Source organism: Enhydra lutris, unplaced genomic scaffold (assembly GCF_002288905.1).
Source record: "Enhydra lutris kenyoni isolate GAN:26980312 unplaced genomic scaffold, ASM228890v2 scaffoldscaffold40, whole genome shotgun sequence".
Lineage (NCBI taxonomy): Eukaryota > Metazoa > Chordata > Mammalia > Carnivora > Mustelidae > Enhydra > Enhydra lutris.
The window spans coordinates 1874215-1946303 of NW_019154124.1; the positions used below are offsets into that span (position 1 = coordinate 1874215).

At 42.1% G+C, this 72089-nt stretch overlaps 1 protein-coding gene across 1 annotated transcript; it reads right to left on the reverse strand.

The window, feature by feature from the left end:
* Positions 1–8816: 8816 nt before the first annotated feature.
* On the reverse strand, positions 8817–56223 carry LOC111155329 (solute carrier family 26 member 4). Its single transcript, XM_022515473.1, has 21 exons — positions 56210–56223; positions 55281–55447; positions 53669–53808; positions 47067–47177; positions 45278–45462; positions 44530–44694; positions 37352–37504; positions 36163–36245; positions 32705–32852; positions 32011–32124; positions 27992–28069; positions 27755–27850; positions 26456–26562; positions 23721–23790; positions 21886–21978; positions 20861–20956; positions 20031–20261; positions 15659–15713; positions 14436–14581; positions 11900–11983; positions 8817–8840 (listed from the first exon to the last, which is right to left on the reverse strand). The coding sequence occupies exons 2-21, from the start codon at positions 55442–55444 to the stop codon at positions 8817–8819; spliced, it is 2343 nt and encodes a 780-aa protein (XP_022371181.1). The 5' UTR covers positions 55445–55447; positions 56210–56223.
* Between the last annotated feature and the right edge of the window lie 15866 nt (positions 56224–72089).

Sequence of the window (72089 nt, forward strand, 5' to 3'; positions counted from 1 at the left end):
CTGGGAGGGGTTGGTTTCCACGGTTTTCCAGACCTTGTATTTTGTCACAGACATCTAATAACTGGTTTAAACAGAGGTATTAGGCAGTCACGTCTTCCTCTGTTTTAGGGACCAAAAGTTCTGTTTGTGTTTTTTTATAAGCAAGTAACACCAGAAAAGGCAGTGACTCCCACATTGAAACAGCAACATGTTTGTTAGGAATGTTAACTCCATAATCTCAAATCAGTATCTACTTCTGCCTTAAATGTTTTAATACAGCACGTGTTTTCCTCATTGCTTTTATCATTACATTTATCATTCTAGATAATAGAATACTAAAACTGTCTTAAGGATAAACTGGAAAAATAAAAATCACATCCCTTGAACAAGCTTTTCAAGTCACAAAAGCTAATTAATATGTCCGTTTTCATCTGTCACTCTCTCCTTGGAAACCAAACAACAAAGCTTCATTCATCTACTTTAATTTCACCTTTGGAATTTATCTCTAGGTGTCCAGGTCAGCTGATTGGATTAGCTAGGTAATGGGACCCAGCCATTTGGCCTTTATCTCTTACCAGAGTAGAGGATAAAATCCAAGCTCCTTACTGTGCTCCATAAGACCCCTCCTAACCCCGCCCAGTTCCCCACCCCCACCCCAGCCTCACTGCTCACCACTTCTTCTCTTACTCAAGTGGAGAAAGGTCGTGGGCTCACAGGTGTGTTGCAATGGTACAGATATCTTCTGTTCACCTGAATACTTCTGTTCCAGGGTAGAGAAGGAAGCTCGAGCTTCCTTTTATATATGGTATAGACTTGGGGGAAATGGGTTCAAGGATCCTGCTCTGCTAGATTCACCACAAATGGAAGAGCAAGGAAGTGAATTCTCCTGGAAGAGGTAGGATTGACTGCTTGGATCAACAATGCAAAGATCAGAGGCCCTCTTCAGCTGTGTGGCGATGCCACCGTGTTCACAGGTGCTTTGAACCGAATGTGTCTCCCTCAAATTTATATGTTGAAACCATAATCCCAAAGAGATGGTATTTGGAAGTGGGACCTTTGAGGTACTGAGGTCAGGACAGTGGAGCCCTCACGATGGGGTTAGTGCCTTTACAGGAAGAGGCCAGAGAGTGAGCCAGGTGAGGACAAAACAGGAAGACGACCTTCTGTAAACGAGGAAGAGGGCACTCGCCAAGAACCTGACCATGCTGCCACACTGATGTCAGACTTCTGGCTTCCAGAACTGTGAGAAATAAATGTCTGTGGTGTAAGCCACCAGCGTATGGTCACTGGTTACAGCAGCCTGAACTAAGGTAAGAGCCGTACCTGGTCTCCCTGGAGACTCCGCTGACTTGCAGCACTGGTCGGTTGGGATATGCACCATTCTCTTACATCTGGACAGTGACCTTCAGATGCTCCTGCTGTGAGATGTAGAGCTTCTCCATGACTGGGATAGTGATGAGTAAAGATGGAAAAAAAAATTGCAAACAAATTCTAAAATAGATTATTAGGTGGTCAACTTACCTAGACTGTAGGAAGTGTAATATCAGAGGTGCTCTCCGAAACAAGGACTCAGGATATCCTTGTTTGGCCTGAAGTCTGGGAGTAGTGCAATGTGGAGAGGTGTATCTGTGCTTGGAGTGCTTTTTATTTTATTTTTTGAAGATTTTATTTATTAGAAACAGAGACAGCATGAGCCTCGGGGGAGGTGGGCTGAGGGGGAGGGAGAAGCAGAGTCCCCATTGAGCAGGGAGCCCCAAGTGGCCCCAGGACCCCGGGATCATGACCTGAGCCCAAGGCAGATGCTTAATCAACTGAGCCACCCAGGCGCTGCTGGAGTGCTTTTAAAAACGGGCCCTCAGAAGGAATCTTGTGTTAAAGATAGAGTTAAGCATCTTGACTCTGGTGGGGTTTACATGATGCTGTACTTGGGATAAAACTGCACAGAGCCGCACACACACGCATACACAAAGAGTGTATATATAACTGGCAAAATGTGAATAAACTCTGTGGTTCGTACCAGTGTCAATGTCGTGAGTTGTATATTGTACTTATTACGGTTATGCCAGATGGGAGCACTGCGGGAGGCTAGGTGAAGTGTACGGGGGAATCTGGCTGTACATTCCTTTGCAAATTCCTGAGAATTTGTAATTATTTCAAAAAGTTGTTTTGTTGAAGTTGGGCAGGGATACTCAGAATACTGGCACACTTGATCTAAAACAGTGCACTTGGGGATGACCTTCAAGCTACATCTCATGCAAAAACAGTTCCTCTGTGTCCAGGCCCAGAGATGTCCCTGAAGAAAAGGATGAAGTGCGCTACCTTGGTCAGCAGATTGAAAATGAGTTTAAAGCCTAGCAGAGCCTCCAGCTTCCTGAAGCTCTGTGTGCATCAAAGTGGATTCCCCAGCCCCTTTTCTGGAAATCTGTAGGGTGGGCAGGTAGATAAGGCAGGTGAGCTGTGTAGGCTCCAAGAATAGGCCTGTAAGCCCAGGAAACTCTGAATCACTGTACACTAATCTGACGATTCCCAAACCATACTGGCCTTCTTTAGCATCACTGCAGCTTAATTCAGTCTTCCAGCAATATTTATTAATCACCTACTATGCACCCGGCACTCTTCACTCCTTGCCTCACACCATATACAAAAAACGGCTCCAGATATATGTCTAAATGTGAGAAATAAAATTTCTATTAGAAAACATAGGAAAATATTTTCCTTATCTTTGGCAAAGATTCCTTAAACTATATACCTCCCCCCAGAAAAAAGCTAACCATTAAGAAAAATGATAAATTGAACTACATTAAAATTAGAAAGGCACAATTAAGTGTGAAAAGGCAATCCACAGAATATGATGTGGGACTGCCAGCAAGTGGTCAAGAAAGAAATCTTGAGATGTTTTCAGTGCAAAAAGGGACTTTTCTTATAGCACAGAAACAGGGCTGGTGGGTAGAAAGAGCTGCTCTGGGATTGTGAGGAATGACAGTTGGTTACTGGGGGTTAGGAATAGAATAAGTCTCTAAGGAATTTGGAAGCAAGTCTTCCAGAACCTTGAGGGGCTAGCTGCTGTTAAGATAAAATTATTTACTACTGTCTAGTAAGACACTAGCCATGAGACCCTTCAGATGTGTATCAGTGGGTCATATGTTTCAAGGATGATTGCTAATTTATATCCTGGGGTGGGAGATGTTCATGATTATCAGAGGGATGTAACACCAGAGCAAAGCTACAGTGATAAAACATTAAAGAGAGTCCTTGAGGGAACTGTAGGAGTGTTACAATCTGTGTGCTTCAGGAATCCTGCCTGGAGACTGGGAGCTGCAGCAAAGGCCAAGCTTTGCTCCTTTTTCTCCCATTAAATAGAATAACGTATTTTTAATACATATTTCTACCTGCTGGGGAGAACAAATTTTCTCTGCCCTTCAAGATCCTTCTAGCTGGACTAATAATCAACTTGATTAAAGACAGCTTAACAGAAGAAAATTTAATTTAATTTCCTACATGTAGGGAATCCACACAGATGCGGAGATTCCAAAGGCAGGTGAAAAGAGGTACATATGTCATTCAACTAAGGAGAAGGGGGTAGGAGTCTGGCACCTCAAAGGGATGGAATGCAATTGACAGGAAGATGAGAAAGAGTAAATGATCATTAAATGTTTGCAGGGTCTGTATTAGCCTCCATCAGAAAGGATGAATACCCAACTTTTGTAGCAACATGGACGGGACTGGAAGAGATTATGCTGAGTGAAATAAGTCAAGCAGAGAGAGTCAATTATCATATGGTTTCACTTATTTGTGGAGCATAACAAATAGCATGGAGGACATGGGGAGTTAGGAGAAGGGAGTTGGGGGAAATTGGAAGGGGAGGTGAACAATGAGAGACTATGGACTCTGAAAAACAATCTGAAGGGTTTGAAGAGGTGGGGGGGTGGGAGGTTGGGGGAACCAGGTGGTGGGTATTGGAGAGGGCACGGATTGCATGGAGCACTGGGTGTGGTACAAAAACAATGAATACTGTTATGATGAAAATAAATTAAAAAAAAAAAGATTAAAAAAAAATGTTTGCAGGGTCACTGAGAAACAATGGGACACAGAGGACTTTGATCAAATAGGCCTTGCTAGGTCTCTCCTTGTCTACCGTACCTAGTTCATATAATATAGTTATGGTGATAGCTCTCTTCCTGGAGTAGGTCTTCTGTCTAAATTGTTTTAGGCAGTTGTGGGGGAGGTAAAGAGCTTTTCCTGAATCTGCTGGGTTTTAATTGCTTTTAACTCAAAAATAATCTTCATGCCAAAGTGGACCATTTTGGGACAGCCTACCCTTGGCCCATACACAACAAGGGATTTGTATCCTTACCATATAAACTCTTATGAGGCCATTAAAGAAAAGTAGATGACAAAAAGAAAAATTGGCAAAGGGCTTGGGCAGACAATTCCCAAAGGGGATTTTAAATAATAATAAACATCTGAGGAGACACTTAACTTCTTTAGTCATTAGCACAAGGCAAATTAAAACCACAGTATGATACTACTACACACCCCACAGGAATGGCTCGAATGGAGGGGCACCTGAGTGGCTCAGTTGGTTAAGCATCCTCTTGATTTTCGGCTAAGGTCATGATCTCAAAATCCTGGGATTGAGCCCCTCATGGGGCTCTGCGCTCAGCAGGGAGTCTGCTTGAGGAGTGTCTCTCTCTCTCTCTGCCCTTCCCCCACTCATGCTTTTTCTCTCAAAAAATAAATCTTAAAAAAATGGTTCAAATGGAGAAGAGACACAAATCAAGTGTTGACAAAAATGTGTAGCAACCAGAACTCTAACTTCACAGCTGAAAGAAGTATAAATTGGCGCAATATTCTGGAAAACAGTCAGCTGTGGATACTAGACATCTGGCGCAGTGTCTGCTGAAGCAGAATGTGTGCGTGACCCAGCGAATCCACCCCCAGGTGCATACTTCACCAAATTGTGCCTATGTTCACCGAAAATCAACAACAATGAGAATGTTTGTGGCAGCACTATTCGTGAAAGCCAAAAGATGCACACACAAGTGTACACGATCGGTAGGATGGATAAGGAAGTGGTCGTAAGTCCAGACAACAGATGTGTTCCAGCGGTGAGAATGGATGATTGCTGCGTGCGGGAACGTGGATCTCACGACTGTGATGTTGAGTGGAGCGAGACACAAAGTGGGGGGAGAAATAATATTCTTTGATTCCTTTTATTTGAAGTTCAAAAAAACAGGCTTGAGTGATGGACCGTAGGAAAGGCCCACAGTGACCCCCTGACTGAATCCAGGCAGGCCCATTGAGCGAACAACCTCAGAACATCCATAGACCCTAACTGACCAATGGGCTACCTACAAGTAGGCAGTTACCAAAAAAGGGAAGATTCCATATGTTGCCATACCTCCTTCCCTTCCCCCTTTAAAAACTGCCTCCACACACTGCCTCATGGCAGAGAGCTTCTCCTCTGCTCTCCTACCTGCCACTGCCTTGGGGCATATTCAATAAATTTGTCTCCTTTGTTCTTCCTCAAGTGAATTTTTTCAACTTCCCATGCCATCAGTTCCACCTGATTCTTGCTCCAGTTTGGGGGGTCCACATCCAACCAGAGAGACACCACATTTAGACATCACACAGGTGTTAGTTACCAGTAGGGAGCTTGAGAGGTTTCTGGGCTGCTGGTTATATTCTGCTTATTGACCTGGCTGCTGGCTATCCTGGTATCCCTGTTTTGTGGAAATTCCTCAAGCAGTACACTACACTTTGTATCCTTTTGATATGTACATATGTTGTACCAGTGTGACAAGTTTGCTTAAAGGACACCTGGGTGGCTCAGTCCGTTAAGCTGCTGCCTTCAGCTCAGGTCATGATCTCAGGATCCTGGGATCGAGCCCCACATCAGGTTTCCTGCTCAGTGTGGAGTCTGCTTCTCCCTCTCTCTGTCCCTCTCCCCACCTGCTTGTGATTTCTCCCTCTCTCTCTCTCTAATAAATGAATAAAATCTTTTTAAGATTTTGCTTAAAATAATAAAAATCATTGCACAAAATAAACTGGAAATACTTGGGTAAGAATTATAAGAATTAACTGAGATTGGGGCTCCTGGGTGGCTCAGTCAATTAAGCATCTGCCTTCGCCTCAGGTCATGATCCCCGGGTCCTGCATCGGGCTCCCTGCTCAGCAGTAAATCTGCTTCTCTCTCTGCCCCTACCCCCTTTTTATTCTCTCTCTCTCTCTCTCTCTCTCTCAAAAAATAAAATCTTAAAAAAAAAAAAAGAATTAACTGAGATTATTCGTAACATTGTTATTACATTGAAAAGTCTTTACAAAAAGACATTGCGCACAAATAGAAGTGGAGCTATATTTTAAAGTTTTATTTATTTTTATTTGAGAGAGAGAGAGAGCATGAGAGGGAAGAAGGTCAGGGGGAGAAGCAGACTCCCCATGGGACTCCAGGATTGAGACCTGAGCCGAAGGCAGTCGCTTAACCAACTGAGCCACCCAGGCGCCCCAGAAGTGGAGCTATAAAGAATACAGCAAAGTGACGGCTGACGAGAGCAATGGTAAACTGAAAATGTAGCTTTTTATTATATTTAATAGTCTTGTTCAGAAAGGACACATCAGAGTAGTCCGAAAGGCTACTTTACATTTAATAAAAAATATGTGCAAATATTTCCAAATGTACATGTTTGATTTTTTTCATTTGTTATTGAAATTCATATACAATACTGGAATCTTATTCTATAGGTTAAAAATATAATAGAACACAACTTTAATTTCAAGTAAAATTTCCATTGACAATACAGATTTAAAAGTATGGTTACTATTCACAAAATGCACAGAAAAGGCAGTATTCCTAGACTGCGCTTGGGAAACAAGTCAGACTGTGTTCTTGTAATAGTCACAAGTGGACCCAAGATTTTACAAGACTCTAGCCTTATTGTAAAATGGAACTTTGGTATTTCCTTCAACTAATTAAAAAAAGGGGGGGCAGTGCACATTTCCTCTATTAAACAGAGGTATTCATCCATTTTCTGCAAGACTGTTCTATTCACTCTTAGAAGATGCGTCGCTATTACAGGCAGGTATTGATGTGGAAGTGGGATAATATCATAATCCTGGTTAGGCTGTTCCCAACAGGGGAGATATCTGTTCTAAATCATCAAAAAACAGTACAACCCATGAGTGAAAGAATATTGTTGCATTGCAATCCACAGCAACTCACTCCAATTCCGGTATGCAGAATGATTTGGGTAAGGGGAAATGACAGTGATATTTTAGTGAACTAGTTTGATATGACCACTGATAATAATCCTTCAGAAGTAGATAACTTGTTTCTGATCGTATTTAGGAAACACAGAGATAAGACATGCTGCTTTTGGATAGCTGAACACACTTGGGAATGTCACACATCTGTGCCAAAGCTACACTACAAATCTCAACCAGGCAAAACAGTGTCTTCGTTGGGCACCTGCGTATTTCTTTCTCCCTAGAAATCAAGTACAACTTCATTCACTGCAGTGTGATATATGGAAATAGTCCTCAGGACTAAAGTCTATATATTATATATAATACTGAGAAAACCATTGGCACTCAGAAAAGATTAAGTAAAAATAAAAGATACAAAATGTTCTGGTTTAAAATATGGATTTTTAAAAACCTATGTATTTTCAATGTGTATATTCCAAACCAACGTTTTTTCTTTTGATATTAAGTTCATTTAGAATGTTCTGTCTTAAAAAAAAAACAAAACTCATTTTAAACATAGACTTATATATAAGATGTTCACTTCTTAAATTTTGGGGGGTGATGGTAGTCAGAATTCTGTTAGAGATCACTGTACACGCTGCTTAAGTTTTAGACAAAAATATGAACTCGGTCTTATAAACATCAAAAAATTTTTTGTTCAAAATAACACCATTTTTGCATTCGATTTTAAATAGACCATACCTCTTTATACCTGTACATGATGATCATTCCTACAAACTAAATTAAAGCTGCATTTTTAAGCTGGAGACAATCTGTCATATATTTTATTTGATCTTAATTGTGATCCATTGACTATTATCATACCCAAAAATGACTTCTACCAACCACAATAATCTTATTGCTTTGCTTCTCTGGATCAGTGTTTCTAAAACAGATCAGCCTGGCTCTATAGTTTTTAAGTGAACCTTTTTTTAAAAATTTTGAGGTCTGTTTACATATCTGGTCTTGTAAAATCACATTGATTATTAAGTACTAAGTTTGCATTTTTAAAACTTTGCTTATGTATTTACTAAAAGCGATTTTTGGAGACTTTGATTGATAAATGTGTTAATAATTAAATTTCTGCAGTTATTCATTGTGACCCTACACTGTGACCAATGCCACTCTTGGGTATCCAGTTCAGTGAGAAATGATTTCTCTTTATGATACTCCTTCCTGATTCACCCACCCACGGAGGCTGTTGGGGCACACTTACCCCAACTAACAGAGGTACTCCAGTACCCACGAGAACACTGTTAGCAAATCTGTTGGGTGGACGGGGGGAACAGCAGCATCACATCAGCAGATCTGGACATGGCTAAATCACCCAGATAATTCTCCTCACCATTTTGCACATTTTAGAGGTAGGCTATCCATTTTATAAATAAAGCCTTTCCAAAAAATTCTTAGTGGTTCTCTTTCATTGGCTAAGAGGTTAAAAAAAAAAATCAAAGCGTTTTAAAAATCAAATGGAATGAGAATGAGTGTTTCAAGTCCAAAGAAATAGTCAATGCAGAAAATGTTTGCATAGAACGACATCGGTGGGTGAATTCTGCCTTGCAGTCCTTGCTTACAGCAACCTCCCGAGCCCGCTTTCAGGAAGCAAGACTACGCATAGCCTGCGGAAACGAAGGGGAAACAAAGCGTTCATACAACCGAATTCTCGTTCGGTCCATGTGCTCTTTGTTTTTACAAATATGATTTGATAGTTTGGGTTACTCACATTTGCTCATCTTAGGTGTGTATAGGGTAAAAACTTTATTTTGTACCTCATTGTTCTTAGATTTGTTTAAAAGAGAGACGTACTACTGATCAAGCACTCACTATGTACAAGACATGATTATTCTTTCACATACGTCCTTTAATTTCCACAACTCTATGAAGTATTACTATTTCCATTTCATGTGAAGAAACTGAAATGAAGACATGGTCAGTTATCTTCCCCAGGCTACCCAGCCAGTAGGTAGTAGATTTGGGGTGGACACACGTCTGTCTTGTTCTAAAGCTCATACCCTCCATGTCAGGTACTAATGATGTATTCTGTGTTGGCTAATCGAATTTAAATAATAAGAAAATTAAAAAAAAGAAATACAGCTCATACCCTCAAAACCACTCCACTCTACTACTACTCCTTTGCTACCCACGGAAACCCTACCTGAATGACCCTCTTATCTGTTACTTGGATAATGATGCCATTAGTTTATGTGGCAATCAGAAAATACTTCTGTAATGTGGCAACTTCTTAAGTTCCATTTTTAAAAAGATTTTATTTATTTATTTGAAAGAGAGAGAGAGAGAGAGAGCTGAGAGGGGAGAAGGTCAGAGGAAAAAGCAGACTCCCCGCAGAGCTGGGAGCCCGATGCGGGCCTCGATCCCGGGACTCTGGGATCATGACCTGAGCCAAAGGCAGTCACTTAACCAACTGAGCCACCCAGGCACCCATTAAGTTCCAGTTTTTTTTTTTTTTTTAAAGGCTTTATTTATTTGCCAGAGAGAAAGAGAGCACAAGCAGGGGGAGTGACAGGCAGAGAGAAAAAGCAGGCTTTGCACAGAGAAGGGAGCCCAATGTGGGGCTCGACCCCACACCCTGGGATCATGAGCTGAGCCAAAGGCAAATGCTTAACTGAATCACCCAGGCATCCCCTTGAGTTCCAATGTGATGAGTTCTTACTCAGCTAAGACTGACTAAGCTGGTGGACTAAGGATGCAGGACCTCTGATTTTCACCCTAGCAATGTATTTTCCCCACAAAAATCTCTGCCTATCATCTGCACTGCCTGATTTTACCATAGGGGTTTGAATATTATTCTTCTCAACATCTTTTATGGAGATCTGGAGTAAGGCAGAGAAGGCACGCTAATCAGATTTGTATATGATAGCAAGTAGATGGGTCGTTAATATGCTGGGTGATGAGTTCAGGATTTGAAACTACATCAATAAATTAGAACCAACAAGATGTAATCTAGCAAACATATGCATAACCCTGCATTAGGGTAGAAAGCCAATTACGTAAATATAAATGGGGAGCCTACCTGGGCCATAGTTTGTATAAAATGCCCAAGTTTTTAGTTGGTCCCTGCTCAACAGAAGTCAAGGTTTTGAGGGGAGCCTGGATGGCTCAGTCGTTAACCATTCAACTCTTGATATTGGCTCAGTTCATGTTCTCAAGGTCATGAGATCAAGTGCCCCGAATTGGGCTCCAGGGTCAGCAAGAGTCTGCTTGAGAGTCGTGCCCTCTCCCCTCCCCCAACCCCCGCTCACTCTCTCTTTCCCTCTGTCTCTCTCTCTCTCTCTCACACACAAATAAATAAATCTTTAAAAAACAGAAAAAGAGGAAAAAAAGAAGCCAATATTTTGATGTGGCTGCAATGAAAATAAACACATTTTAAAGTCACAGGAACAGAGGTGTCTCGACAAGATCAAGGTCGGTTGTGGCTGTCCTCGCTGACCTGACTCCACCTGGGATTTTGTGTCCTATTCTTGACAGAGAAGCACTGACAAGTTGTGTGCCCGTGAGGAGTACCAGAAAGGGAACAGGAGGAATCTCGCCCAGAGTGGAGTCCGGTGGACCCATGAGAGCTTCTCTCAAATACGTAAGGGCTGGGTGGTGGGAGGGTTTGCGTTGCTATGAAGGCAGATCTCAGTGCACTGAGTGGCTATTAAAGAAAGGCTGCATCTAGTTTTGGAAGCAAAACTAACACTTGGAGACATCCAATCACGTGACAAACTCCCTTGAAAAGCTACCATTTGCCAATATCTGGAAATGTTCACATACAAGCTGAGTGAACATCTGTAGGGATGCAGTAGCAGAGATTTCTGCAGGGGCTAGGATGTGGATGTCTTATTCCAAGACATCTTTCAACTTTAAAATTCCTGTGATCTTCCTTTGTTGGTCCCACTTTAATTGGTGGTGGAGCCACAAAGGTCAGTCAGATACTATGTTTAGGTCAAGGTAAATTGACTCCTAGAAAGAGTCTGACGTCCCAAGAGCATCAGAAATACATGGAATCGTGGGGCACCTCGGTGGCTCAGTGGGTTAAGTGTCTGTCTTCAGCTCAGGTCCTGATCTCAGGGTCCTGGGATCAAGCCCTGCTCAGCGGGGAGCCTGCTTCTCCCTCTCCTTCCTGCTCCTATTGTCTCTCACTCTCACTATCTCTGTCACAATTTCTCTCTCTTTCTCTCTCAAATAAATAAATAAAATCTTTCAAAAAAATACATGGAATCAGTTTCAGTTGGAGGGTGTGTCTTGTTTACCATTATCAGTCAGGTGAAGAAAGTTCTGTGAGGTTCCTGTCCCTCACAAACTTCTCCTGAAGTTTATAAAACTCCCCGGTTAGAAATTCCCTCAAGCCATCTTTCCCCCAGCCCACTTTCCTGAGATGGGGCAGGAAGAAGACATATACAGAGGCTTAAGTATAAAGTCAGGACCAGTATATTGGCTGCTTCCAATCACTGAATGTGCCTATATGTCTGGGCCAAAAGGTCCCTAGGTACTTAACGTCTTCAAGGGACAGTTCTTGTTTTCCATTTTCCCCTTTCTGTGAAGCCACCCTTTTGGTATCTTTTTCAAAGTCATTTTCCCTGAATGGTTTTATTCAGACACAGACACTATTTGTATTATTCTATCCAGTCAAGGTTCAATCCACATTATTTTCTCGGAAAGGAAATAATGATCATACCTCATCCTGGACATCAAGTTCTTCTTCAATCAGCTCTGCTTCCATTAATTCAAGAGGATCTTTACAGTCTTGCATGAGAGTGATCTTGACCAAGAGAACAGAGAATATTTATTGGAAAGATAATGACATCAGCCCACCCTGATACTCCCCTGAAAATTATTTGAAGCTTTGCTGGTGCTTCTCATCTCTAATCTCCACACCGCGAAACCCTTTTCAGCTTTCCTGTTCTTTTACATTTCCCACCTCAGGATTCTTCCTCGTACTACTTTTTCCACATTCAAGTGTAAACATGTCAAGTCATGAACTGTCATGAACTGCCATTGTCTCGCCTCCTTCTCAGCTCTCTTCCCCAACCTCTGAAGTGTGCACCGCTTAACGAGTCACCCTGTCTGCCTAAATGACTCAGCAGTCAATTGTGTTTCTCCTTCAGCGGCTGAGCTGAGAGCACTTAGTACCCCATTGAGCACGCAGTGAGTGCCCAGTGAAGGGCTTGTGACCGATGACAATAAGCCGCTCCCAGCTGAATTGGATGGAAATTACTTTTATTGCCAGTGGAAGCCAGACTGTATGGACCACTCCAGTTGACTGTTCAGGAAAGTTCTGCTTTTTAGCAGTAGCACGCAATTTAATCTTCCACACAGAGGAAACCAATAACAATCTGGGCCTTGGTTGACGTATGAAGAAGGGTATTTCTAAAGCAATTCCAGATGCGTATCAAGGCAAGGGTGGTGTTTCAAAGTGCTTTTGAGCGACTTTTCATCTCAGAAATAAATAACCCAATTCTCTTTGCTCGGGTGGAAATGCATTAGAGACTTCTTAAGTCCCTGTGCAGATGGCCATGACGTAAAAGTTAGGGGGCAGGTAGAACTACCGCTTGAGGCTATCCTGGGATAAGCCTTGTGATGGTCACAGGGAGAGGGTCCCATTACTACATCCATAATACCCACACATTACATTTCCTGAAGGAAAGGAAAGAACCAAAGGCAAGATTTATCATCAATTTGCTATCCATCTACTGGGTATGAGGCTTTGTGCTGGACAGTGAGGGCACATAAAAGTGTAAGTTCCTGGTGTGACGGGTCGTCAATACTGCTCAACCCTCTACTTAGTGAACCAGTAAGTGTATGTTTTAAGCCCTCAGTGATACTCAGGCTAACACTTGTTTGGGGCCAGAAAAAGCCATCCCAGCCACACACTGATGGCAGACGAGGCCTCCATGATGCCAGACATGACTGAGTCTAGCCCTGGAAGGGGCACTCATGGTTTAGCGGCTTCTGCGGCATTCCTGGCCCGAGAGCTTGAATCAGAAATAGAGTAAAAACAAATAACAAAACAACCATTTTCATGCTGAAAAAGAATTTGACACCTCACTTCTAAATAGTTTTAATGTGAGGGTTTTTTTTTTTTTAATGCTTTGTATGATCCTGCTTTGTTGTTGTTACCTATGGGTTAGAGAATTTAAAGTTAGAAAATAGAAAAAGGTTTATGAGTTTTCAAAGATCAGCATCTTGCATGTAGCTTGCTTGCTTTCTTCTCTTCTTTTTTTTTTTTTTTTGAGATTTGTGGTTTTACTACTTTTTTTTTCTTTTATGTATTTCAGATCCACACCTTGGTATTTAGTGTTAATATATCCCCCAGCAGCATTAAGCTCTCTCTCCACTAACAGGAACTGAAAAGAACAATGCACTACTGTTTTCTAGATTAATTTTACTTCAAAGATCAGCTTCCGATCTACAATAAAAATCTACTCATCCTATTTTTAAAAAGAAAGAACCAACGGAAAATAGAGTACACCGTGTCACTGAAGTAATTACTACTGTTGTTATTTTATTTGTTTTAGTTGCCCAAATTCACGGTCAGAGGGTCCATGAAAGAAGAGCTTCTTGGCCTAGGCCCAATGACCCAGCCCACTGACCTGTCCAATGACCCAAGCTGGAATGCTTGGCTTTCTGGGGATATCAGGAGAGTTGACAAAAATAGGGAGGCTCCTGAGAAACCAGGGTCTATTCTATTTTGTTGGAAATAATTAACTCTGGGCTGATTCATGACTTTTCTTTTTTTCCTTTTTCAAAGATCACTCATGACCTAATGGATCCTATTTAAAGACATTTACCATCAAGATTTTCCAGCTGGCTGAAAATTTAAATTATATACACAATTGTGCATTTGGGCATTGGGCATTGCATACCCAAATCTCAGCAAATCCAAGATTCACCACCTATATTCTAAAAGGCATCATTATAGCTAATATCTACTTTTACTAGTAAACCTGCACATTGTAAAACGGATATGTATCTGGTACCACCAGCTGCTTTCCTATAAACTATCGTATTTAGTTGTCCTACCAACCCAGTAAGGTCAACATTTTTACTCCCATTTTAATGATGAGAAAAGTGAGGCTCTGGGAAGTTAAGCAGGTGGCCCCAAATCCTACTAGACTGGGATTCAAACCAAGATTTGTGGAATTTTTTCTTTTCAGAGAAACCATCGTAGTTTAGGAAAGATACCTATGTAGAAAGGTTAAATGTTTATTTACCGTTTCTAAAATGGAATCTTGAACTTCTCGAGATTTAACCTGGTTCTGTAGATGGAGGACAGCATCATGGACGGTCAAAAAGAATATGTCCTTTCTAATATTATCATTAAAGAAACCACACTTCTCCAGTTTTTCTATCACATGATCTTCAAAAGAAGGAAATAATGTTCAGTCTCTAGGAAAGCACGTTTTTAACATCAGCCAATACTAACTTTTGTCAGCTCCTCCTTCTTATTTTTTTCCCTCATTTTCAAAATGGGACCCTGCTCTCAGCTGACTGAACTTCTTTTCCAGAAGCACATGGAATGGTTATACCCTAACTGGCTGGAGTGGGCAGACTTGACTCCTGACCACCTTGTTTTTGCCAGTATACCCACCCTCAGGCTGCCAGAAGCCTGGCTGCTAATGGCTCACGGCTATGCCCTTCTCTGAAGAACTTTCCTTGGCCACCAGTCTAAACCCCAACCTTGGGGCCTATAGCCCCTGACGGACTGATACGGGGATCAAAAGGCTGGCCTGCTCGCCTCAGGAAGGATATCCCCGTGATGCTCTTCCTGCTGGGTGCCCCCTGTGACATCAGGCTCAGGCAGACCTCTAAAACCATGTCTTTATCCAGCCTCTTCCCCTGTCCTATCCTCTTCCATCAGCCCCTCATGAATTTCTCATGTACACTCTCAATCAATCACTTGCTCAAGAATCCTTATCTCAGGGCCTGCTTCTAGGGAACTCAGCCTAAGTCATAGCATGTTTCTATATACATACACTGGTGCACAGATAGACAAAGACTCAGACCCTGGAGGATCCTCTACTTCTAAGGGATCTATGTCATCCCCATGGTAAATTTCCCCCACTGACCCTGCACTGCTGTCAGGACATACTTTCAGATGGCTTACCAGCTTTACTGAACAAATAGGAAATAATATCTTTGCAGATTCAAAAAATACCCCAGAGGGATTGCATAATGGGTAGAGTTTCTGTTTGTGGCACTGAAAATTTTTGGAAATCGATGGTTGTAATGGTTGCACGACACTGTGACTCTACTTAATGCCGCTGACTTAATTGTATACGTCAGTGTGACTAAAATGGCAACTTTTATACTTAGACATTTTTTACCCTAATAAAGCATAGTTTTAAAAAAGGCTCATTATGTACCCACATTCCAAGGCAGAGGAAAGGGCTTAGGAGAAAGTCTTAGAGGCAGATATATTTGTATATGCACTTACCTTGAAGAGATGCAAAGTACACATTTACATCAATTCTGTGAAATTCTTTGACAATCTAAAAACAAAAAAATTGTAACAGTGAGTGACTTTATCTGTCCGCAGTTACACAGCATTCCATTACTTGCTCAGGAGAAATGTGAACACTTTCATGGTTAACCAGGACTTCAAGGAAAGTGGATTATTAGGGGCACCTGGGTGGGTCAGTGGGTTAAAGCCTCTGCCTTCAGCTCAGGTCATGATCCTAGGGTCCTGGGATGAAGCCCCACAACAGGCTCTCTGCTCAGCAGGAAGCCTGCTTCCTCCTTTCTCTCTCTGCCTGCTTCTCTGCCTACTTGTGATCTCTGTCTCTCAAATAAATAAATAAATAAATAAATAAATAAATTTTTTTTTTAAAAGTTAAAAACTAAAAATTTTTTTTAAAAAGTGGATTATTGGAGAAAAGTTCATTCTTGGAAAACCACAGAGGTTTTCGGCCTGCAATGAGGGCAGGATTAGGGATGAGAAGACCATGTCTCCAGAGATGGCAGCATCTATCACCATTTGGATAGTACAGAGGGGCTTCAACAATATTTGCAGAAGAAAATACAGGAAGCTTCCTAACACAGCCCATGTGGATTGGAAACAAGAGGATGTGTTTGTATCTTTGAGTAGAAGACATGTAAGCATAGATATGTGGCCACGGAATGCCAAATGTAAAAACTGACCTAAAAAGTCCTCTGTATTTTGACTCTGTCGTTGTCAATGTCCTGATTGTGATTTCTGTACTCTAGTATTGCAAGACGTTACTGTGGGGAGAAACTGGGTGAGGGGTACATAGGCTCTCTCTGTATTATTTCTTATAACTCCATGTGAATCTACAGTTATCTCAAAATAAAAAATTTAATGAAAAAAAACCTAGATACAGCCAAAGCGATTTTGAGAAATAAGAACAAAGCTGGAGGTATCACAATCCCAGGTTTTGAGATTCACTACAAAGCTCTAGTAATCAAAACAGTCTGATATAGGCACAAAAACAGACATATTGATCAATGGAACAGGACAGAGAGCCCAGAAATAAAGCCACACTTATATGGTCAATTAGCCTATGATGAAAGAGGCAAGAATACACAATGGGGAAAAGACAGTCTCTTAAACAAAAGGTGTTGGGAAAACTGAATGGCTATATGCAAAAGAATGCAAGTGGGCCACTTTTTTACATCGTAACACAAAAATAAACTCAAAATGGATTAAGGGCCTAAATGTGGCACCTGAAACCATAAAAATCCTAGAAGAAAATATAGGCAGTAATTTCTTTGACATCAGCCATTTTCTAAATATGACTCCTCAGGCGAGGGAAACAAAAGCAAAGTGTAACTATTAGGACTTTCTTAAAATAAAAAGCTTTTGCACAGCAAGAGAAACTATCAACAAAACAAAAACCGTAAAAAAAAAAAAAAAAAAAAACCAAAACCAAACCCAGCAACCTACTGAATGGGAGAACATATTCACAAATGATATATCCAATAAGGTGTTAATATCCAAAATATATAGCTTATAGAATTCAACGCCCCCATGCCCCAAATAATCTCATTAAAAATGGACGAAGGGCCTGGATAGACATCTTCCCTAGAAGACCTATAAACGGCCAACAGACACATGAAAAGATGCTCAACATCACTCATCATGGTAAACGCAAATCAAAACCACAATGAGGCGTCACCTTGTCAGAATGGCTAGTGTCGAAAAAGACAAGAAGTAACAAGAGTTGGCAAGAATGTGGAGAAAAAGCAACCCTTGTGTGCTGTTGATGGGAATGTAAATTGGTGGAGGTCCTGAGGAAAACAGTATGGACCTCCCTAAAATAATTTAAAAAAGAAGTAACATATGATCCAGTAATTCCACTACTGGGTATTTATTCACTCAAAGAAAATGAAAACACTAATTCAAAAAGATATATGCATCCCTCTGTTTATTGTAGCATTACTTAAAATAGCCAAGATGTGGAAGCAACCCAAGTGTCCAACCATAGATGAATGGGTAAAGAAGTGGTGTAGACACACGGACACACACACACACACACCCCAATATTACTGAGCCATGAAAAATAATGAGATCTTGCCATTTGCAACAACATGATGGGCCCACAGACACATGAAAAGATATTCAACATCACTCATAATGCTAAGTGAAATAAGTTAGTCACAGAAAGACATACCATATGATTTCACTCACATGCGGAATTTAAGAAACAAAACAAATGAACAAACAAAAGAGACAAAAACAAAAAACCTGAGAGTCTTTTTTCTTTTTTTTACCCCAGAGTCTTAAATACAGAGAACAAACTGATGGTTACCAGACAGGAAGTGGGTGGGGGATGGGTGAAATAGGTGAAGGAGATGAAAAGTACACTTATTGTGATGAGACGGAGTGATGTATAGAATTTTTGAATCATTATATTGTTTATCCAAAACTAATATAACACTGTATGTTAATTATACTTCAGTAGAGTTGCCTGGGTGGCTCAGTCGGCTAAGCATCTACCTTCGGCTCAGGTCATGATGGATCAAGCCCTGCATCACACTCCCTGCTCAGCAGGGAGCCTGTTTCTCCCTCTGCCTCTGCCTGCTGCTTTGCCTACTTGTGCTCTTTCTCTCTCTGTCAAATAAATAAATAAAATCTTTTTTAAAAATTATGCTTCAATAAAAATATACAAATTAGTAAAAATTAAAAACAAAAAACCAAGACACAAGACCTATGGGCAATAATAAAACAGAACGTGACATTTCTGGGGGGAAAAAATCAAGACCTCTATGCAAGTATAATGTTTGGAGATATCATAATTGCCCTTAAAGCATTTGAAAGAACCACTGGTTAGGTGGAAACTATCCTGGCATTAAATAAGTTCTGACTCTCCCCAAAAGCAATTCATTAAACCCTTGCACTAACACAATCTACAGTGGATCTGAGCCGCAACTGAGTGAAATGCACAAGGCAGAACAAGATTTATGTCTTCATTTCTGTTCTCAAATGGTTATTATAATAGCCAGGTTTTCCAAAATAACTGGAATAGAACCTGCCAGCATATCCCTGAACTCTTCTGCCGAGTATAATCACTTTTCTACCTCACCAGCCCAGGACCCACCCCATGGAATCATCACTTGCTCTTGCCCAGGTAGCCAGGAAGCCCTGATTAAGCTAAACTCCAGTTAGGGGTCATTGCCATACTTTTTTAATAGATTTAAAAATTTTTTAAATTTTAATTCCAGTGTAGTTAACTACAGTGTTGTATTAGTCTCAGGGTTACAATGTAGGGATTCAGCAGTTCCCTGTATTACCCAATGCTCATCATGATTACGTGTACTCTTAATCCCCTTCACCTACCGGGGTCATTTCCATTTATTACATCTGATTGTCGGTGCCTTGAACCTGTTTTTAACCCCGGCCCTCTTAATACCTATCTGAAGCTTCACCTAAATTTGACATCTAGCCACACTGACACACTGGTTAGTCTGTGTGGGGGCACTTCATACAGTTGGTTAAATGTTTGCTTAATGTTTGCCTTCCCCTCTAGACTGTTTAGTCCCCCCAGGATGGGGGCTGCAGTGGCTTTATCTTGTCTCTCTTGTGCCTGGCAAGCACTTGGCAAATGTTAGGCACTCCACAATTATTTGCTTGAGCCTGCATAACTGGTTTCTGACACCATGAAAGTTTCTGTCCCGCACACTCCTCAACTCTTGCTTTGATGTCTTAGATAGCCGACCTGCTTCCTGCTCTAACCTCTTAATGATGCCTGCTTTTCCAGTCCTACCATGTTCTCTGGGGGTCCTTACCCTGCTGTTGTTCGTGTTACAGATAAAAACATAACACTTGACACAAACAGTTGTCCATTTTTCCTCCTTCTAACATCCTATCTTCTACGTACTCTAAGAAAAAGAAAACTTAATAAATATATTTCCTAAGATACTCTTCTAAACTACCTCTTTATTTATACATAATACCTATGTAATATATATTATATATGTAGCTAATAAAATAAACTACATATATAATATATACATATATATAAGCCTATTTAATCCTCATAACAAACCCTGTGAAGTAGATACCATCATTACCCCCATATTGCAGATGAAGAAACTGATGTACAGATAGATTAAGTGACTTGTCCATGGTCACACCACTAGTAAGTAGTAGACCAGGGATTCAAAACGCCACCCCCCTGCCCCCCGTCTGGCCTCACAGCCCATGCTTTCAAATATTATTCTCTATTGCAAAAGCATTCCTCTACAAAAACTACAGATCCAACAATTGTCCCTTTGTAAGACCAGGCGACTCTTATCCTATTACTACTTCCCAAGCTCCAGATCTATAAACCAAAGCACCAAAACCTTACCATTTGCAGGGATCTCACTCCAACAACATCCAAGAAAGACATAGCTCCACAGTCAAGCACGAGGCTATGGATTGGCACTTTGGGAACATTCACTTTGACTGGAAGCTCAGAGTTCCAATCCACTTGAATCTCTATTTCCTTGGTTGGGATATCAAGGTCTTCTGGATCTTCAATATCTTCATCAGGCTCAAAAGCATTATTTGATGAACCAGCATCCCTTATAATGCCATTCTAAACAAAGACAACACTGCCAACTTCAGTGCCAAACACTGGGAGACATCTTTCAAAGATTCATCTCCAATTACTTAAAAGTCCTATACACTTTTCCTTGGCAAGCAAAACATCAAAGGGATGAACTCTTAAGGAATGAGATTTACCTCAGTCCAAACTGTGATGTTCCCTAGGAAGAAAAATGGAAGAGCAGAGCAGCCAGGAAACTCTTGATTTCTGGAAGATTGTGGAACTTGGCCAAGAGATACATAGGCAGGAGAGTCTGAATAAAAGGTAATAGATCTAAAAGTTTATGAACTTAACTGTCTTCTACTGTGAGCAATTTTCTGGCATTGAATTAGCACTAATTTTGTTCCCTTCAGTAAAAATAAGGTTTATTTATCGATGGGATAAAAAAAAAATCACACCTTGTGTTTCCAGAGAGGTCTGCCGATTTTTAAATTCTCTCCCATTTCCTCTTGCCTACAAGAACAACATCACTGTCTCCTTGTACATATCTGGGTACTAAAGGGAATAAATCTAATTTAACTATCTAACTGCTTTCATTTTCCTCTGAGCAGGGAGAGAATTTAACAGGGAAAAGAAAGATGTCACCTCACCTTTGTTGCTCTTAATTGTCCTTTTTTGATGAGTTTCTGTATTTTCCTTAGTGCTTTCAGCCTCTTATTATATACTCTAATGGCATCAAATCCAACCTTTGGGAAAAAATGTCAAATTACTTAAAACATCTGGTTCCTAATGCTCATTAATGGCAATTGTTATCTGGGAAGGTTGTTTCTCAAACAGTATTATTCCTTGAGACATCCTGTTGAAAAAGAAATTCTAAGGTCTGGTGGCAGTTGCCCCATCAGCCCTCCCCCACCTACCCAGAGACTCAGGAAAGACAGTCTCATATTAAAGGCTCTACACTGGTAAAAACAGAACAACAACAAAAAACAACCAAAAACAGTGAAGAATAACCTCTTTAGCTTTAAGTCTGTGTTAACAAATGTCCTTGACCTCACAGAGCCTTTATGTTATTGCAAAATCACAGAGGACCATTCCTGTGAACCAGTTTGCTCTGGAGAGACTTAGCATCAGTTTGCTCAGGGAGACTTAGCACCAGAGCTTGGCACGGCATTCAAGACCACAGTTTCCTGCTGACTTATTTCACTTACACTTTTTGCCCTTTATTCCAACTGGGCAAATACCTCCCAACCCAAAGATGTGTACATACCTTTGACTCTCAGCTCACAGAGTTCCTAAACACCTGACATAACCACTCTTCTGCCCAACTGTCACACCCAGCCTGGTCCATCCAACTCGCAGAGATTGCTCCCTTCTGGAAACTTCCTCACATATACTTTGTATACTACTTATTTGGAACTCAAATTCCACTTGGATACATCTCTGCTGTTTTTGTCTTCCATAGTTATTGCTACCTGGATTTTAACACATACGGTATTATTGGTATTTTCCTATCCTCCAATAGACTGTAAGTTACTTGGATGTTATAATTCTTAAAGCCCCATAAAGATGGAATAGGGTGTAGGACCTTAGCCCAGTTTGAGCCAATAAATACCTATAGAATGAAGGAAGTCTCAAAGGAGGTTAGAAACCAAATTTCTAGGGATAAAATACTCACTGTGGACTTGATACATTTTTTAAAACCATCAATGTTGCCATAAAAAATAGGACTAGAAAATCTAAGAATCTTCACTCCTTCAAGTTCTTCAATCTAGCATTAAAAAAAAAAGAAAGTGTGAGGTTAAATAATCTTGGGTTTCAAACATTTGATTCAATTTCTGGCTTTTTGGGCCTCCTGGGGGGCTTAGTCAGTGAAGCCTCTGACTCTTGGTTTCAGCTCAGGCCATGATCACAGGGGTCCTGGGATGGAGCCCGCCCTTCTTGGACTCCATGCTCAGCACAGAGTCTGCTTGTCCCCCTCCCTCCCCCTTTGTCCCCCCTCCCCCACCTCTTGCTCTCTCTGTCTCTCTCTCTCTCAAATAAATAAAATCTTTAAAAAAAAATTCTGGCTTCTCTGCTAGGAGGGGAGTTTCAGTTGTTCAAAGAAGCTGGGCAGCAGCACCCACCTCTCCCTGAATAGGGGCTTCCCCCAGTTAGAGGCCACAGGTTATTAAAACTGGAGGGGCACCTGGGTGGCTCAATTGTTAAGTGTCCGCCTTTAGCTTAGGTCATGATCCCAGGGTCCTGGGATCAAGCCCCACACTGGGCTCCCTGCTCAGCACAGCCTGGTTCTCCCTCTCCTACTCCCCTGCTTGCGTTCCCTTTCTCACTGTCTCTCTCTGTCAAATAAATAAAATCTTTAAAAATAAAAATAAAAAAATAAAACCACTGGAATTTTACAGTCTCATAGAAGGTCAAGTTAGGAAGGGCCTTCATAAGCAATTATGCACCCTCTGATTTCCAGATGGAGAAACTGAAGCTGAGAACAGTGACATGATTATTTTTCAGTGACATTATTTTTAGCAATAATTTTGCCTCAAGTTCATACCACTCCCTGCCCACTTTGTTCTTTGGCTACTATTCTTTAAAAGTAGAAAGGAAAAAAAAAAGGTAGCAAACAAAGGGATTTGCAAGAACTGAGGCCTGTGATGTCATCTGACACAGAGTGGCCAGACCAAAAAAAAAAAGCTTACAGAATCCTAGATTTGTCCAGTCTTTAGGAATCCTAGCAATTTCAGTCCAGCCCCTGAGAGGAGCAAGTGACCCTGGGAGGCTGAGTGACACGGGCAGAGTCTCCCCAGGGTGGAGCCTTGAACCGCAAACTCCCAAACTCAGCCCATGAGCCAGAAGATTCTCTACCATCATGTTTAGCTCTGGGCAGCACTTGGCTCAACGTAACTGAGAAAGAATGTGGAAATAAGTTAAGTAGCAGCTAATGGAATTCCAGGGTCAGTGTCCAACATTTTCTTCCTCTGCTTTTTCCCCTGGTGACCACTAAGCTACTTTGTTTTCAGGGAACAAAAGCCCATCCGCAGGATTTGTTTCTTTCATTTCCGGTATCATATATTGTTTCTTCCAAGATTAGAGCAACATGTCAAAGAAGGTTCCTTGTGACGGAGAACTTAAAAGTCTCCGGTTAGAATTAAATGAAGATAACCTTATGGGGATTTCAGGTAATTTCATAGAGGACAAAGGTTACATAAAAGAGGAATAGAATTTGGAGGAAACCTCCGGAAATCCACAAATTGCCTATTTTAAGAAATTCCTCTTACAACGGCTTTACATGAATAGGACCTTCAAACTAGCATGGACACAATTCATCCAAGCCATGCATATCAGAAGGCACATTGGGTCAAAGTTTTCACGATACCCCCCGTGGACTTCTAGACGTTCCTGGCAGAAGCCTCCTCTCTTAACTACCTTGTACCTGATACACTAAAAGAGAAATAAGCTGGCCCTGAAAATCCAGGCTAGAAAACCCAAATCCAGCAAATGTCTCACAAAGGCACTTACATTTTTGTAACTCTTGGTACTTTTGTAAATGTCTGTGCTAGGAACGCTTCCCATGCCGTTCCATGAGGGACTAGGAGAAGAAAAATCAGGTCAGGATTTTTTGGAACAGGCCTCCTTTGGAACAAAACATTAGAAGAAATAACAGATAGGAAAGAGCCCATCATTCTGGTGTTTTGGGCCTGTGTCTTCATTACAGATAACATCTTCCTACAGCTAGCTCTGAAATGAACGGCTGGTGTTTGCGGGGGCCCTGGGAGGAGGAGGACTTCCCTGAGGGCTGAGAGAAGTCGTGAGCAGCCCTCTTCCATGTGTATCACACTTCAGAAGACAAGCAAAGAGCTTTCACACATGGTAAATTTTATCTAAGTGCCACTATCCTTCTGGAAGGTCAGCAGTCCTATCTTCATTTTTATGGGTAAGCTGAGGGTCAGGTACAGTCAAAAAGGCCCTGGAGGTAAGGGGCAGCATCTACATTTGACCTAGGGGTCCTCACAGCCTGGCACAGCGCCTGGAACTTACTCATGAGGTATAGCATCTTTCTGAGGAAGTATGGCGAGTCTTCAGGGATCAAATTAGTCTCAGTTGGTGGAAATGGGAGCCTGGGGGGACCAGGAGAAAGTTCCTCCCATCAACCAGACTGTTGTCTTCCTGCTCCTGATGTAATCGAATAAATCCCATGATTCTTCAAGTGAGACCAGGGATAGATGTTAAATAACAATTCCTGAAGAAAGAGTATCTGTTTGGGGTACTCTTGGCAACGTGCTCTCCAGATCAGCCATATAATTACTGGCAATGAAGCACTGTGGAGGATATGGCTTTTGCTTGGCTAAAAGCCTGGTTACCGAATCAGGAGCTAAAACGTGCTGCTGCTTTATCCTCAGCTTATCGGGCTGTGCTGAATTTTCATGTAAAGCTCATAAGCTACATCATCTTTCTCCACAAAACTTTCTCTCCCAACCACACCCTCACAAGGCCAAGTAGACACTGAGGCACAGAGAGCACGAGAAGCAGCATCTTCCAAGGACAGGTTTGGAGTTATTTCCCAGCAGCAAACTGGGCACACAGGGAGCTTGGGAACTCTCTGGGCCTGTAGGCAACCACGTAGGGGCCCCGAGGCAGTGAACACAAGCTTTTGGGAAGAAGGGGAACTGGCTGGTGCAATGAGAAGGGTGGGCTTAACTTTGGAAAACCATGTGGAGTTTCCTCAAAAAGTTAAAAATACCACTACTGGGTATTTACCCCACAGATACAGATGTCATTAAAAGAAGGTCATGTGCACCCCAGTGTTCATAGCAGCAATGTCCAAAATAGCCAAACGGTGGAAGGAGCCGAGACGCCCTTCAACAGATGAATGGATAAAGATGTGGTCCACATACACAATGGAATATTACTCAGACATCAGAAAGGATGAACACCCAACTTTTGTATCAACATGGATGGGACTGGAGGAGATCATGCTGAGTGAAATAAGTCAAGCAAAGAGAGTCAATTATCATATGGTTTCACTTATTTGTGGAATGCAGGGAATAGCATGGACGTCATTAGGAGAAGGAAGGGGAAAATGAAGGCGGGGGGAATCAGAGGGGGAGACAAACCATGAAAGACTGTGGACTCCGGGAATCAAACTGAGGGTTTTAGAAGGGAGGAGGGTGGGGGGATGTGTGAGCTTGGTGATGGGTATTAGGAAGGACACGGATTGCATGGAGCACTGGGTGTTATACGTAAACAATGAATCATGGAACACTACATCGAAAACTAATGATGTACTGTATGGTAACTAACATAGCATAATTTAAAAAAAAAAAAAGGGTGGGCTTATGCAAAGTGGGAGGGGTCTTGGATGATGTTTTTCCAGGTTTCTTACTCCTTTGCAACCGAAGCCCAGGCAGAGAAGAGGCCAGAAGTCTGGAAAGGTAACAGAGGTTTTGAGGAGAGAGACAGGCTCTGTTCGCCTCTCCGCTGGGACGGCTTCACAGACCCAGGAGGGCACACGCGGAAAGCCTCTCAAGAGTCACTACAGAACCAACAGAAACCCAGACACTCAGGACCCCTCACAGATCACTCTTGGTGGCATCGAGCCACGCCTTTGCTGCTTTCCCTCTGCATATGTCCTAATGACATCTACTTCATATAATCGTGTGCCCTTTGGGGCGCATGCTCCATTTGGCGGGTCTGAATGAATTCTGCCCACAATCAACACTTTCAAAGTCTCCCGTTCTGTGTTCCTAGCTTCAGGAGAAAACGGGCTGCAATCTGTTTAGCAGCTACCTTGACGCTATCCTCGGGCCCAGTGTCCCACGTGCTGCATCTCATTTGCAGAAGGAACCACAGAGCCACCTCAGTCCTTTGCTGAGTCACCAATCTTTGCGTCTTATCACCACCGAAAGGAGCGCACAGCCAAAGAGCACATGACTAAGTGCACAGATCTGGGGGTGAGACATACCCGGGTTCAAAGCCTGACTTAGCTGTGTGATCTTTGGAAAAGTTCTTAACCTTTCTGAGCCTCGAACTGCTTACCTATAGAATGACAATAATAAAATCATTTCATGGGATTTTTTTCCCGAAGACTAAATATGATAATGTGTGTCAAGCACTATGGGCTTAATTCATAGAAGCCCTCAACATATAGAAACTATTATGAAAGGGAGTGGTTTCCTTATATTTTATCAAAATGGTATAAGGAAGCTCAGGGTGTGTGGTCCTGTTTAAGGGAGACCTGGGTCTGCATTACTCACAATTGCACTCTGAGGACCACAGTGAGCAGTCCAAACATGAGGCCGGCTAGTAAACCGAGGTCCAGCCCCAGAATGATGGATGCTATGCACGTAAACACCCAGATAACCTAGGACAAAACAGAAAAGGAAGAACTGCTTTAATCCAGCAGGTGCCGTCCAGTGAGATACTACCTGCGAAAACAAATCAACTGTCCATGAACAAATCACGGCTTTTTTTTTATATACTCGGACTCTACTTCATGTTAAGAGGAAGTGGAAATTGACCTTTCTGGTAAAGACTGATTGTCCCATTTCAACGTGCTTTCATGACTTTTAAATAGGGAAAATACGAACATAGTTCAAAGTGGAATTAACATTAAAAAGGTCTACAGTGGGAAGTCTTGCTCCCAACCCTCTCCCTTCTCCATCCATCCGGCCTCCCTCCCAGTGTTCTCATCTGTTTCCGCGTGTGTCTCTGCGCACGTGCACGTGCGCACTTTTCGCCAGCATCGTTTTCTGCAAACACAAGCAAATATGACTGAACAGCAGTATTTTCTTTTCCCATCTTTTCATGCATTGTACACACTATGCCATGCTGCACTGGTCTCTTTTTCACTTTACAATGCATCTTGGAGGGATGCATTTTTCTCCTTTCTGTCCGTCATGGTTTAAATGACAGCAGGACTCTGAAGGACTTAGCTTCTGATTGTCACAGTTCCTCAGACCTATTGCGAAGCTTACTTTGGTCAGAGGTTAGAGTTAGACTGGTCAGAGTTAGACTCAGCAAGGGTTTTGTATTTTGGTTTTGCTTTGTTTTGTGTTTTGTTTGTTTTATATTACAGAGGTTTTTTAAAAAAAAGAATTTGTTTTGTTTTTTAATTTGGTTGTTAGTCTGGTTGGTTTGTTTGGTGTTTATTTGTATGAGATTCTTCCTAGATGGCAAAAGATCTCCCCAGAGATACAGGACGTTCACAAAACTTGGCTTCAGAGCCTTGGCTTATCCACACAATTCTAGTTTCTTCTCTGGGAATCCTGAAATGCAAGTGAGATTTAGGAGACATGTTCCCACATAATGATGTGGCAGGAGGCAGTTAGTTAACTGTCTGCCTTCTTCTCGGGTCATAATCTTGGGGGTCCTGGCATTTAGTCCTATATCGGGCTCTCTGCTCCGTGGAGAGTCTGCTTCTCCCTCTCCCTCTGCCTGCCATTCCCCCTGCTTGTGCGCTCACTCTCTCTGTCAAGTAGATAAATAACATCTTAAAAAAAAAAAAAAAAGAACCAAATCTTATTTCAGACAAAAAGAGGCAGTAAGTGACTTACAGCATCTATCTTATTCTGTCTCCACAGACGAGGAATGTCACACACTTGCATGAACATCCCTTTCAGGTTGGCGATGACAACGGCGGCCAAGACCGACTGCAGGGAGAGACAGGGAAGGCTGTGTTATTCAGGGCAATGGCTTTCCACCAGGGGAGTTTTAAACCTCCTGTTATTTCTCTGGTGGCTGAGCAGGGAAGCGAGATTATGCAATCAGTGTGCCGAGAAGCAGGGCTGTACCTTCTGCAAGGGTTCCAGCAGCTTCCCCAGGGCGACGATGGCGACCATCACGATCCCAGCCGAGATGATGCCGGCGATCTGAAAGACACACACCTGCCCTGAGCAGGGCTCGGCCTCCCCCCTGGTGTCTTCTAGCTTGCAGGATGCGGGTGCGTGCGGGACAGCCTGTTTGCGGGGCCACTTGACGCTGCCCTACTCCCCCGTCCTGCTCAATACTGTTGAGAGAAATGAGAATTAGTTCCGAAAACTCTCCACAACAGAAGGAAAAAGTGGGCAACATACACAGGGTGGCTATTGCAGAGGAATTAAAGGAAACGTGGAGACCGAGCCTGCGCAGGGAAAGCCAGCGGGACCGGGATTGCTGCACGATGTGTTACTGACCTAGAGCTTCGGTGTCCCATCGGGAGGCCAGACTTGTAACCATTTGCCAGAGCGGGGCCACCCCTTCCCCCAAGAGCAATCACTGAATGTTCTTGGGAAATAAACTGCGCCATTCACATCGGATTCTTCCGCGTCATGGAAGCCGCAGCCCTAACAGCGATTCTGACAACACTTGATACTAACGGCATATGATTCCCACAAAAATCGCAGAGGAACTAAATGGCCCGGTCCCAGTGCAAATTCAGAATGCTACATGAGCACCATGACACGTGGGACCGCATCCCCTCCTCCTCTGTCCCCTGACACAGGCTCAGAGTGTGGCCCCAGGGACGGGGGCACCAGCACGCGGGGCATAAAGGACCTTCAGAAACTTTACCTTCTCTGGCCAAAAAGCTCTGCTAAGATCCGTGAATAGTTAGGAGAGAGGCTGAGGGGTGGGGCTATTCTCTGGTGTGATTAGCACTGAGACGGCTGCAACGTGGCCGAGGTGAAGACCAGAAACTCTGAAACAGAAAGGAGAAAAGGAGACAGAGCACCAGAAGCAAAGCAGTGGGAGAAGCAACAGGGAAGACAGGCTTGGGCACAAGTGCCGCCAGCTGCAAGAGGCTACAGGTGAAGAGAGAGATCAGGCCCGCATCAAAGGAAAATCCAGAAACATCAGAAAACTTCAAAGTCACAGTCTTCCCACCTGGCAAATGGATCATTTCAAACTTCTCATTATGGTTAGATCAGCCTGAGGCAAGATTATGTATCTAATGGACTAGAAACTTCGCTTCATACTTCCAGACCTCTTTTTTAGGCTCTGTTGCCCATTAGCACACCTCTAGGAGGCCTGTACCTTGGTGGCTTTCCCTCTCCTATCTGAGCAGAGAAACCAATATTCTCCCTCTATCCATCCATCCATTCTCCTTCCCTCCCCCCCTTCCTTCCATATAGTTGCATAACCAATACTGGTCACCAATCACGAGCCACTTGCATCTCGCTGTGGATGTGGGGCTCTGCGAGTAGCTGAAAGAAATGGAGATCAGGGGACAGAGACCACAGCCAGCTGCCCAGCTCCTTCCAGGAGAATGGCCACCTACTCGCCAAGTACATGGGACAGTAAGCTGCCAATAATGGGGACCGAGATGAATCTTGGTCACTCTTAAAATCTGAGAGGATTCTGTTACTTGTACTTACTTTATAAGGCTGGTTTGTGGGAATTGCAGTAGATTTTATATCTATGAGCACATTCAATCACTAGATAATTAATGATTCTAAGTGAGAAGTTAATCAGATCAGAGAACAGTTTGTAATCAGAGTTTCTGGTGAGCCCGTAGGAGTCAGGTGAGGGCGAGAGAAAGAACGGGCTGTAACGTTAAGCCCTGCTGCAGTCTGACAAAGTGCTGCACACAGCGAGCACTAACCCTCACTACTCCGTTCATTCATCTGGGAGAGGACTGGTTCTTCTGTGTCAGGGACAACATATGTATCACTGGGACGAAGATGCTCTCCTACCGTCAGGAGCAACAGATGGGAACGATCAGCATTTACAAGTATGCGCCAGGACTTTCTAGACGTTTTTATTCAATCCTCACAACATCCCTTTGAGTGGATGCAGTTAATGTTCCCATTTTATAGATGCTGACACTGAGGCCCCCGACATGAGAGAAAGCCTGAGAAGCCACACAAAAGGGGAAGACCGTCCAGTTTATGTGGTCATGAGTCCCTGGATTTCAGTCCAGGCACTTGGACTTTTAACCCCAGAACTCAGTATACATTTCAGTAATTAAATGTCAAGCCCGTTCTGTGCTTGCTTCATTCCTCACTACTGAAATGCTGGCATCCTTCATTCCTAAATATAATACATGCCAGTGTGTGGTGGTGGGTGTTAACTTACCAGAACACCATTATCCCCAAGCCCTCTGCCAAGGAATTGCTTTACACGGGCATTCTTCCTGGGCCGGCTGGCCCGTGCCTCCTTTGAGGCTGCGCGCCACAGCAAGAGAGTGGACATCACCCGTGGGGGACCCGCCTACACCCGCAAACAGCCCCGGGCCCTGGAGAGTCTGTCAATGCCCCATCTCCGATGATAACAGAGCGCTTTCATCTCGCTTCAGCTTGCGTGCTGATAGCCGCCACTGGAACATGGGGGCAGCTCTGGAAATCACCTTTGACCTCTTCCCCCCGACCACAGACCCCTGGCTCGGCCTCCTGGTACGGGCTGGATTGTCTTCCCTGCTCCTGCAGAACTAGAAGGGTCTGGTCTGTCTCTCCCTCACCCCAAAAAAAGGAAGTTCAATTTTAAAAAGAAAATTTCTGAAAATTAAAATTAAATGTTGTTCAACAGGACCCAAGAAATTGGAAGAGGCCCATTCTTCCAATCCCCCTACACAGAGATCCATTATAAATGGGAAAGGAGCATCACGTGCGCCCTAGGGACAAGTAAGGCTTCCCCTGGGCAGGCCACTGTAGGGAGTCACTAGTTTTGTCAACTAATCTCTTTCACACTGCTGTGTGTCCCTGCTGTAACAAACCCTACCTGAAGCCCGTGTGTGTCATAGTACTTACCTTGGATTCAATGACATCCTTCTTTATAGCCTCAATGCACTTTTTACTCCGAAACAATAGCTCTGTGTGGGGAAGGGAACCACCCCCCAGGCACAACGGAAACACAATTCCTGAGCCTGTCCCTTGCCACCAATCACCTGTTTTGGCAAATCTGACCCCATGCCCCGCTAGAAAGGATAGCCTTTGAGAATGGCTCCTCAGCTTTGTGGCCAAAGGCAGGGTGATTCAGAGATGAACTGGGACGCCAGATTTGAGGTCCCTTTGTGAAGGTAACAACCTAAAACCACACTGATAAGATAAAATCCACTTCAGGAACAAAAATCATCCTCGAGAGGAAAGGCCAAAATGTTATCACCAAAATATCCCTGGCTGGCAGACTTGTTCTGTGGGACGAAGGCTTCTAGAGGAAATTCTATCAGGAACTTTCCTGATCCTTGGAAAGGAAACATAGTGGACACTTTGGATTCTCCCGAAAATGCAACAGCTCACTAACGCCAGAAAGTGCGCGAGCTCCGCCTTCTCTATCTCCAGATAACACATTGATAAAAATCAGCATTCTTGGGGCGCCTGGGTGGCTCAGTGGATTAAGCCTCTGCCTTTGGCTCAGGTCATGGTCTCAGGGTCCTGGGATCGAGTCCCGCATCGGGCTCTCTGCTCCGCGGGGAGCGGGTTTCCCCCTCTCTCTCTGCCTCTCTGCCTACTTGTGAGCTCTCTCTCTGTCAAATAAATAAATAAAATCTTAAAAAAAAAAAATCAGCATTCTTCACCACTGATTTCCTTGTCAGTTCTTATTATCCCGGAAACCCAGGTTGCAGGTCAATACAGCCACCTGTGAACTGAGCACTGACACAGAGATTCCTTTGAGGATCTGGGCATTGGGAAACCATCAATGTTGGAGAGGTTTCTGGGGAGGAGATGGATCAAGTTGATGAGTGAGCCCCGGGTCGGATCAGCTCGGATCTGCTCGGATCTGCGCCTCCCAAGGCACAAGCCTTCGTGCTCCAAGGCTACTTGCCTTACTTGGCTCTCCTAAACGCCTTGCTGGGTGCTGTTCCCCAGCCCATCACCCCCACGCTGCTGTGCCTTACCTGGGTCTTTCCCCCGGTGCTCTCCTGGACGGCCGTGCGGGACAGGGCAGTGGTGGCCACAAAACAAGAGAAGAATCCTGAGAAGATGTTGCTGATCCCAAAGGCAATGAATTCCTAAGGCAGAGACCGAGGGACAGGGATGCTACGAATAGAATCACTGGGCAAGACCTGCCAAGTGTTTAAGGAAAAAGAGGAGGAAAGCAAGCTCCCAAGCCCACCCTGTCTGGTAGCCCCAGACACTGCCCACACTTGCACACAGAGCAATTTAAAATCAGCCCACCTGAACAAGGGCCCGTGTGTACAAGGGCCTGAATTTAAAATGGTCACAACCATCATCGCTGGCGTTCGCTGCACTGTTTTGCTATATTATAGCTCCCCTTATGAAATACATCCGGAGACACTGGACTGCATGAAGGATTCTCATGCTGACCCAATATGTGAGCGTTGAATGTTATTTAGGACCTGACTGAATTAACTCTTAGAATTCGGCTGACTTCAACTTATTTCTTAAAAAGAGACACAGCCTGCGTATTTCAAAATAATTTCAATTAGCATGTGGAAGAGGGAAACCAGCTCAACAAGGGCTGATGAAAGAAACCAATCCCTTCTCCAGCAGACAATGAAGTCTGTCCCGCTTATGCCTTTCTCTTCTTTGCCGCCCTACAAAAGCAGGTCAGCGCAAGGGTGACCGTACCTGGTTCCCATCGATGGTGTAATCGTACTTGATGGCATAAACTTTGCCCACAGACACTGCAATAGCATAAGCCACCACGGCGATGGAAAACGAGGCAGCCAGCATCTCAGAAAACAGACTCACAGGTGGAAGTATGGGAGGCAAAAACCTAGTGAGTTTTAAAACGAAAAAACAAACAAACGCAGTGAGGATTTGACCACAGTTCTCTGTTCCTACCTCGCCAAATGCTATATACACCCAGACCCAAGTCAGGCATGAAAATGCTTGATCCCGAGGGGAAAAAGCAGATTGCGACAACTAAGTGGTAGCATTGCTTTTACAGTTTTTAATTAGAAGCTGGCACTCTCTCATGGGCTGACTTCTTCATCCCCTCTATGAACGCTGCCTTATCTATACCCCTGACACGAATAAACGTGTCATTATGGATTCTGTAATATACAGCCTGATGCCACGCCATTTCACACGTTAGTGTTTCTCCTCACACCATTTTATCTTAAAGGTCTTTGAATTTAAAAGATAGTCTGGCCATAAAATGAGATTTGCCTTGTGCGAAGAGATGTCAGGTCTATGAAAAAGACAAACGATATTGAATGCTAAAAGAGCTGAGTAGAAAATCCGCATCTTAAGAGCCACGATATTTAAAATCTTGAGTCCAGAAAAGATTACATTTATGTAATTATCAGAATGTTCCAGAATCACAATGATTAAGACTTCCCAGTGACTGTGGGGTCAAATGGCTACTGTTAGACATACCAGAACTGTTCTACAAACCATGTAAAGAAATAAACCTAGGGGTACCTGGCTGGCTCAGTCAGTAGAACATGTGATGTTTGATCTCAGGATTGTGAGCTTAAGCCCATTTTGGGCACAAAAGCCCACTTAAAAAGGAAAAAAAGGAAGGAGGGAGGGAAGGAAGGAAGGAAACCTACATGTTTATAATCATTCAGTTGTCCCCAAGTATGAAAACTGGGGGAATGGCTTTCATGTACCTGTATCTTGATGACTTATTCATAGAGTGTACAAGCCAGAGGTCCCTAGCCAAAAAACCTCCAAAACAAACAAACAGAAAAACTCCATCAAAATAATCTCCCTCACCTACCTCACTTATATCTGAGTTTCCTTTAATAGGAAATTACATTCCCCTCCTCTAATCAGACGGAAGTGCTATAGCAGAAATAAGATTGTTACAAAAAAACACAGAAATTTAGAGCTAGCTAATATCCTGATATCATCCAAGTTAATATGCTCATCTAATATCCTAGAAATGGTTGAATCTACATCTCTCCTTTTGTTGATAAGGGAACTGAGGTCCAGAGACGTGAAGTGACTTGCTCAAGGTCATTTAGTCAGGTCTAGTATGAATGTTGATTTCGTGCGTAACAAGATCTGTCTGATTCTCTGCCCCAGTAGCCTTTTTCTCCCCACAGGTGAGGTTACTTTCCAGACTCCTTTTTTCCCACATCTCATCCTGACTCACAAGATTTGTATCACACCTCTGCTCATCTGGATGTGGGCTTGGACCTCACATCTTAAAACCAGGCTTGTGGGGACACCTGGGTGGCTCAGTGGGTTAAGTATCTGCCTTCCGCTCAGGTCAGGATCCAAGTGTCCTGGGATCGAGTCCCACATCGGGCTCCCTGCTCAGTGGAGAGCCTCCTTCTCCCTCTGCCTGCCACTCCCCCTGCTTGTGCGAGCTCTCTCTGACAAATAAATAAAATCTTTATATACTCTTAGGCTTATGACTCATTCCCGAGACCCAATCAGCCCTACTTGAGGTAATTCAGTCTGTCCAGATACCTTTGCAGTCCTGCAGAGTTCAGCTTTGATTGTGACCTAATGCCCACTGCCTGCCTGCCAACTTCTCTAATGCCAGGGCCCTCTACCAGGTCCTTGATTCTCCAGGGTCACAAAGTGTAAAGCACAGAGACTTAAAGTCAAAGGATGTGAATGCTGGCTCCATGGCTCTGTATGAAACTGACTGACTGACTTGGGGCATATTATTCAAGATTCCCCAGTCCCAGTTTCTTCAGCTGTCAAATGGGGGCTACATACTCTTCTCATAGGGTTATTGGAAGGAGTCAAGGAAGGATGATGTGAGTAAGTAATCAGTACCTACACACATAGTAGGTGCTCAGTAAGTGTAGGGAGACCCTGAAAGTACCACACAGCTGCCATCCATTTGTATTACCTTGCTGGATCTTAGCAGGGCCGATATTTTTGCCCCACGTCACTCACTTGGGGCCCAGACTGGACACCTTCCAACGACCTCAGAGTTGTCTTTCCCTTACCTCCTGCCCTTCTTCAGGGGCCCTGTTTGGCTACAGCCAACCCTCCCATGTCTGGCCTGATCATGAGCTAACGCTATGAAGGTGAGTGAGGGTGAAGGAGGCTTTTCTGAAAAGATAAGGGCGGGGAGTGCTGGGACCCTATAACAGAGGCCGGGGGACCTATAACGGAGAGTCAGGCGTGAGAAACATGATTCCATTTACTTGAGGTTGGCCCTGAACATTTGGCAAATGCACCACCGCTCCAACTAGAATGGAAAAGTGGCCTTCCAAAGGCAGCCAGGAGAAAACCCCGATGATTCTGCTGACCTCCCCTGCCCCGTTCCCCCTGCGCCACACTCTCAAGCACAAGTGCAAAGCATGTCACTTTGAAAGCAGCGGAAACTAACATGACGGTGACATCCTCTGGCACCAGTACCTGCTGGCTATCTAACAGTGAGTCTGGTCATAATTGTGGGAAGTTAATGTTACCAATCTAGCAAACATCTGGGTTTCTTTTTTAATGCCATATGTTGAAATTACAGCGTACTGCACTTGGTCCATTCAGTGCATTTTATGAGAGATCTCACTGGCATTTCAGAACAAGCCCGAATTATGAATTTACTCTGTTCTCTAGGAGAACCCCCTCACCCATGTAGGTGGTGACAGAAGTGCACGAAGATACTCAACTCTACTTTCCTAACTCACCGAACTACCAAATCTATAGAAAACCTCCCTTAAGACGATGCATTTTATTCGTGAGAACCAATGACATAATTATTACTTAAGATTGATTAAACTAATTGGTGGAGAATTTAGGCCAGCTGTCCCTTATTTCTCAAGCAGATTGTTCTCAGTGTGATAAATGTGACTAACCATGATTCTATTTGTATTATATTGTAATTATACACAGGAGTTTAAGTCAGGAGTCTGGTGGTGACTGTGTAAGTCCTGCCACATTTTAAGGAAATGAAGAAAAAAACCTCAGGGCATATGGGAGCTGCTTTTCAACAAATGGCTCGAACTTTCTCTACACACAGTTTGTCTGATTGTTTGCACCAGTGGGTGCTTCTTTAAGATCACACACGGGGAAGATTATGGAAGGAGCATCAATGAAATGAAGCTTGTAATAAAAGGTTTCTTTTAAATAGAATGTACTGACTTAGTATAGCCTAAGAGGAGCTCCGCACTCACCCGCTTGGGATGGATTTAACAATGCCAGCATTGTAATTTTTTTCCAGGTCGGCTCCATATGAAATGGCAGTAGCAATTATTGTCTGAAATAAAACAAAAGAGGTTAAAAATAAAAAACTACATGTTTTAACAACTCCTCACCCCCTTTCTTTAGTCTCCTCCTTAGGAAGCCTGCCCTGTTGGTTTCTTTCTTTCTTTTTTTTAATCCAAGTACAATTAACATACACTATATTAACACACATTATATTAGTTTCAGGTGTGCAGTAAAATGATACGACTTTTCTCTGCATTACTCAGTGTTCCTCAAGATAAGACAGTGCTCTTATTCCCCTTTATCTGTTTCCCCCATCCCCCCACCTACCTCCCCTCTGGCAACCACCAGTTTGTTCTCTGTATTTAAGAATCTGGGGGGTTGGGGGCGCCTGGGTGGCTCAGTGGGTTAAATCCTCTGCCTTCGGCTCAGGTCATGATCCCAGGGTCCTGGGATGGAGCCCCACACCGGGATCTCTGCTCAGCAGGGAGCCTGCTTCTCTCTTCCTCTCTCTGCCTGCCTCTCTGCCTACTTGTGATCTCTGTCAAATAAATAAATAAAATCTTTAAAAAAAAAAAGAACCTGGGGGTTTTTAATTTGTGGAACATAAGGAATAGCATGGAGGACATTAGGAGAAGGAAGGGAAAAATGAAAGGGGAGGAATCGGAGGGGGCGATGAACCATGAGAGACTATGGACTCCAGGAACCAAACTGAGGGTTTTAGAAGGGAGGTGGGTGGAGAGATGGGCTAGCCTGGTGATGGGTATTAAGGAGGGCACAGATTGCATGGAGTACTGGGTGTTATACGTAAACAATGAATCATGGAACACTACATCAAAAGCGAATGATGTACTGTATGGTGACTAACATAATTCAATAAAAAATAAATTTAAAAATTAAAAAAAGAATCTGGGGGGTTTTGTTTGTCTCTTTTTTGTTTGTTTGTTTCTTAAATTCCATATATGAGTGAAATCGTTTAGTATCACTCTTTCTCTGACTTATTTCACCAAGCATGATACTCTCTAGCTCCAACCATGTTGTTGTAAATGGCAAGATTTCATTCTTTTTTTTATGGCTGAGTAATAGTCCATATATATTACAACTTCTTTCTTGTTAAACTCATTAATGCTGAACTTTCTAATTACATGTTTTACTTACCACAATTACTTCTATAGGAATAGGGACTGGAATTTTGTGCTTAAATCGGTCATTCACTTCCTTAACCGCCATACAGATGATAATGGTGAGTAATCCAGCAATGAAATCAGCAAGATTGGTGTTGCCAACATTTTGAAAAATCTCAATCAGAGTCTGTATAAAGAAAACAATTGTATATTCTTCCCACATGAAAAATCATGATAACATCATCAAAGAGCACTTGAAAATTTCATGTAAAATCATAAAAATGTGTTGGCTAATATAGAGACCATTAAAAAATCCAATCTTAGCAATACATATACCAAGTTAATGATGCTTAATTGGAGTGGTAAAACCATGAGTGATTTCTACTTTTTTTGTTTATCTGCACTTTTTTACGATAAAAATGAGATGTTTTAAAAGAAAAAATTTCATTACATACTGAATTTTACTTGCAGAAAAGCTTTAAAAATTTATATCTTAAAGTGGTTTTACAGGGACTATTAAGTGACCTAATTTCACAATGTTGATGTGCTATTATTGAGACTAAAAACTGACAAACCAAAAAGTCCCAATTAGCCAGTATTTTAGGTAAAACTCTTTCCCAACCTGAATGAGACGGCTGGAAATAAAAATACCTAAATACTTCATATGTAGCTACATAGGGTCTGATCCACTCTTCATGCTGAAGAAAAACTACTAAATTGATACATAGTTCAAATATAAATTTTTAGAGGCACCTGGGTGGCTCAGTGGGTTAAAGCCTCAGGTTTGGCTCAGATCATGATCTCAGGGTCCTGGGATGGAGCCCCGCATGGGGCTCTCTGCTCAGCAGGGAGCCTGCTTCCCTTTCTCTCTCTCTGCCTGCCTCTCTGCCTAATTGTGATCTCTGTCAAATAAATAAATAAAATCTTTAAAATATATATATATATATATATATATATATATATATATATATATATATAAATTTTTAGAAATTAATTTGGTACTTAGTTCAAACTTGAACTGAGATGACTTAAATAAAAACAACTCTTTCCAAGTGGGCAGACAAGCCAACTCAAGTATAAACTCGTCTTGTTTTGTAAATAGGAGGTTTCTGGGAATCAAGGGAGATTAGCAAGGGAGACTCCCAGGGAAGAACAATAATACCTTTGTTCCCGCAGCTTGGGTCCTGTAGAAGGCATGATTTCAGAGGTATTCTTTCATTCTTTGAAACAAATAATCTCTCAGTGAAGGTTACTTTTTTTTTTTTTGAATGAGTCCTTTTATAGATATATTTTTATATGAAAACAAAGGAATGTAGTACCTTATCATTTATAACATGTATCTTACTTAATTTTATAGACAAGCTGTATTTTAAATAATCACAATGGCAGTCAATAACAGTTATGTATAAAGAGCCTTAAGTGATCCAGCAGCCGTTTGGCCAGCAGCTCCAAGAGTAAGGGAATGACGGGAGAAGTTGTTATGCTAGCAAAAGACGTCCACCAAATGCCTGAACTAGAGTTCAAGCATTTGACTTACAGGAAGCCTCTTGGACTTTCACTCAGAGAGTATATTTGCTCTTGCTTGAAACCCAATACCAACAAATTTACTTTGCCTTCCTGAGGCAGTCAAAATTGAGAGAGGCAGTTACATGGACAGCAAGAGAGGAAGCCAACGATAGCAGGGTGAAAAGGAGAAAATGGTGGCCCCTGGGTGGTTCAGTTGGTTATGCATCTGACTTTTGATTTCGGCTCAGGTCATGATCTCAGAGTCGTGGGATGGAGCCCTGCATGGGGCTCCCTGTTCAGTGGGGAGTCTGCTTAGGATTCTCACTCTGCCTCTGCCCCACCCCTGCTCATGCACACACACTCACACTCTCTTCCTTTCTCTCTCTCTCTAAAATAAATAAATCTTTTTTAAAAAGAGAGAGAGAAAATGGAGGAGTACCACAAGTGGGCACAGTAACAAGAATTTAGGGCATCTGCCTTAGGAGCCAACAGGCCCACATGTCTCAGTCTTATGGCATTGCTGTCTGGCCCTTCCCATCATCGGTTTTCTGATGACGAGCCTCATTAATTCATAAGTTGGATATAATATTTCACTTAATTGTTTATATAGTAAAGGTTTACTTTCAATTCAAAAGGGAAAAATCCAAACTTGAAAACAAACAATCAGATAACGATCCCAATCACAAAAACATTTTCACCTTACAAAAATGATCACTCCAGGATTCCCATTTAATCTATGAGAGTCACTGAGATCTTTGAATAAAAAGCACCTCTGGTTTATTAAAAATGTAATATGGGTTGCAAAAAAACAAAATCAGTTTATATTACACAATTGCATTAAGCAAGCATATACTAGTTGTTTATATACTGAGATATCTCCTATGAAAATTTCCACAATAAAAAGTTTAGTCTGTGTAGAAATAAAACTGAAATAGTCAGATTGTACTGAAAGATAACAGAAATGAGACTCTAAGGAAGCAATGAAAACTAATTCCAATTTCGTTTACTATTAAAATATTTCCTAAAATAAGTTTAAAATGTGGATACACGTATGAATCTGTATTTCAACCTAGTATTCTGAACAGGTCAAATCATAATAATGACCATTTCAGTGATGGGAAATATTTTACTCTATTTCCTACCATGCTTGGAGAATTTTAGGACCATTTCATTCAGATCATTTCTTCCTTTTTTGCCTTCCTTTTTTGCCTGGGGGTACAAAGCCATAAGAAACAGATATATACCTGCTGTTACATATGAGGAAATTTATCAGTTAACTTCTAGTGCCAAATTTATTTTAATTCATCTCTTTAAATAGAGCAAACTCTTTATAATCACCCCTTGCAGTCGGGCATTTCCTCCTACCAGAAACAATTTTTGCCCATATGTAGATCACCCCTTAAAGCATTACTTTCCTTATTGGAATGGTTTAATTTGTACACACTGAAACAGATTCAAAAGAGTGTCTCATCGAGCTTAATGGTGGCTTTCAAAACTCCCGTCATCCGGGCAGAACTTTTCAGTGTGGTCTTCCACCTCGTTAGAGGAAGAAATGAGGAGGTGGCCGTCACTTCGGTAAGCAAGCAGAAAGTCTCGCTTTGTCTATCGAGACAAGCCACTTAAAGTGAATGATAGGAAAACAATCACCCTTAAATGTGCTATGTGATTTAGTTACATAATTGAGAAGCTACTTGGTGGCATGGGGCGGGGTGGTGGGGGGGAGTATTACTAACTGTGAATTCTGCCAATACCTTGTCATTCCCCCTTCTGCGACCTCTATTCTCAGTGGCTCTGGCATCTGTGAGTTCAAGTTTTAGTTTTTCTTACTGTCTGGGTATTTCCTCCTCCAATTCTTTGTATTGTTTTCCTTTTGGGGAGGAGTTGGGGGAGGGAAACAATCCAAAGTATAGCCTTATAACAAAAGAGATGTTAAAGGGACGCCTGGTTGGCTCAGTCAGTTAAGCGGCTGCCTTTGGCTCAGGTCATGATCCCAGGGTCCTGGGATTGAGTCCCATATTGGGCTCCCTGCTCAGCGGGGAGCCTGCTTCTCACTCTGCTTCTGCCTGCCACTCTGCCTGCTTGTGCTCTCTCTGACAAATAAATAAATAAAATCTTAAAAAAAGAGAGAGAGATGTTAAGTTGCTACATGCCAGAGAAAGTATCTTACAACAATCTTCCAATTTTTCCTGGAGGAATCCCAACTACTCTGCGTTTGTTGAAGGATTCTTTCATGAATGATTGTATCTGGTTATGTCACAAGCAAAATTCTCTGTTCAAGTACTGAGTGGTTCATTCAACCTTATGCAATCCTTTCCAAACCTGCTGACCCTTCCTTTTCTGAAGAGCAAACTTAGAGTCATGATGACACGGGGAAGATTGAAATATCTTCATCCAACCTGACTGCTCTGGAGGAATTTCTCACAAAATTCTATGACACATTCTAACCTAATATTTTAAGAGTAATGTTCAACAGTCACATAACAATTGTGTTTGGTTTCAAACTATTTTTGACCTTGTTCTAGTGTTTCTTGGTTCCTTTTGTCCCTTTTGAAAGTGGGATCATTTGCAGCAAGTTTTGTCTCAAACATAGTCCTAAAAAAGACACAAAGAAATGGAAAGACATTCCATGCTCATGGATTAGAAGAACAAATATTGTTAAAATCTGTGCTACCCAAAGCAATCCACACATTTAATACAATCCCTATCAAAATATCAACAGCATTTTTCACAGAACAGAACTGGGACAAACAGTCCTAAAATTTGTATGGTACCACAAAAGACCCTGAATAGCCAAAGCAATCATGAAAAAGGAAAACAAAAGTGGAGGTACCACAGTTCCAGATTTCAACTTGTGCAGCCACTCTGGAAAACAGTGTGGAGTTTCCTCAAAAAGTTAAAAATAGAGCCACCCTACAACTCAGCAATTGCATGGTTGTAAATACTAGGTATTTATCCAAAGGATATAAGCATAGTGATTCGAAGGGGCACCTACACCCCAATGTTCATTACAGCAAATGTCTACAATAGCCAAAATATGGAAAGAGCTCAAATGTCTACGGACAGATGAGAGGATAAAGAAGATGTGGTGTACACACACACACACACACACACACACACGAATATTACACAGCCATCAAAAGGAATGAAATCTTGCCATGGGCAACAATGTAGATGGAGCTACAGGGTATTATGCCAAGTGAAACAAGTCAGTCAAAAAAAGACAAAAACCATACGACATCACTCATATGTGGAATTGAAGAAACAAATCAAAAGAGCAAAAGGAAAAAGAGAGAGGCAAACCAAGAAGAGATTCTTAACTATAGAGAACAAACTGATGGTTACCGGAGCGGAGGGGAGTGGAGAGGATGGGGGAACTAGGTGAAGACACTAAGGACTCACTTTTGATGAGCCCCAAGTGATATACGGAAGTAACGAATCATGATACTGAAACTAATATAGCACTGTATGTTAAGTATACTGGAATTAAAATAAAAGCTTGGAAAAAAACCATAGTCCTAGGAGACCAGAAGGACTATTAGTATCTGCAGAGTTTCCCCCAATGGCCAGGGAACCAGGTTAACCACTGGCCTCAGGCTCCTGGGGTCTGTGTGGATGTGAGCCAAGCAATGTTCATGAAGAGGTGAGTACACTCAGTAAGGGGTTTCTTGCTGGATTCAGGGCATAGTGCATTTGTCTGGGGAGTAAATAGTTCCCAGCACATTGGAGGTAGTCAGTAAATACCTACTGAACAGATGAACTGTATGAATGACAATGAAGGAATAAATGAATGAACGGTTGACAAGAAGAGTATGAATGCAAGAAAAAGCAAGACGTGCCAAGGACTGCAAAGATGAGAGGGCCTGTCTGAGAAAGGCAGTCAGAAGGTTCCGAAATGAATCAAGCACTTGGTAGGAAAAAAAGCAACAATGACAAAAATAATTCTAAATCAAAAAACAGCCTGCATTCTTTTGAGAGATGGGTATGACACGATGGAATCCCATGTCACTGAGTTACTGAGTGAGTAACAGATCTACAGGCCTTGTAAGATGTGGAGATTTGAATCCTTTAAATCAAGCTTCACCTCAACTTTTCCAGATATGAGTAAACTCTCCAGGCTGCTTAAAGATGACTGAAGAAAGACCACAAAACTTGCTACATGCTACGATAAAAAATCTTCATAATAAAAAATTTTTTGTTCTTCAAAAAAAAAAAAAAAAACCCAGCCCACATTAGTAGGCTGGCTCCTTGGAATAGTGAGCTTCATGAGGTCTGTTCACCTTAGTAATGAAAATAATAACAAGAGCAATAATAATAATGAATTCACTAAGCTCTTACTATGAGCCAGATAGTGTACTAAGTGCTTTATACAGATTTTCCTTTTTAATCCTCACAATTCTAAGAGGCAGCTACTGTTATTACTTCCATTTTACAGTTATGGACAGTGAGGTGTAGAGATGTTAAATATAACATGCCCCAAATCACGTGGGTAGTAGGCAGTGGAATCAAGATTCCAACTCAGCTCTACTGAAATTCAAAGCCTCTGGTTAATCACTATGTGAGACCGCCTCCTCTACCTATTCCCACTGCACAATACATGGCCACAGGCGCTGGGCAGTATTTGTTGAATGGAAAGGGCAACGTGGGATTACGGCACTGTCTTGAAACCGAGCAAATTCCTGACCACCTTTCTAATTTTCACATATGGATGCATGGCCTTACGTTGTTTTGGAAGCTAATCCACAGGTCACTAAAGGACTTAAGCTCCGTTCTTAAGGCCAGCACATTATTTTTGCATAGTATCATTCTCCCCAAGCTAGGATGACATCATGTTACTATCATTACCATTTTCAAGCATCAATAGCACGCTTTATATAGAACGTATATTTAGATCCAGGAACTTTTTCAAATCTAATTAGTGTGATCTACATCCTTCTTTTGCATCTCTTTTGCATGTTGAATCATCTCCGAATCTAATGTTCCTTTTCATCTATAATTGCTGAGACATTTACATTATGCACTTCATGGACTCGAGCAGTTAGAAAGGGCTTTAGAGCTACATCTCCAGTCATTTCATATGACAAATAAAAAAAGAAAGAAGACTTGAGATATGAAATAATAATTCCAACCTAACTACTTTTTTTGAGTACTTATTATGTGCCAGCCTCTGGGCCAAGTGCTTCTCTTATACCCTTATTTAACTTAACTATGAATATAGATATTATCACCAACTCTATTTGGCAGAAAAGGAAACTGAGGCATGGTGATTTGCTCATATAACTAGTAGGCAGTAGAATGAGGACATGACTCAAGGCCATTCAGCTCCAAACCTGAGCTCTCAGCCACTATCCCCCATGGCGTGTCTACGGTCACTCAACTTCTCAGAGGCCAACTTGAAGCTGGAACTCAAGTCCATGGCCTCCCAGACCAGACTTCACTTCACCCTTTACCCTAACCCTTTGTTTCCATTAGTATTTTTAAGTGCACTGACTCTTCTGAAACCATTTTGACCAGTTGAAAACGATGATTTGTAAAATGTGCCCTCTTCAGTGTTTACTCCTGATTCCGTTGCTTGCTTTCAGAGAAAAATGTTTTCCATGGCACCCAAAGTATGGCATGGAGGAACTTCTGCTCTCTAGATGCAGGTTAAAGAGGAAAAGAAGAGAGTTTTCTCAGTGAGCCATCCCCGGAGTAAGAAGCCACACTTACATAGATAATGGAGAGAACCCCATTATAGTTTTTGGTGGAAACGTTGAGAACGATCTTCAGCTGTGAGACCAGCACTTGGAAGGCAGCAGCTGTTGTGAATCCGCCAACCAAAGGATCTGCCAAGTACCTCACTATGAATCCAATCTGTAAACCTCCAAATATCAACTAGGATAAGAAGGAAAGAAAAAGTTAACATTTGCCTGAGAGAAGGACCAACTCTCTTGAACTATTAACGAGTCAAACTTAACACCAGTTCAAACTGGTAGCCTGCTAATAACAAAAAAATACTTGTAGGAATGCTCCTCCACCCCTCTAAAATTTAAAAACTCGTAATATGAACCTTGAAGTACTTCTAGATATGTAAGAAGAAAAGGCAGAATCATGTGGCTTATTTCTGTGCCTTTCAGATCCCATGGCTCTGCTCATCAGGACACTTTTTTCTCCTTTGTTGGCTCTGCACATCCCCTTCCCTCGTCCTCATTTAAATCACACATGTTACTCTGATTTTTTTTTTTTTCTGTCTCTGACTTTGATGATACTCAAGCCTTCATAAGTAGGGTCTTGCTGACTATTTCAGCATCTGACCTAAAACAATATAATTTAGAAAATAACTTTGGGGGTCCAATAAATTGCTTGGTTTCATGTTTAATTCCATGTGTTTTATACTCAGTGTAAAACACATTCCATGTGTTTTACACTCAGTTATTTCAAATAAAAACCATGTCGGTCCACACTGTACTTGTATTACCTGTATGATTCCAACCAAAAGAGTAAGGGTGCTTGCAATCAGTACTCTTGCTGTATCTCTGGCCACATAGTCTATCACGGTGGTATTGAATGCGGTGCCATTACTGCTCGATACACGGAAGTGCTCATCGGGGGCCATGCTCAGCACAACAGATCCCACCATTAAACTGACCACTGGGAACGGCCCTGGGGGGAGCAAAGCCTCTATCAATTAATAATTATTCATCACAAATGTTTAGGTCCAATATGTCTACATAGGATTAGAAAGATGTGTGGAATTATTAGGTGTGATTGGGAGAATATCATTTGTTCACAAAGGAAGCTGCAAAGCAGATGTCTCAAGGCATTCATGACCCAGAGAGACATGTAGGTAGGCAATTATAATACAGCACTCAGGATGCTTTGTGAATCCACAGGAAGGTTGTCTAGCCTGTCTTTGCGTGTTCTTCATGCATATTGGGGCAACAGTGGGGGGAGTTCCCAGGAAAGGTTTCCTGACAGAGGTGGCCAACAAGCTGAATCCTTATTTGTTCTATCTTATTTATTCCAAAAAGCTCATTTCCTAGAGCATCCAATGCCCCGATCTCTCTGGTGCCGAGGACCTTGATCAATATCATAAGGTCCAGATTGGGATAAAGAAAAAACAAAAAGAGTATATAGTTTTTCTTTTTCTCTTTTCAAGACAAATTATTTTTTCATGTCATATGGCAGTCTACAAGATTCTGTGGTTTTAAAAGTATTCCTATTCTCCCAGTCACTCCTGATATTTTTATCCATGATGGTGATCCTGTCCTTCGGTCATAGAAGGTGTTAACAGTTGGGAGGGCTCAGTACTGACATCCAGTAACCTGGAGTATTTAAATGTATAGAATACCAAAGAGAAAAATATCAGCTCCTGCGTTGCACACGTTGTCAAGGATTTTGACACTGATTGTCTCTCCCAGGTGAGGGAACAATTTCAATCAACAGCCTCTTCCTGATCTCCTTCCATAGGCAAGGCAATATGCTAGATACTAGGGATAATACGGCTAAGGATGAGGATATGGGCTGGAGATTATTGTATTTGTCTCAAGAGGATTGTCCAGGTAGACATGTCTAGCCAGCAGATGGATGTAGGCGCAAAATTATCTCAAGTATAAATGTCAAAGTCACAAAATAGCATTAAAACATTCATTTACTAGAACATTCCAGCACAAGAGAATTCAGATTTTAGGAACAGCAGAAAATAAGCCTATTTTGAGCCATACCAAGAAGGAAAGCCAAGCTTAGTTTCTAAATAGTTTTGGCACAATTTTGCCAGTGTTCCAATATTAGTGACTTAAAAATGAGTACAGTTTTTAATGAAATGATGAATATGTATTTGATGAATATAATTTAGTAAATGATAAGTTAGTCTCGTAAAACAGTACGTTTGAAGACCTCTTGAAGATATTTTTCCCTTGTCATTTTGTATTTTGGAAGAGAACACTTTCTAAATATGGAGTCAAAATTATTACATTTCTTAAAAGGAAAATATACTAGAATTTGAAGGTCGGCTGTACTTTTGACAATCTTTCAATTTTCTCCTCTTTTATAAAAAAAAAAGAGTTAAGTATAAACCTAATACTAAAGAGATGATATTTTGAAAGCTAAGAAGAACCACTGCATCACTGAATTGGATAAGCCCGCAAAACACTGGAGGCCTATTTTCCTGGAAAACATTAACAAAGATACGGAAGCATAATACACATACTATAGCCAAAACACGTTAAACGTGAATAAATACAATTGCAATATATGCTTATAATTACCAACTGAGATGTGCCTTGACGTTCCAAAGATAAAATAGGTCAGGATAGGGAAAAAAGCAGAGTAGAGACCATATCCGACAGGGACTGCTGCTAGCAGAGCGTAGGCCATGCCTGCAAGTACATCCAAAATGATTACATTCACAAACAAAAGTTAGGGTGTTCTTTCCACTATGCAAAGAAAGGCCTTTTCCTAGACACCCCCGTTGGCATCTTGCCCTGCGTGGTCTTCCTTATTTTGCGCACAGCCTGGGGCTACGCTAGAATGCAGAACGTGATCTGGATCAGTGGAGAAAATGATTCATCCTCATGCACCACCTGCTGAAATGAATTGATAGACTTGATCAGTAATCCAATCATCCACCGATTAGACGAGTGGAAAAAGGGAGTCAAGTCAATTGGTTAAAAACTCCATCAACTCAGCTCAAAGGCTCAGAGCAGCTGTGAGCACAGACATTTCGTGTGAATGCCGTGATTCGGTGTGTCTGGAGGGACACAGTCGACGCTCTGTAATACCCGCTTCCTTGTCGGGGAACAGAAGCTAGATCCAAACAAAGGAAGCTATGACAACTGTACACAGCAGCAGGTAAGACAACTCTACTAGGCTTTCCTCCAGGAGCTCAGCTCCTCCGCTGGGGCTCTGTCCCCAATAGCCTCTGGGGCCGCACCGCACAGTGTGCAGAAATCTCAACTTTTCCACATACGTGGGAGTTGGAAGACCGCAATGATGCCTTCTTTTCCTTGGTGAAATACTTCTTAGGGAGTCAGCACATCTCACTCTTTATGGCTTCCTCACATTTCACTCACAGTCAGAGCAAAATCACGCCCTTTGACCACTGGGTTCTCAACAAAGGATTACATTGATAGTTTAAAAAAGGGCAGAAAACAACCAAAATATGCTGGCTCACAAGTGCTCTGCATTATTTGTTGAATGAATGTCTCAGAACGGAAAAGTGGTTAACTGAATTATACTTTACATACTATGATTCTATAAAATGAAATTGATGTGATGTATAAGAATACATCTGCTAACATGGAGATAGGTAAAGAACAAAGGAAAAAGTAAAGAAAAGCAGGATTCAAAATCATGGCAAGTGGGCCCCTGGGTGGCTCGGTTGTTAAGCATCTGCCTTTGGCTCAGGTCATGGTTACAGGGTGCTGGGATCAAGCCCCATGTGGGGCTCCCTGCTCAACGGGGAGTCTACTTTTCCCTCTCCCTCTGCCCCTCCCCACCTCCACTTGTGCTCTCCTTTCTCTCTTTCAAATAAATAAATTTCAAAAAAAAAATATGTGGTAAGTATGCATGCTCTCACTTTTATAAAAGTAAACATGGATGTTGCATGCACAAAAAAATCTCGAAAGATTGTCAATATTATGCTAAGTCATTTCCATATACAAAAAGACTATGTAATTAATAAACACCCATGTATTCACTGTCCAGCTTAAGAAATAAATTGCCAGGGAAGTTGCAACTCTGCATACTTTCCTCAATCACATCGTTCTTCCTCCCTCCACCCCCAGAAGACAACCATTATCCTGAATGCAGTGCTTATCATTCTGACAGTTTATTCTTTTACATAGATATGGCTGCTTTTCCTTACTTTTTATAGATATGCCTGGGTGGCTCAGTGGGTTAAGCATCGGCCTTTAGCTCGGGTCATGATCCTGTGGTTCTGGGATGGAGCCCCGGGTCTGGCTTCCTGCTCAGTGGGGTGTCTGCTTCTCCCTCTCCCTCTGCCTGCCCCTCCCCCTGCTTGTGCGCGCTCTCTCTCTCTCGCTTTCTCTCTCTAACAAATAAGAAAATAAAATCTTTTTTTAAAAAAAGGATATGCATTTATGTGATTTATATGTCTAGTAGGATATTTACTAAAATATTGATGGGTTGTCTACGCAGTGGGATCAAGGGAGACTTCTAGTTTGTGGAGGAGGTATCTTTCACATTCCTTATGTGTATTCTCTGGTTTCCTACAATAAGCATTTGGGCTATTCATTTGACAATTTATTGATTATGTACCTACCATGTGCCCAAACTGTTCTAGGTTTGAGAGGCTATGGGAGTGGACAAAAGAAAATGTCCGCCCTTACAAAATCTGCATTCTAGAATAATCTGTATTACTGATGCAATCGTTTTAAGACATAACTTACAACATAAGACATAACTTACAACAAGAAATAGCAAATCACTTGTCCCAAGAACATGGAGTGGAAAGGTGGCTCCCGAAAGGGAAGACGAACAAAGGAGGAGTGGGAAATAAAAACAACCTATTTTCTATGTACTTTTCCCAAGTCCTTCTCAAACTTCACTTCCCTGAACTGGGCTCTGCAGTTTTTACCGTCCTGAGAAAATGTCTGTTTCCATACAGTGTCCTACTTAGGGAAAACTGCTACTCAAATAGACTGTAATCATCTCTATTTATAAAGGACTTTGGTGCAATGATTTTGAAATTACACAGTTTGTAAGGAAATCTAAGCCATTGATTTAAGCCACAGAAACTCTGTGCTGATACCCTTCCCATGTAGGATGGTGGCATATACTGACAAAGGCGGGGCTAACAACCATTTGCAAGCATCTAGAAGGTGGAATGAGACACTGGAGAGCTGTCTCCCCACAGTTGGGAATGAAGATAACCCTAGAAAGCCTGCATTGATCTTTTGCTGCCTGGTAGTAACTTCTTTTTACATAGCCAAAGTCTGAAAGATCCCATTATCCTTAGCAACAATGGCTTCTTGGTAACTTGAGCCTGCCCTCTCTGACGAGTTGTTCCTCAGCAGCCCAGCCAGCCAGAGGGGGGTCATGGATCTTGCCACCACTAGAGACAATGGCATCACCCCTGAAATCTCAATTTGGAGCTCCCTCTCTCAAACCATAGCCTCCTATGGTCCAACTCCATGTCCTTGCTCTGAAAAAGACTCAGATCTCTCATATTTTCCTCAAACCACCCCCTGCTTTTGCACATAGACACGGTTCAGAGATGAATCTTGGACTTTACCTAAGACAAAGAATCCGTAAGAGATGTTCCTAATTTGCTTTTCACCATAATTTCAAACCCTTCTATATTTGCACCATTTGTTCTTTCTTTTAAAATGGAGGAGATGTCCTTCCTGTCTTTAAGAAGCAACCCGCCTACTTCTGTCCTTGAACCCCAGCTGCAGTCTCCCCTTCTCACCACTTTCAGTTTCTCCTCCACCCTGGGGGGTCTTAGATGTCTTTCTCTCTACAAGGACATTCCCACCAGTCCCCAGATATATTCTAGTATCTCTTCTATTAAAAGAAACCTATACCCTCCCTCATACTACCCTCAATCCCTTACCTCTCTCTGGTTACAGCCATTTTTCTATTCTGCTTCATAGCAAACCTTTTCCTTCTTCTTCTTTTTTTTTTTTAAAGATTTTTTTATTTATTTGAGAGAGAGAGAGAGAGAGCGTGTGTGGATGGGAGCAGGGGGAGGGGCCGTGGGAGAGAGAATCTCAAGCGGACTCCTGCACTGAGCGTGGAGTCTGGTGTGGGGCTTGATTTCACCATCCTGAGATCACGACCTGAGCCTAAACCAAGAGTTGGACACTTAACCAGGTGCCTCACACAGCAAACCTTCTTAAAGGCATTGTCGATGTTCCATCTTCAAACTCTCCCCTGAAGAATATGACATGCCCCTCAATCCTTTTAAAAACAGCCTCCTCTCTTGGCTTCTGACCCTTCATGCCTCCAACTGCTCCTTCTCTCCAGCCCCCTGAGCCTTCTCACAGGTCTCCGTGGCCCTCCTCTTATCTTCCAGACCTCTGAACGGTCCTGCCATCTATTCCATCTGCCCTACCTCCCTGGGTAGTCTCAGGCATTCCCACTCCCTTAAAGACCAGTTCCACACAGATGCGTTCCTGATTTTTCTGCCTAGCCCAGACCTCTCCTCTGCTCTTCACACTTGTAATAGCTCCAAGTCTACATTGGGCATTTCCGCTTGGAGGTCTCCCGTACATCTCAGACTTAGCATGTCCAAAAGGAAACTTTTCTCTTCACTTTCCATCCCAAACCTGATCTTCAGCCATTTTCATAAGTGACGTAACCATGTACGCGGTTGTTCAAGCCAACAACTTTGGAGCCATCTGGGACTTTTCATCTACATGCTAAATCCATCAGTAGACACCAGTGATTGCTCCAAAGCCCGTTTGAGATCTCTGCAGATCTCTCCGTCTCCTGCCCGAGCTGGTTTACGCTGACACATCTGTCCTCCGGGGCTGGGAGTGGGGTGAAGCAAGGCAGGTCCCCGAGGCACAATATTCAAGGAAGCCTCGGGAGAGCAAGTGCCTCCCTGCCTCCTCCTAACCCAGCCCCACCCAACCTTATCTAGCTCTGTTCCCTCTCCCCACACACACTGACCCCGCCCACATGAGAATTCTTCCTGTAGCTCCCTGGAAAACACTGAATTCCTTTTCGCCTTGGGCCTTTGCCTGGTAACACTCTCCCTTCTGCTCCTTCCGTGGCCTCCTCATCCTCTGGATATCTGACTAAATTTCATCCCCTGAGTAAGGCCTTCCTTGACCATTCAATCTCAAATACATACTCCTTCCTCCAAGTCATCCCTAAAACAGAGCATTTAATCCAATGCAATGGACTAAATCTATAACAATCTATAATTATTTGTCCATTTTATCTCTTTATGTAATTAATAATTAATGCCCACCATTTGAAAGGAACTCCTTGAGCTCAGTACCTGTGCTTGTCAATAAATCACTGAATCTTCAGGGCTGAACACCTGGCATACAGGACTGGTTTATAAACACTATTAAGTGAGTGAAAGATGAATGAATGCCTGAATGAACCAGGTTAGCCTCCTAGAAATTTACATTACAAAGATAACTTTATAGAGATAGAAAAAGGCTTAATGGACTTCCATCTATCGAAAAGGAGTTAACAATTATTTTTGAGGATTAAATGACATAATCGGCCAAAGCCCTTAGCATAGTGTCTGGTACTTAATAAACAAAATTAAAAATAGGATTAATTCTTATAAGATACTTTATGAAAAGTTGGGAGCTAGAGCTTGGAACATCATTTTTTTTACATATAAAGATGATTCATCATCAGAAAAGCAACTCAGTCCTCTTCACTAAATGTTTATGAGGCCATCTACTTACTACTTTGTACCGGTCTCCATGCCAGGTACCAGCTAAACAAACATTAATTCGATGGTTCCTGTCCCCTAGGAGTCACACAGTGTTGCTACGTCATAGCTTTTAGAGTCCTCTGTGGGCACGTGGCATCATCGAACTAAGGTACTGCCCAGCCCTACCTCCTCTCCCACACACCTTTGTGACTGAAACCATGGTGGGTCAGCCTGGGGCTCCACATGGGGGCAACAGAATTACCCTCCTTTGTGGAAATCTCCCAGGCTTGCTCTGAGTAATCTTAAGAGCTCAATGGGCAAAAGTTTATATTGCTCAATGACTGTTAACTAACTTCTGAAATAGTCCATTTTCAAGCCATCCTTCCACCCACATCCCCATCTGGCTCTACTTCCCATCAAGGGGCCGTCTCAGACTTAACCTTCACAAAAACTCCATCTGACAACTCAGCCTCCAGGAAGCCATTCCCAGTCCCCTAAGGCAGGGTTGTAAGCCTGGAGGAACGCTCCCCTCCGAGGCCTTGTTACCCCTGTCACAGCCCTTGTGGAATTGTTATTATCCACTTTCCCATGGACCATGAGCTCCTTTAGAGCAGCTTATTCACATCAGCACACCTAGCGCCTGGAGCGTACTAGATGCCCCATCAAATTATCATATATAAATGATACTTCTGTTTTCATGGTCCAGGGGCTTTGTAGAGTTGTAGGGGCTGGGGGAAGGGTAGGAGAAGCAAGACAATGGGGGTGGGGGACAGAGGAGAATGCCCATACTTGCAATTCACCAACTATGCAACAGATTTCTAAGATGCTCATGAAAATATAATATAAAGCCTATTTAAAACAAAACAAAGCAAAACAAAACACCTCTGTTAAGACATTTTGCCAGAGATTTTAAAAAAGGGGATAGATTTAAAAAAGGAAGGAGGACAGAAAAAAATGCTTATGGACAATACTCCAGACTAAAACACTACCTTCACTTTCCCTTAAACCACCTTCAAATTGCAGGTCAAGACCCATGTGTGGGATGCAAAATAATGTAATGGACTGCAATGAGTACTTGTAAAATATAAGTAGAATAGAAGAGGACAGAATAGAAACAGAGTAGAAACATATAGATAGAAACATATCATTTGTAGTGAGGGGTAATATTATTTCAAGAAACTTGAGATATGCATGTGCAGGTCATGATGTGATATTTCTTCCTGTGAGTTGTGGTTCACAGAAGTTGGGGACCCACTGCTCAGATGCTAGGGCTTTAGCTGAAGCCCTGCAGCTTGAGCAGCAGCAGGGTTTCCCGGCCGGAGAACTCTAAGGAAGAGGGAAAAAGAGGCAAATCTGTCCACTAAGGGGCTCTAGAGGAAAGGTGAAGATCTCAAAGGGTAAGCAAACACTTGGTACAGACTCCTGGGACTCAGAAGGAAGTTACGAACTGCTGCTGGAGGTTGTGACTCTCAGTCACTTGGAAGCCAAGTCCACCAACCACCTTACCTTGCAGCGTGCCCACTAGCCCAGTACTAACTCCTGAAATGATGTCACTAAGCAGCCATTCCTTGATTCGGTATTTGGGGAGCCAGTCCAAGACGGGCAGAAGCGTCTTCAGCACACCAAGGCCTCTCTTTCTTGAACAACTGTCAAAAGGCAAGAAGACTTTTTTCAATACCATCTCTGTCATGACCAATTGCAAAGCACAAAGTTTTGAGCAGGACTCTGCTGCTCTTTATAACCACTTAGAAAAAGAATGAGAAGCGCGTGTCAAATCCTAATGCTCCAGTGCTGACCATGCTTTTGCCAAGAACTCTACGCTTTTAAATGTGCTGTACTAGAAAACACAGGATTAAGTGTTCCCTCCCCTCTCCCACCTTTGTAATCCTCTGAGAAAATATCCCTACACAAGGACCCATTTTCTAGACCAGCCACAGAACGATCAATGTGGAGTCTCCAACCGGAGATTAATTTTCAGACTTCTAGCCCAGGCGCCTTCTTCTACTACTTCTTTCTCTTTAAAGAAAAAATAAACATGCTCTCTTTATTTTGGCAGTACAAGCTTGGAGCCAGTTTATGCAAAAATCTTAACAAGATAAATGTACACTTTGTTGTACCTTTCTGCTTAGTATTTTTTAAATTCAGCACCCTATAGTTAAAAGAAAAAAAATATGTTAAGAGTGGGTGGACATTATCTGACTTCCCATCTAACTGAACTTTTTAAATTATATTTATGAGACAACTGGAAATTTTGACTTTTTTCACATTAAGGATTATTTTTTTAGGTGTGATAAGGGGATCGTGGTTATTTTTTTAAGAGTCCTTAGAAATATATACTGAAATACACACAGACAAAAAGATACACAATATAGGATTTGCTTCAAAAAAAAAATAGTGGAATGGAGGCAAGTGGGTGGAGATAAAGCTTGTCTGTTGAAGCTGGATGGTGGCTAAAAACATGGAGGGGGCTTCATTAGTCTACTATGTCTGCTTTTGTATATACTTATGTTCTGTAATAAAAGATTCTTAAAAAGAAAGAAAATCTGGCGGCAGTTGACACTTCTCTAGTCCTTTTTGTGGTACCTAATCACAGGCCGTTTGGGTTTAGGGAGTGATGGCAGGTCTCCCTGGGGGTCCCACTGTCTGACAGGGGAGAACTTTGGAGTACACTCTCCTGGGTTCCAGCCTTCATTCCGGATCTCCGAATGGCGTCCTGCCTAGATGAACTTGGGGCTTTCAAGGACTCCTGGTTAGGTGATGGGTTTACCCATCATTTCTTTTTAATCGGGCCCCTTTTCCTCCACTGTCCTCAGCCAGACCTTCACGAGAAGGCCGCAGGGATCTCCTGTACCCCAACGCGCACTCCAGATGTCCCGAAGAGAGGAAAAAAAGAGAGATGGGGCACCCGGAACACACTGTCCCCAAAGATGAGTTTCCGGAACTGGACTCTATTCTGGCCGAGAATGACGGAGCCACCCTGCGACCAGGAAGGACAGCAGTGCGGATGGTTGAAACCCGGGCGACCCGGCAGGGTGGCGCGCCATCCCACGCGGGGTCCCCGCGCCCACACGCCGGGCCCCACTACTGCTGCCCGCGCCCAGCCCGCCGCGGCCGCTACCTGCAGCCCTTGGCCAGGCTCTCCCGCAGCGTGTTGCGCTCCTGCAGGCGCCGCTCGTACTGCTGCTGGAAGGCGAGCTCGCTGTAGACCGGCCGCGACACCACGTAGCTGCAGCTGTACTCCGGGAGCGGTGGCGGCTCCAACCTGCTGCCGGGCGCCTCCATGACCTGCGGGGAGGAGAAGGAGGAGATGGAGCGGGGAAGGATGGAGAGCAAGGGGCGGAGAGGCGACCGCCCTTAGCGGTCGCTTGGCCCCACCTGTTGCAGCCGCTCCCGGAGCGCCTGGTCTGCGCGCCGCGGTCCTGGCCGCTCCAGGCCGCCGCCCCCGGGCGCGCACCACCAGGCTGCGTCGCGGCACGTGAGGACCTTCGGGTCCCGTAGCTTGCACCTGCTGCCCGGGGCTCCCGGACTCTGAAGAGGGTGAGGCCCGCCTTGGGGTCTTCCGGAGCTCGACCCAATCCCCACCCGTGGGCAGCCAGGGCGCTGTCCGCGTCCTGAAATCTCCCCAGATCCCGGCCGGAGCCCGAGCGCGTGCGGGGACGGACAGGGACACTGTGAGCGCTCCTCTCGCGTCGCACCCGACCAGGGCACAGCCCCAGGCGCGCACCAGGAGAGAAGCACCGACCCCCGGGCGGGGCGTGGAAACTCAGCCACGTTCCCCGGGTCCCGAGGCTACGTGCTGCAGGCGGATTCCAGCAGCGGGTCGCAGTTCTCCCGAGGGCAGAACTTTGGACAGGTGGAGCAGACCTCTTGCCCGGGCCTGTTTTGCGAGCCTCCTTCTTCGCTCTCAGCTGCTCAGAAAGAAGGCTGTGCTGCCCCCTGCCCGCCCGTTCCGTGTCCCCGCGCTAGTCCCATCCGCGGCTAGCGATGCCTCCCGAGAGTTAAGCCAGAGCTGGGTGGGGTAAGCGGCATCCTCAGCGGCCAGCTCACCTGTGTCGGCTGGTGGCCCGCCCGGAATGCCCCCGGGACCGCCGTTCCGCTGCCTTTATAGCGCTCGCGGAAGGCAGTGAGACGTTTTATTTATGGAACAACAGAGACACCTTAGTCGAAGAGAGGGACGCAGAGGCAGCCGTCGTTCCCCACCTATTCTTTCCCTTCGCCGAACCCGGAAGGCCGAGAATCTCACTGGTTGTCACGCGAGGGCCCACGGGATCCTCACTCACGTCCCGATTGCTAACGCGGGCTGCGAAGTCGGGGTTGGGAGAGGGAAACTTAACTTGTTACAGGAGAGCAGAGCCCCGCCCTGTGTGGAAAACACGACCGCAGGGAGCGCTGACCTTGGCTCCTAGGTTGTGTGAATCGAGAAGCTCCGGTCAGGCTCTCATACTGCTCCGGCCGGGGTGGGGGTGGGGGCCGGGAGAGGGGGCCGGGAGAGGGGGAGGAAAGGAGCAGTGGCCAATCTCTGTATTTCTAGAGACGGTTTCTTCACAAGTACTCAGTGGGTGGTGGTTATAGAGAATTCATAATTTATTCATACATTTTAGATACATTGTTATGCACTTTTCTCTGTGTGTGTGCCTGTGTGTGTTGTATTTCACAATCAAAACCAAGTGTCCAGGGGACTGGCTTTCTTACCCTTCTGCCTCTTTGGTTCTTTCTATCTATCTTCTCAGACATCCAGGCAATTAAGGAAGGAATCAGCGGGACTGCACAGGAAGGGAGACTAGAAAGAAGTGACAGGGAGTCAGATGTGTCCTAGCTCAGCAGGGTTCTGTCTTCTGCTGGGATGAATGTCACTGACTAATAATGCATGTGAAAATGAAGGACGGGAGAGTTTGGTAAACAGGAAGATTCTTGCCTGATTGTCAGTGTTCTGAAGTAAATACAGAAGCGACTCGCAAAAAGACTGTGGACCTTCTGGACACCAGCCTGCAGTTGCTTAGCTGGAAAATACAGACCATGACAATTCTTCAAGCTCCAGGAAACAGTACTCCTCTGGGGAGAACCCTAGTGCAAATTCCCTGTAATTGTATTCCACATGGTGTGAGCGTGTGCATTTTCCTGACAAATGAATGAGTCAGCAGCTTTCAACAGATGTTCAAAAACTTACTTGGTTCTTAAATAAGGTTAAGGAGTGCCTGGCTGACTCAGTTGAAAGAGCATGCGACTCTTACTTAATCTTGGGGTCCTGAGTTCAAGCCCCGTGTTGGGTATAGAGATAACTTAAAATAAATAAAATAAATAAATAAAATAAAAATAAATAAAATAAAATAAATAAAATAAAGAACCATTGAAGAAGGGACCCAAAAATAAAAATCCAGGTCATGAACTTGAGAATTCTTATCCACTCACAGGGGAACTTTCGCTCGTACAGTTGACTCTTGGACAACACAGCTTTGAACCTCACAGGACCTCCTATAGGTGTAATTTTTCTCATAAGTACACTATAGTACTATAAATGTGTTTTCTCTTCCTTATGATTTTCTTAACATTTTTTCTCTACCTTAATTTATTATAAGAATACGGTGTATAATATATAAGTCATATAAAATATGAGTCAATCGACTGTTACGGGTAAGGTTTCTACTCAAGAGTAGGCTATTAGTAGTTAAGTTTGAGGGAAGTCAAAAGTTATCGGGGGATTTTCAACTCCACGGGGTTTGGACCCCTAGCCCTCATGTTGTTCAAAGGTCAGCTGTGGTTCTTTACTAAGAACCAGTGGTTCTTAACTGAGGGCTATTTTGCCCCTCTGGGGGGCATTTGGCAATGTCTAGAGACATTTTTGTTGTCATGCCTGAGGGTATGTTAATGAGATCTAGTGGATGGAGGCCAGGGATGCTATTAAACACCCTATGATGGGGTCAAAGTTCCTTTAAGATTCTGTATGTGACTTAAAATGTATATCTATTACTAAATTGCTATATGTACTACACATGTGCATCTCTCTCCATATATATAGTATACATATATATGCAGACTTTTTCTATAAGCAACACATTGTTGGATGTGTAACTCAACTACTCTGAAATAGAGGTAAATATTTGTCTTAAAGTAGACTGTGAATGTTCCCATTCTCTACACTCTCACACACAGCTTCAAGCTCCAGTTAAAACACTATCTTCTCCATGAACATTCCTTGATGTTCTCAATCAGAATTAATCCAGTTTTTTTTTTTTCTGAATTCTTTTGGTCCCTTAACTGATTCTCTCAAGATGCCCTTTGTTATCTACTTTAATATCCTAATTCTGTTTTCATACAAGTCTTATCTCCCTCACCAGACCAAAACTTTTTTTGGAGACCAAAAGTTTTTGAAGGCAAGTACTATGCCTCCCTCAACCATCATTACTATATTCTGTAATGTCTTCTAGACAGATATACTTATAACCCAAACATATTTCTTTAAAAAACTAAAACTTAAATTACATATTGGTCTACAACTTTTTTCTTTAAATTTTAAATTTTAATTAAATTTTAAATTAGTCTACAACTAATTTCTTTAAATTTTCTTTAAATTAAGTCTATGTCATTGATATCTTCCAGGTGAGTACATACGGATTTTTCCTAACTTTTGCCAATGACTGCTTAGGATTTCATATCATCAATTCATACAATTGGTTCCACAGTCATTCACCTAAATGACTCACAGTTAGTTCTTAGTGGAATTAATGTGGAGAGGCTCTGCACAAACACAGATATAAACCCACATCCCATTCTAGAATTTCTGCTCCCTGTTACTCGCTGTTTTGAACACTTCTAACCTGGGCCAGTCAGCTCTGCAGACCACTTGTATCAGAACTTAATGGGACTTTGGTGGTGGTGGTAGAGATCAAAGGAATAAGGAGTGGGGTAGAGGTGTCGGAAGGACAGAGGAGAAAATAAACTATCAACTTGCTCTAGAAGGCAAGGGGGTAACTTCCTTTGGAGAATAGAATTATTCTTTGAACTGCATCTTTCTATATAAGAATTTGGTTTAATAATCGCACCATAGTAAGTGCTGCATGTACCTGGTTAAAGATCTGTTTTCTTCTGTTAAATGCCCTTCCTTCCTTCTTCCCTCCCTCCCTCCCTCCCTCCCTTCTGTCAGTCCTTCCTTCCTTAACAAACCCTTGTGTTGAGAGCTTTCAAGAGATTACAGCAAGGGACCTGTTCTGCTACCAGTAAAACCCTGAAACCAAACCAGGTTGTCTACAAAGGGATGGATTTATTTATTTGAGGAGGGAGGGGAGAAGCAGAGGGAGACTCTTCAAGGACACCTCCCACTGAGAGTGGAGTTAGGAGTATGGGATTCTTGATCTCAGGACCCCAAGATCATGACCTGAGCCGAAATCAAGAACCCATGGCCAACCAATTGAGCCACCCAGGCACCCTTTAAATGCCTTTTATAAGAAAGAAAGAAATGATGCGTGGACAGAATGGTACCTCTCTTACAGGTTTCAATAAAAGTAGAGAACTGCTTTTCTTTTTTTTTTTTTTAAAGATTTTATTTATTTATTTGACAGAGATCACAAGTAGACAGAGAGGCAAGCAGAGAGAGAGAGAGGGAAGCAGGCTCCCTGTTGAGCAGAGAGCCCGATGCGGGACTCGATCCCAGGACCCTGAGATCATGACCTGAGCCGAAGGCAGCGGCTTAACCCACTGAGCCACCCAGGCGCCCCGAGAACTGCTTTTCTCATAGGTCTGAATCTGGCTCTCTTTTAAAAACAGAGCAAGAGTAGGATGTGCTAACAGCTTGTTCTCCCTGGCCAATTTATTTGTTACATTAAACACCTCAAATTACTCACTTAGGCTTTACAAATCAAGCTTCACCTGGTTCACGTAGAGGTGGGTGGTTCTTATTTATCAGAATTTAATCCTTTCTAGGACTTAAGAGTCTCTAGGCCAAAGAGATACTGTGTCACTTCAAAATAAGTATCAGACAATGTTACTGTTACTTTCCAGCACTTATTTAGCCATTAGTGCTGATTTAAAATGCATTTCTTATTACCATTTAGGTATTTGGAGTGTAAGACAAATCTCACTTTTCGATCTACACACTAGTTGGTTCATTCATTCATTCATTCATTCAAGGATTGATTAAGAACTGGTTCATGCGGGCCATGGTTATAATGATGAACAAAAGCTGCATGGACACTGTTCTCCTATCTGTGGGTGTAGCAGACGTTCATCAAATGGTCACAAAATATATACACTATTTCAATGATTCTAAAATGCACAGTTTTCACCATTTATCAGGACTCATCCTATAACTGAAAGTATCCTAGAATTTAATTAGCAGCATTTTCAATTTTTTTTTTTTTGGCAAGTTTTCACTTTTTTCTGGTCTAGAGGGCAAATTTATGGTGTAAAGTCTTACTTTCTTTGTTTCAAACCACTTAAAAGTTCTCCAATCAGAACTACAAACTAATGGAAATGTGCAAATAATGCCCCCAAATCTGTTTTGATGATGGTTTTGATGATTCAAAAGCAACCTACACTTTGATGTTTATCATCTTCTACCTTTGAATTGTAAAGTGTGTAGCTTATTTATTTATTTATTTATTTATTTATTTATTTATTTATTTTTCTGTAGAACCGAATTGAGTCCCTTCTGTTTGGAGGCAGTGTTTGGAACTTGCTGTTGTCCACATTTCAAACAGAAACACTGTTCACATCTCAGGTTGGTGCGGGGGATCAGTAGAAACTTTTTGAATAATCAGCTGCCTGGGGAAGTGGTCATTTTTTGCTGGGAAAATCAACTCTAAGCCTGAGCATTTATTTTCATTTTCCTAGTTGACTTTCTCAAGACAACAGATGCTAAATTTCTGCCATATGCATACACAGAAAGAATTTTGACTTTTTCTCACCTTTTCCAATCTCTCCACTGAACAACTGGACTGCTTTTCAGTAACCATACAATTTCGTATTCAATAGTTCTGTTTGTTTCCTGTATGTTACTTTTTTCCCTCTCCAGATACAAGATGTGCTGCTTGAAGACAGAAATAATATCGTGTATGTCTTTTATGGTATTAAAAAATAAGGGGCGCCTGGGTGGCTCAGTGGGTTAAAGCCTCTGCCTTTGGTTCAGGTCATGATCCCAGGGTCCTGGGATCGAGGCCCCCATCAGGCTCGCTGCTCAGCAGGGAGCTTGCTTCCCTTCCTCTTCTCTCTGCCTGCCTCTCGGCCTACTTGTGATCTCTGTCTGTCAAATAAATAAATAAAATCTTAAAAAAAAATAAGACATGACTTTAAGTGGACCAGTTAAAAATATATATTAAAATAGAAAACAGTATTCACTTCCTATCTCATTACCCAGATAATCACCACTAAGCTTTTTTATTATTTCCTGCCTGTCTTTTCTTTCCTATCTGTGAGATTATAATGTTAGTCTTCTTTTACATCTCTAGACAAGACCTTAGCAAATCATGATGATGTAATAGATACTGAAGAAATACTCATTAAATTATTGATTGGTGGATCTTTAATGATGGAATCTTGAGACATTGTTAGGTAGGAATGAAACTAATTTAAACAACTTAGAATCCATGCTTTTTTAAAAAATCCCTAAAAAAAAGAATTTTTCTAAAACTGTGTGGCCATGCATTCCAATTAAAAACAATTTGCAAAAAATATATAAATAAATAAAAATTTAAAAATTAAATAATTTGCAGTGTCAATAAAAATGTATTTTTATATAACTTGATAATGTCTCAGATAGTAGAGGAAGCACCAGATTCTTTAATATGAATCCAAACTTGACATGTGGTCTGGAAATTTGTCTCTGGCTAGCATGAAATTTTAAAGCTATTCTTGCACAACTTATCCTGTGGTTTATCAATGGAGGGAGAAAAGGGAAACTTGAGGAATGTGCCTTGTCATGAGTTGGATGTTTAGGTATTCCATTCACGCATTCATCCATCCATTTATTTATGCATTCAGTGAATATTTATTGAACCCCTTACTTATGTCAGACTCCCTTTTAAATGTTGGGGATACAGCAGTGAGCAGGTTTGACAAAGTGCCTGCCCCCAAAGAATTTATACTCCCGAGGGGGACAATGGCTACAAACAAAGAAATAAATCAGATAATATTCTAGTTGTGATGAAATCTATGGGAGAAATAAAAAGAACGGTGTCACGTGGAATTGCTGATGGGGAAAATGCACAGCAAGGAGAGTGGGAGGACTGCTTTAAAGGGTGTATGTCATTGGAAGAGAGATCTGAAAGATGAGACAGCCTTCCTGGAAAAGGGAACAGCAAATGCTAAAACCCTGAGTCAGGAAAGAGCAGGGTGTGCTTGAGAAAAGGAAGGTAGTATAGCTGAAATCCAGGAAAGTCAGATCTAGAGATAACAACCTGGGAGCCCTCCGTACATATGTATGTAGCAATTACACTCAGGCATTTTGTGAGGGGGGCGGGGTAGACAGATAAAAAAGCCAGCACCAAGCCCTTGAGAGGTCATGAAGGAGACGGAAAGACCTCTTTTTTTTCTGCAAAATGCAGATGACCCTTGAATTTAGGTGGTGAGAAAAAAAAAATCTGAAATACCTTGAACTCTTGGGGGGATGGGGTAACTGGGTGACGGACATTAAGGAGGGCACATGATGTAATGAGTTTTGGGTGTTATAAGCAAATGATGAATCACTAAACTATATCTCTGAAACTAATAATACATTAAATGTTAATTAATTGAATTTAAATTAAAAAAATAAAATACAATACTTTGAACTTTTTGAAGAACTATTTTCTGAATAAAGTTTTGTTGGTAGCTGTGTTTTTAAATGACATGTATAAAGGAAAAACATTGGTACTTAGAATTTATTCATTTATTTATGTTTCTAATGATCCCATGTATGATTACTTTCTTTTTTGGAACTGGTGGTGCCTTACACTCAGTAAGTTCTCTTCAGTAGTTAAGGTAATTTGTGTTAGAACTGAGCAGACTCTCATCCAGACAACAATTCTAACTGCTTTTGGTAAAACAACAGCATATTATCTGAGACAGTTTATTTTTCTTTTCTTTCTTTCTTGTTTTTTGTTTGTTTGTTTGTTTGTTTGTTTTTGGCTGGCTGACAGCTATTTTGCTTTATTTTAAAAATGGTTTTTAAAAGTATTTGTACCTCTTCTGCAGAACTATAAATTAGTAATGACACAATTAATTCTAGAACCTATGATTTCTTCATTTAAAAGCAAATCTTCAGTATCAAGAGAGATAGCCTATTGTGCATAAAGGGAGAGATTGGTGTGAAGAGCAAGGAAGGAAAAAGCTGAGGCAGGTTGAAGAGAAAGAATCAAAGGATTGGGACCAGGAAGAGAGACAGGGATGGAAGTTCATGGCATTATTTCCACTGGATGTGCCATGTTACCCAGTGTGGTATGCCTTGAAAGCTGACTTGAAAACTTAACTGTTTTTGAGCATAAGGACTACCTTGAGGTGGATATTGCTATTCCCATTTTACAGGTGAGAAAGTACACACAGAAAGGTTAAGTAATTTGCCCAAATTTGCCCCCAAGTTGGCTGAACTGGAATACGAACCCAAGCAGCTTGACTCCAAAAGCCCATCTTCTTCTTCTTCTTCTTTTTTTTTTTTAAAAGATTTTATTTATTTATTTGACAGACAGAGATCACAAGTAGGCAGAGAGGCAGGCAGAGGGTGGGGGGGGGGGCGGGGAAGCAGGTTCCCTGCTGAGCAGAAAGCCTGATGCGGGGCTCGATTCCAGGACCCTGAGGGCTCCATCCCAGGACCCTGAAATCATGACCTGAGCCAAAGGCAGAGGCTTTAAACCATTGAGCCACCCAGGCACCCCCAAAGCCCACCTTCTTAATTTCCACCTTCTTCATGTCTCCAGAGCTTTGGCAATGGTCAGCTTTGGTGAGGTCGGTTCTCCTCACCACAACATCATGGAATTTCTAGTTCTATCTTCTTCCCCAATCCCAGGCTTCATTCATGGTCTCTATGCTAGGTTTCAGCTTTTAACTCCTCTCTTTTGATATAATATTTTAAAGTATGATATCTGCAGACAATATGGGATACCAACGAAGTTGATCGATAAATACAGACATGTAAGGGACCCCAAAATGTATCATAGATGAAAAAAAGGCAAGGTGCAAAAAGTGTGTAAAGCATGCTCCTAGTTGTATAAAGGAAAGGAATATTTGTCTCCAGCAATAATCCTAGCAAGAAAGAGATAAGATCCTGAGAGGCAGTTAATAAGGGGACTGTTTATAAAAAGCGTAGGGAGGTCAAGGAAAACGAATAAGGCAACGGTGAAGCACCTCAGGGCTAGCTGAGGGGAGCTGTCAGCTGTCTACTGTCTGAGAAGACAGCTGGCAGCAATTCTAGCTTGAGGGAAGAGGAGGTGGGAGCTGTTACCACAACCGAGAGTGGTTGGACAGGGCTACCCAGCAAGAACTGTGGCCCTTAAGAGAGGAATGGAAGCCCTGCTAATTCCAGGCCCAATAAGGAAGAAGCTGGGGGGATAAATGTACAGACTGCTTCCCTTCCTTACTTCTCATCTTTCACTGGTTGGATCTTCCCCACCCCTCTGTGTCTCCATTGCCCAAATTCTACTGGAAGAGGCCAGACAGCTAAGGTCATAAGTTCAGTCTTCAGGGCCCAGAGCAGAGTAGAGAAAAGTGGAAAAAGAATAGTGAGGGGGTGAATTGTCAAGATCTCTGCATATAAACAGAGTATTTCTAGAATGATCCATCAGAAACAAGGTTCTGATGGAAACAAGAGATCTTTTAAAAAATACATTTTATTTTTAGAATAGTTTTTGATTCACAGAAAAATTGAGGGGATAGTATGGAATTCCCATGTACCCTACAGCCAGTTCTTCCTATTAGCAACTCAAATTTGTATGGTATACTTGCCACAACGAGAATACCAATATTGATATATTATTGGTAACTAAAGTCAACAGTTTGTTCTGATTTCCTTGGTTTTCACCAAACATTAGTTTTCTGTTCCACATTACATTCAGTCTTCTGGTTTCCTTAGGCTCCTCTTGGCTGTGACAATTTCTCAGACTTGCCTTGTTTTTGATGACCTTGGCAATTTTGAGGAGTACTGGCTATGTATTTTGTAGGGTACATCTGAGTTGGCATTTATCTGATTTTTCTCATACTTAGATTGTTGTTACACTTTTGGGGGAAAGAAAACCATACAGGCCAAGAGCCATTTTTATCATACCGTATCAAGGATACACAGTTTCGATACTTAGAATTCTTCTGTAACAGAGATTTGTATCAACCCCCTCCATTTATCCATTTATTCATTTAATTATTTATTTATGTCAGTATGGAATCATGACTCTTTTATTCTTTGTGTTAGACTCTAATACTACTTTATTTTGTTCATCAAATTATTCCAGGTTTGGCCTTGAAAGCTTTTTCATTTGGCTCCTGTGTCCCTTCGATATGTCCCCATCAATGTAGGGTGGCTTTGGTTTTGGTTTTTGGAGCACTTCTTACTTTCTGACATTGCAGGATAATCTAGGCTTATCTTTTTTTTTTTTTTTTTAAGTAATCTCTACACTCAGCTTGGGGCTTGAACTCACAACCCTGAGATCAAGAGTCACATACTCTATTGACTGAGCAGGCCAGGAACCCCTCCAGGCTTATCTTGTATAATTTCTGTATCAGTCCTTGAATCTGTCATTTCACTAAGGAAGGCCACCTGGTTTCTTTTATTGGGACACAGTATTAGAGACCAAGATGTGGGCAGTAGGTGCACTCATTGCTTCTGGGATGGCATTGCTGATAGAGCAAAGAAGTACATGTGTGTATTATGAAATAATATTAGGTAACATTTTATGTATTATGAAATATGTATATAAACATATCTATAGTACGTACTTTATATGTAACCATCTGTATTTCTATTAAGCTTAATATAGATTCATACTAATGAAGAGACTTATTTTTGTTACACACTATTTTGTACTGTTAGAGGTTTTTAAAAATTTATATCCATATGGTAGTTTGTTAATCATTTAAAAAGAACTATATTAGTTCTTTTATTAGTTCTAACATCTCTTGATGTTTGAGATGCCCTAGTGATAAGATAATAAGATAAATTGTGTGTGTGTGTATGTTTGTGTGTGTGTGTATATATATATATATATATATATAGAGAGAGAGAGAGAGAGAGAGAGAGAGAGAGAGAGAGTTGTATATTACTAGATGAAAAACCTACTAAAAATTTTGTGAGTCAAGCTTTTAAAAATATATTAGGGGATTAGGGCAACTGGGTGATTAAAAGAACTCATGTGAATTATTCTTTCATAAAGAATGGATCCCTCTATGAATTTGTATGTTACATGAGTACCTCAATATGGTCAAAATGGAATTATCTTCTTTCAACGCCATTTTTTAATCTGCTGCTTTTCCTGAATTTCCCATCTTTGTGAATGTCATCCCATCCATTCAGTTGCCTAAGGCAGAAACTTAGGACACCTCCTGATTCAGTCTTCTTTGATGTCTTTGATGTCATTCTACGGTCACATCTACTTTTTAAATAACTCTGCAGTTCCTCTAGTTCTCTCCATCTCTACAACTACTTACTGCTGGGTTTAGGCCAGGATTACCCCGAAGGCAATAGTCCCCTAATAATTCTCCCCACTTCTCTTCTTGTTCTACTCACAAGATATTCTTCAAACCAGCCAATAGTAGTTTTAGAAATGCCTATCTGGTCAGGTTTGTCCTTAGACTTAAAATTTCTCAAAATGGCTCTCCATCACCCTGTTCTATGCACCCATGGAACCGAGTGAGCTCTCTCTGCCTTGGAGGCTTGCTTCTTCCTCTGTTCAGGACTCGTTCCTCTTTTCACCATCCCTAGCTTCTATCTTGGTTTAGTTCGCCTCTTCATGGAGTCTTCCCTAATAGCCAAAGGCCAGGGTTGATGTTCTTCCTTCATAGGTCCTAGCACTTTTTTTTTTTTTTTAAGTAGGCTCCAGGTCCAGTGTGGGGCTTAAACTCATGACCCTGAGATCATGAGTCCCTTGTTCTACCGACTGAGCCAGCCAGGTGCCCCTTAGTACTCTTAATATGTATGCACTTACCACACTGAACGGTGCTTGTCTGGATCCACTACTAGGCTATAACCTCCTCGAAGGCAAAGACTTTATCAGGAGTGCCTTGGAGTCAGACTGTCTGAAGTTGCAGTTGTCCAGACCGAAAACAGCTCTGTCATGTTCTACCTGTGGGGAGTTATTTAGCTTCCCTTTGGTTCAATTTCCTCACCTTTAAAATAAGATATGAGAATAGTACCTAATTCATAATGTTGATGTGAGAATTAAATGCAATGCCTGGCACGTAGTAAGCCCTGGATAAATGTTAGCTATCATAATTGAGTTTTGGAGCCTGGGGAGTAGTTTGAGTTTGATCTTGGTATATTTTGAACTTCATTTCAAAAAAAGGTACGTGAGTGTATGTATATATGTTATTTGATGTTGCCAGGAATAGCTAATTTCATCTGTCAAAATTTTCTTCCTAGCACGCTCTTTTGAGTCACGGATTTTGGCTTTTAAGTAAGCTAAAGGTTGTTAATTGGGAGAACGGCCAGAAAAACTTCTCCACGGCTTTTGAATCACATGTTGAACAAATCTGGCATCACAAGCATCAAGCTGCCTTCTGTTTCTAATCATTTTTCTTTCTAATTTAGTTTCTCCCACCAAAAGGGATTATAATTGATTTTCATTGTAGAGTCCATGGAAGATGTCACAAGATGTAAAGGCAATTATTCTCAAGTAGATGGAACCCGTATTTGCTGAGCGTCCCCACTGGCTCTGTCCCAAATGCTAAGCAGTAGCAATACTTCCCTGGATTGAGACGATGTGCCACTGATCTGAGGGGACTGGCACAAGTCTTGGCTAAGAGACTTTTCTTCTTTCTTCTCACCTACACCTCTGATGTTCTTTAAAAAAAAAAAAAAAAAGAAAGAAAGAAAGAAAAAGAAAAAAAGGCAAGTGGCGGCATCTTATTTACAAAAGCCTCTCCAAGAGCATATTGGTCAGTGGTCTGGCCCTGAAGGCTTGAATGCAGGTCCTATCTCAAAATAGACTTCCCTCTGGGAAAATCACTCTCCTTCCTCAACTACCCTTACCTTCCTTTCATCTCTTTACCTCCCTGTATCTCCCCTCCTTCTCCTTCTCTAATATGCAGAGAACAACCTCCCTCCCTTTGAGTTCCCACATTCTGCTTTTTCGCCCATTCATACCATTCTTAAATGCAGGCATTTGTTCTTGCTTTGGAACTCCTCTAAAAAAGAGGGCAATCTGGAAACAACTTTTGTCAATACGACAGCTAATATATTGTAAACTAATAAACATTTACAGAAAAGAGGAAAATTGCAACTACAGTAAAGAACAAAAATCAGGGACAATGCTATTTGCTCCTCCTCTGTGTCTACCCCAAAGCAACACATCAAGCCTTCACTAGGATGCCTCACCAGCATCTCCCTTGGGTCAAATGCTCCTTCCTTGGAGATCTTAGTATACTTTTAGTCCTTGCACACATTTGACATCATCTTGTGGTTGCGTCAATTTCTTCTGTGTTTGTGTGTTTAGCCTCCAGTAGAAATGAGTTTCTTAAGGGCTGAAGCCTATGTCTGTGACTCTGAACACGTTTCTTAATCAATCTCACAAACAGAAGGAGGTGATAATCATTCTTCACATTGTTGTGATAATTTAAGTACAGTGAGAGAATTTTCTAGAACATAGTAAAGAGCTCCATGGTCAGTTTGTTTGTCTTTCTTCTTTAGTTTTGTGGCCCCCTCCATGGGGAGAGGGTACACAGCACTGATATGGAGTGTGGACTCCGCGTTTGAGTCCCTGCTAAGGAATTCAGGAAACATACTTCATCTCTCCATGTCTCATTTTCCTTGTCTACAAATTGGGGATAATAATGGTATTTACTTCATAGGGTCCCTGCAGTAATTAAATGATGTGGAGTAAGTAAAGCAATTAGAACCTAGCACATGGTGAGGACTCAGCAAATGTTGGCCTTTATTATTGGCATAATGCTCAGTGTAGAGTAGGTGCCTACAAAATACTTAGAATGAATTGGAAAAAAATTCATAGCACAGTCCTTTTAATAAACAGATCAGCTGGGGTTACCTTGGTCACTACCCAATGGCTGTCTTCTTTTCTATTCAGTTTGCCAATTTATCTTACACCTGGGCCTTGTAAACCATTTGCTGGACCAGTTCAAATTGCATTCAGGTCATAAAAATCAAAAATTATTTAGAAGACAAAAGCCAGAAGGAATTAGTAAGTGGAATTATAATCAAATAGGAAAGGTGTTTAACGTGGGTGAATGAGAGATTCCCACTGGTATACATCTTATTTAAAATCTTAATTAGAGTTCTGGAAAAGGCAAAGTCATATGCTAATGTAATGTTAATAAAATTACATTGGGGAGAAATGGAAATGCTAATATGGGCTGAGGACCAATATAAAGAAATCTAAATAAGGCTTTCTTCTTCTTAGAGCTCCTAATGTTTTATAAACAATCTCCTTATTCTGAAGTATTTTCGGAAAAGTAGAATTCTTCACTCAGTAATATTGTTTTCTTTAAAAAATTAAAAAAAATTTTTTATCAGTGTTAGAGTGGGAAGAATCAACTAGTTTTACAGGATGAATAAGCTGGATAGCAATCCGGGGCACTGGGTGGCTCATTGGGTTAAAGCCTCTGCCTTCGGCTCAGGTCATGATCTCAGGGTCCTAGGATCGAGTCCCGCCTCAGGCTCTCTGCTCAGCAGGGAGCCTGCTTCCTCCTCTCTCTGCCTACTTGTGATCTCTGTCTGTCAAATAAATAAATAAAAATCTTAAAAAAAAAAAAAAAGATGGATAGCAATCCTAGCTCCTTCTGCCAGGTTGTCTTTCCCAAAGGTGACCACTTTTCAAAGCCTGCAGTAGAGGCTCAGATGTGTATGTCCACATGACCACATCTCCAAATAGTATTCATGCATTTCTGTTTTGTTTTGTTCTCAGTTTTCTTACCGGGTGAAAGGAGGATTTAGCTCTCTCCTGTGTTCCCACTACTGCCAAACCCCTGCATACCGTATTTCTTCATCTGTCCACAGTTTTAGCTAGATTTAGAGTGACTATTCACATTATTATAATTCTGTTTTCTATTCACAGAGGGGCTATGTGGTAAGCTATTACTTTTTACTTCCTGGACTTTTTTTTTTCCTTCTTTCTGGCGATCCCTTAATTTCAGTTGTCTTGGTTTTCTGTTTGTTTATCTTGTGTTAGTTGCTTAGTTTTCTATGACCACTATGTCACTAATGTAACCCCAAACCCTCCCCCAGCGTAATCCGGAGTTTCCTTTCAATATGTTCATTATGGTCCGTATGTTCATTCACATAAAGCATTTGATTAACTTCATCTTGAAAATTCTTTCCCAGGGTCAACTGAACTGCTTCACAGCTAGAAATCTGCCTTTCCTGTCATCCTGTGTGTTCCCTCTGTCTGTCCCCTGTGCTCACCTCCTTCTCCTATTACCCATTTTCCTCTTTCTTGGTTTATTCATCCTTTAAGTGGAGCACATCTTCTATCCACTAGCTTCCTGATGAAGGATGTGTGGAAGGTAAAGTTTTTGAGAACTTGCACGCCTGAGAATGTCTATATTCCTCACTCATACTTGATTTATAACATGAAATAATTTTCCCTCTGAATTTTGAAAGCATTGCTCCATTGTCTTCTCTCTTCCAGAGCTCCTTTGGAGAAATCTGAACTCATTCAGATCCCTTCGCCTTTAATTTGTTCAGTAACAAAAATTAAACAGTAAATTTTGAAGATTTAATTGGCTTTATTAATCGACTCATGAATTGGGCAGCATTCTAATTAGCAAATAGAGGGGAGCTCCAAGGGGCTAACAAAAAAGGAAAGGTTTTTAATAGTAGAGAGGGAGCCTCCGATAAAAGGAAATTATTAGCAACGGATCCATTGTTTTAGGCAAGGTCCTCCTCCTAAGGGGAGCAGAGGGGGTCAGGGTGGTCTATTAGTAAACTTCCTGGCGCTGACCAGGAAATTCCCAGTTAGGTTACATTTCTGGGGAGTTGAAACTGCAGTGAGGCTAGCTACTAAGTCTTAGTATACAGATTTTGGGCCTTAACCCAAGTGACACCATTTTGGACTTGTGGTTTTCTTTTAAACAGCTTTTTCACTGGAAACTTGTAGAATCTTCTCTTTGAACTCGGTTTAGTGGTGTGAGTCTATTTTCAGGCACTGCGCTAGGGATTTGTTGGGTCCTTTTTCTATTTTTTTTCCTTAGGGCTCTTTTTTACCTTCTTCAGGAAATGTCTTAGGGCTTCCAATTCTGACATCATAGGTGTACTGAAATAAGAATGAGTGGCTTCTCTGAAGACATTAAGGGTTTAGTTGTTATTTTTTTATAAACATACTTTTCTTCTTCCTGCATGCTTTCTATTTTCACCACATTTTTTTGTTTGGTTTTCGGTCTCTATGTTTTTGTATTAGGGGCTTTTCTCAGATTCTGCTCATGCTTTTGAGTGCCTGCTCTCACTCCAATGTTGGGGCCTCCAGCGCTGCCTGGAAGCTCTGAGTGGGGGTGATATTCTGCCATTTGGTGGGGAACCCCTGATGTCATCACCCTTGTCAACATCATTAGGTCTTTATCTTGCATCCAACAGATTCCCATCTAGAGAAAGGTTTGTTTGGTCTCCTGCTTGGAAGTAAGAGACTAGCTGCTATCATTCCAGGTTGAGTGACTTCTGCAATATGGTATGTGGCCATTTACTGAACTCCTGTTTTCCTTTTTTTTTAAATTTCTTTTCAGTGTAACAGAATTCATTGTTTATGCACCACACCCAGTGCTCCATGCAATAAGTGCCCTCCATAATACCCACCACCTGGCTCCCCCAACTGCC

Coding starts and splice junctions, on each gene's coding strand:
- LOC111155329 (XM_022515473.1), bottom strand. CDS start 55,444: ATGGAGGCGCCCGGCAGCAGGTTGGAGCCGCCACCGCTCCCGGAGTAC. Junction 32,853..36,162: donor GTTAAATCCATCCCAAGCGG/GTGAGTGCGGAG, acceptor AAAACTCACTAG/GTTTTTGCCTCCCATACTTC. Junction 28,070..32,010: donor GCACCGGGGGAAAGACCCAG/GTAAGGCACAGC, acceptor TGTGTCTTTCAG/ATCGCCGGCATCATCTCGGC.